The sequence below is a fragment of the Apium graveolens genome, chromosome 8 (assembly GCF_009905375.1).
Source record: "Apium graveolens cultivar Ventura chromosome 8, ASM990537v1, whole genome shotgun sequence".
NCBI classification, from domain to species: Eukaryota; Viridiplantae; Streptophyta; class Magnoliopsida; order Apiales; family Apiaceae; genus Apium; species Apium graveolens.
Genome location: NC_133654.1, coordinates 3,339,991 through 3,407,319, shown reverse-complemented (window position 1 = coordinate 3,407,319; position 67,329 = coordinate 3,339,991). Strand labels below are relative to the sequence as shown.

Sequence of the window (67,329 nt, the reverse complement as noted above, 5' to 3'; positions counted from 1 at the left end):
TGACATGCTCCCTGATGAAGTGGTACTTGATATCAATGTGCTTGGTCCTTGAGTGCTGTACAGGATTCTCTGTTATGGCTATGGCACTTGTGTTGTCACAAAAGATAGGTATTCTATCAACATGAAGTCCATAATCAAGGAGTTGATTCCTCATCCATAACATTTGAGAACAGCAACTTCCAGCAGCAATGTATTCAGCCTCAGCTGTAGAAGTAGAGACTGAATTTTGCTTTTTGCTAAACCATGATACAAGCTTGTTTCCCAGGAATTGGCAGGAGCCTGTTGTACTTTTCCTGTCTATTTTGCAACCTGCATAGTCTGCATCTGAATAACCAATTAGATCAAAGCCAGATTCTCTAGGATACCAAATTCCTAAGTTTGGTGTACCCTTGAGATATCTGAAAATTCTCTTGATAGCAATTAAGTGAGACTCCCTAGGATCAGCTTGAAATCTAGCACACAGACATGTAGCAAACATTATATCTGGTCTGCTAGCAGTTAAATATAAAAGTGAACCAACCATGCCTCTATAACTTGTAATGTCCACAGACCTTTCAGTCTTATTTAATTCAAGTTTGGTGGCAGTGGCCATGGGAGTTTTTGCAGATGAGCATTCCATTAAGTCAAACTTCTTTAAAAGATCATAAATATATTTAGTTTGACTAATGAAAATTCCATCACTAACTTGTTTAACTTGTAAACCAAGAAAATAGGTTAGTTCTCCCATTAGGCTCATTTCATATTTACTTTGCATTAGCTTAGCAAACTTTTTGCAAAGTTTATCATCTATAGAGCCAAATATTATGTCATCTACATAAATTTGAACAAGTATACTAGAGCCATTAACATCCCTAAAGAAGAGAGTTTTATCAACAGTACCTCTAGTGAAGTGATTCTCCAAAAGAAATTTTGATAAGGTTTCATACCAGGCTCTAGGTGCTTGCTTCAGTCCATAGAGTGCTTTCAACAGATAATACACATAGTCTGGAAAATTTGGATCTTCAAATCCTGGAGGTTGACTTACATAGACTTCTTCCTCTAATTTCCCATTTAGAAATGCACTCTTGACATCCATTTGATAGACTTTGAAATTGGCATGGGCTGCATGGGCTAGAAATATTCTGATGGCTTCAAGTCTTGCAACAGGAGCATATGTTTCATCAAAATCTATTCCCTCTTGCTGAGAATAGCCTTTAGCAACCAGTCTGGCTTTATTCTTTATGATAATGCCATTTTCATCCATCTTGTTTCTGAATACCCACTTTGTGTCAATATGACTCTTGTTCTTTGGTTTGGGTACCAGCTTCCAAACTTGGTTTCTCTCAAATTGGTTTAGCTCTTCCTGCATAGCTAATATCCAATCTGGATCCAATAGAGCTTCTTCCACTTTCTTAGGTTCCTCCTGAGATAGAAAACTACTGTACAGACATTCATCTTGAGTAGCTCTTCTTGTTTGCACTTTAGATGATGCATCACCAATGATCAGTTCAAAGGGATGATTCTTGGTCCATTTCCTTTGTGGTGGAAGATGTGCTCTAGATGAGGTGGCCTCAGTATTGTCATGATGTGAGACAGAGTGTTGACTAGTTGAAACTCCCCCTGAGTTGTTGGTCCTTTGCAGGGAACTTGGAGTTCTATCAACTGATGATGTAAATCGATTATCCGTTGATGAACTATGATCAACGGATGCTTCATTTTGTACTTCAACGGATGATGCACTATGTCTTTCAACGGATACTGCATTGCTTCTATCAATGGATGCAGTATTTTGTGCATTATCCAGGGGCATGTTTTGAATCCCTTTTGAAGTGTCATCTCCATCAGTCTCCTCTTCACTATCATCACAATATATCTCAATGTTGTCAAATTTGAGTCTCTCATTATGTCCCTCATCTGTTAGTCCATCAATCTTTTTATCATCAAACACAACATGCACAGATTCCATAACAATGTTGGTTCTTAGATTGTAGACCCTATAAGATTTTCCAGCTGAATAACCAACAAATATTCCTTCATTAGCCTTTGCATCAAACTTCCCTTTATGGTCAGATTGATTCCTCAGTATGAAGCATTTACATCCAAAGACATGAAGAAAGTTTAGAGTTGGTTTTCTTCTCTTGAACAACTGATAAGGAGTCATGCCTTTAGCTTGATTGATCAAAGAAATATTCTGAGTGAAGCAGGCACAATTAACAGCTTCAGCCCAGAAATATGTTGGTAACTTTGATTCTTCAAGCATTGTTCTGGCAGCTTCAATTAAAGATCTGTTCTTTCTTTCAACAACCCCATTTTGCTGAGGTGTTCTTGGAGCTGAGAACTCATGCATGATTCCATTTTCTTCACAGAACAGCCTTAATGTCAAATTCTTGAACTCAGTTCCATTGTCACTCCTGATATTTCTAACCTTCAAGTCAGGATGATTGTTGACTTGCCTGATGTGATTGATAATGATTTCACTTGCTTCATCCTTTGATCCAAGAAAACAGACCCATGAGAACTTTGAGAAATCATCTACAATCACTAAGCAATATCTTTTTCTTGCTATTGACAATACATTGACTGGTCCAAACAAATCCATATGTAGCAGCTGTAATGGTTCATCAATTGTTGTTTCAAGCTTCTTCTGAAATGATGCTTTCCTTTGTTTGCCTTTCTGACAAGCATCACACAGACCATCCCTTGAGAATTCAACAAGAGGAATTCCTCTTACTAAGTCCTTTTTGACTAGATCATTCATTGTTTTGAAATTCAAATGGGATAGCTTCTTGTGCCATAGCCAACTCTCAACTGAACTTGCTTTGCTGAAGAGACAAGTAATAGATTCTGCATCTGTAGAGTTGAAGTCAGCTAAGTACACATTTCCTTTTCTAACTCCAGTTAGAACCACTTTGTTGTCTTCCTTACTAGTGACAACACAGGCTTCAGAATTGAAGGAAACTGTATTCCCTCTATCACATAGTTGACTGATACTCAGTAAGTTGTGCTTGAGACCATCAACTAATGCAACTTCTTCAATGATGACATTCCTTGTTGAAATCAAGCCATATCCCATAGTAAACCCTTTGCTGTCATCTCCAAAGGTTATGCTGGGGCCAGCTCTCTCTTTAAACTCTGTGAGCAGGGAGAAATCTCCAGTCATGTGTCTTGAACAGCCACTGTCCAAGTACCATAGATTTCTTCTATTTTCCTGCACACCATAAAATCAATCAATTTGATTTTGGTACCCAAGTTTCCTTGGGTCCATTCTTGTTAGCCTTTCTCCTAGACTTCATTCCTCCTGCATCTTTAGACTTAGGTGAGTTTGAGTCAACCTTGGTCTTAGATGTGGTTGGTTGAGGTGTAGGGTTAGTCACAACATTATCCAGCACATTTATAGAATTATTAGGCATGGATTGTGCATACATGTTATTCCACATTGGCATATTGTATGGCATTTGAGGCATACTGAATGCAGCAAGATAAGGATTGTTAAAATATGGCATGTTTGCAAAATGTGCATAAGGATTTTGTTGAGACATAACAGGCATAGCATGTAGAGGTGATACAGACATGTTAGGCATGGAAGAGGGTACAGTTATGGGAGATTTCTTAATAGATTTACAATTAGCAGATAGATGATTAACACTACTACAATGCACACAGCTTTTTCTAGGAGCATACTTGTCAGGTGTGTAATTGTTATGTTTGTTAACTCCTACCTTCCCATTTCTGTTGGATTTCCTTTTGGATTCCTTTTTATCCTCAACCATCTTGAGCCTATTGTTTAACTGTTCTAAGGTCATGTGCCCTACATTCACCTTTCTGACATCTTTGGATGTGCTTGCTCCTTCTTTGACAAAGTTCTTTGAAGTTGAACCAAACTTTTTGTTGAGTTTCTTTAGATTTTCTCTTTTAGAAACATCTGCCTGTTTTAATTGAGGAACCTTCAACGGATGTTCCTTTTCTTCCTTCAACGGATAACTTTCATCATCCGTTGATTCCACATCCGTTGACAGTCCATCAATTAATTCCAGTTTCTTTTTATTTTTATCCCAGGCAGTTTCACAGAATGATTCAATTCCTTGGACTTTGGCAATTTGAGCACTTACATCCCTAGATGTTTTCCAGGCTTTAATCACCTCTTGCTCTTTCTCTAATTGATTGGAAAGTATTTCTACTTTCTTAACAGATTCAGCTAGTTCATTTTCAACAGATATACAATGCAATTTGGTTTTCTCTAGGTCAATCAACTTATTTTCTAACACAGTATTTCTATTACTTAAAAACAGATTGTTCTCTTTGATCCTACTATTTTCTTTAGCAAGAGATTTAAGAGACACACGCAAATGATACAATTCAGTAGACATGTCATTGAAAGCATCATTGCACTCTTCTTTAGTAAGCTGTGTTAAATCAGTAGTGATTACCTGATTGCTTGATGAACTAACTTCGTTTTCTTCAGAATCAGCCATGAGAGCAAGGTTGACATAATCCACATCTTCATCCTCTTCATCTCCATCAGCTGCCCAGTCCTTTTCTTGAGTAATGAAAGCCCTTTCCTTCTGTTTGAGTAGATCAAAATATTTCTTTTTGTAATCTACTTGTTCAAATTTCTTCTTTTCAGAGGTTGGCTTTCTGCACTCACTTGCAAAGTGTCCACTTATACCACAATTAAAACACTTGAACTTGGATTTGTCCACCATGTTCTTATAGGGTTTAGTGGCTCTAGTGTTTTTCCTGAACTTCATCTTTGCAAATCTCCTGGACAGAAATGCAAGATGCTCATCAATACCATCAGAGTCATCTTGACTGGAGTTGTCTTCATTTTCAGCAACTTGCTCTTTACCCTTGTCTGATTCTGGATTTCTTACACCATCTTTGGAGCTTGATGTAGATCTCACAGTTTCTTTTCTGCATTCTTTCTCATTTTCAGCTACCAATGCAACTGAACCTCCTTTCTTTCTCCCCCTCTCCAATACCTCATCCTGTTCCAACTCTAGTTCATAAGTCTTCAAGATTCCATATAATCTTTCAAGAGTAAAGTCCTTATAATCCTGAGAGTTTCTTAAGGAAACAGTCATGGGTTTCCATTCCTTTGGTAAGGATCTCAAAAATTTAAGATTTGAATCCTTCACCTGGTACACTCTACCATACAGCTTCAGTCCATTCAACAGCTTTTGGAATCTATTAAATGTGTCATTTAAAGATTCATTCTCTTCAAAATGAAAGTACTCATACTGTTGAATGAGAAGCTGCATTTTGTTCTCTTTTACTTGTTCTGTACCTTCACACAGCAACTGAACTGTGTCCCAAACCTCTTTGGCAGTTGAACAATTTATCACATTATCAAACATATCCTTGTCAAGACCATTAAACAAAATGGTCATAGCCTTCTTATCCTTGTGGACTTCTTCTGTGTCTTCCATTGTCCATTCTGCTCTAGGTTTTGGAATGGATTGACCAACAGCAATTGTGGCCGTAGCAACTGTGGCTACTTTGTGGGGAATGTGAGGACCATTCTCAATGCAGTTTACATAACCTTCATCTTGGGAGAGTAGATGAAGGTGCATTTTCACCTTCCAGTGGTGATAACTATCTTTGTCAAGAACTGGGATCTTTACTCCAATATCCTTCTTACTCATCTTTGTTAGATTCCAAGATCTTTAAACTCTTTGTATGTCAAGAGCCTGCTCTGATACCAATTGTTATTCCTAGAGGACTAACAATGAGATTTACAGAAGGGGGGTTGAATGTAAATCTCAAAACTTTTTCAGGTTTTGAGAAGTTTATTAAAGCAGTGTGTTCTAGATGAACAAGTGTATGAATTGCTTTGAGCTAATGCAGACAGATATATATTCAAACACAAAATGTAAAGAACACAACAAACTTTAAAAACTTTTCTGGTGGATTTGTTGTTCCACCAGAGATGGTATATTAGAAAATCTGTGTTCAACAATATTGATCACAGCTGCATCCTAGTACAAACTAGATGAATTTTCTCTCAAGATATTTCTTAACAGCTCTGGAAAATCTCTCTCTAATTACTAGCTTCTTCTTGGTTTATATATTACCAAGTGTACAAGTTAAAAACAATATAAAATTACAATAGTAAAATAAGTTCTTCACTTGCTTCTTTTCCTGTTCACTCAAGTACTTTGTTGACTATTGCATCTTTGTACTAAAGAAGAACGGCTGCTTTTTCTGTTGATCCTGAAATTCGGCTACCACATCTCACTTTTCTCTGTCAACCCATGTGCCTCTGTTTGTAGGTACAACTACCACTTATCAACGGCTAATTAGCAGAACATCCGTTGAAGCTTTCATCCGTTGATGACTTCATCCGTTGAAGGATGTTATCCGTTGAAGCTTTCATCCGTTGATGCTCTCATCCGTTGAAGGATGTTATCCGTTGAAGCTTTAGAGACATCCGTTGAAGCTTAGCTTCTCATCCGTTGAAGGTCTTTAAGTCATCCGTTGATACCACTTCATTTATACAAAATTACAAGGCATGAAATATTTACAATTGGCCTTCCTATCTGCATATCATCTAGTAGTCAACATGACTTATAGTTTCTCTCAACTTCTAAGAATTACATTTTAAATACAGAGACTGAAATATGCTACAATACTAGACTTATTTCTAAGTAAAGCTACACCATCAACGGATAGCCAAAGTGGTCTTATCCGTTGAGGCTACAGACACTAAATTTCTACTTAAGTGTTTTGTTAAACATATCATCAAACTAATGCACATATATTCCTAACAAACATTTAAATAGATAGAGCCCGCAATAAAAACAAAACAAGTCTTTTATTAATATCAATGAAATCAAAACAGATTACATAAAAGTTATTCCTAAATCCTCATACATGATTGGACTTAGGACATATCTCTTTCAGCCAACTACTATTCCTTAGCCCTCTAGCTACCTTGCTATACTTTGGAATCAAGCTTGCCACAACCTGGCACAAATTCGATATGAATACATGAGTACAAGGATAAACACGTTGATTACAACTCAAACTATATCTTGTTCACTAGATGTATATCTCGGGTATAAAGAACAAGAGGTGTTTTCAGATATAAAGAATTGACGTGAAAGCATTAGCTGAAATCTGAAAATGTGAGTTATATTTATAAGCAAAGTTCTAACAGATTTATTTTCAAATAGAGGATAAGATAGATAAGATTTGAAACAAGTTTGTTTGAAAATATTTGAATTAATCTTGAAAGCTAACCTGTTAGTTTTTTTGAAATAGAGAAACTAAGTAAAAGATAAGTTTTGAATAATTCAAACTTGGTTTATAAGATAGGGTTTGTTTGAGATAAGTTTAATAGATATTTATTCAGATAAAACAAGATTTACATAAAATCCTAATCCTTATCTTGAAGACTTGCAAACACTCGGATAAGTCTTGTTGAACCATTCTGATGCATTAATCCATTTTGTTTGAAACATCATCAGAAACCATGAAGTTAACAATAACATATGCATATCTACACGGCCGTCTCCAGGATTTCGGAGGTCCTAGTATTTTAGAACCAAAAATCTAAAATTTGATGAACTAAAATCACATGAAAAATTGCAGTAGTAAAAATAATTCTTAACTAATAAACAAAGTATAAAAATAGTTCAAGTTAAAATTAAGAATTTATTATTCTTCTTACTTTTGAATGTGCAAAATCTCTAATTAAATCACCAAAATCCTATTTAGCCAACATTTGCTTCTCAACAGACAACATAGCTAAACCGTTCAATCTCAGGCAAATTAGTATCAACATTCAAGTCATTGATATTTTCATTCACTAAATTCTCAGGCAAATTATCATTAACATTGACGTTCTCTCTTAAATTACTCAATATATTAATAGGTTTCACATAACTATTCATAGATCCTTGTAAAGATTGTGTGAGTTTGTCTTGCCTCTCTTTTTTCTTTCTCTTAAAACATCCTGAATCATGCTTCCTTTTACCCGTTATTATGCTAACACCTATAATATACTACAAAGAATAAAAAATATGTAGTATCTAGTATAGTAAATTAGTTTTGAATTTAAAATACCAAAGTATAAAAGAATTGAAGAGATCACTATATATTACCTTTGCTGCTCTTGTTAGTTCTATATTTGCTCAATTGAGCATATTAGGTTTTCTACCTTTTTGGTTATATTAAAGACTTAAAGTGATTTAAAATATTGTAAAATATTATACTAATTTATTGGGCTATTATCTTTCTTTATTGTATTGAATGGGCATAAAGTTAAAGTACAGTCCAGATTTCTAAACTGGTGTATACGAGAGAAGAGTAGATATTATTTTTAATTTTATTGAATATAATTAATAATTAATAATTATAAATATTAATACTATATATATGTATATATATTGGAGGCCCATATATTATTGGAGGTCCTAGGCAAATAACTGGGGAAACTCCCCGTAAAGCCGGCTCTGCATATCTAGATACTACAACATTGCATACGCATAAAAGCAAGTTCAATGCAATGTTAAAGTAAGTCCAATGCAATGATATTTTTTATGTTATTGCTATATTATAACACCAAAATACAAAAATACTCAACTCCAAAGGGGTGCCATACTTGAGTGCAAATACGCATATATGCATCCTTGGTTCTATATTTGAAATCAAGGATGCATATATGCATCATTGCCACATCATCTATTACTACAAATGGAAGGGAAAAGTTAAATAATTATTGTCTTGTACATCTTAAAGTATCAAAACAATATTAAATTAAGTAGAAGTTAAAAGATTTATGGAAATTTGAAATTAGTTATGAAACTAGCATTGAAGTGCAACTTTTATTTTAGCATCAAAAACTATTTTTTTATTTTAAATTATAGCAATAGCTACATCTATTTTAACATCATCATTGGACTTGCTCTTATTAGTGGTGCCATTTTCATAATTTGAAACCAGATGTTAAAACTTTCAACTTCAAAGGTGTTTTATCCTTGGATGCAAATATGCATATATACATCCTTGGTTCTAAATTTAAAATCAAAGATGCATTTATGCATCCATGCCACATCATCAAGTAATCATAAATGATATGCATATTGGTAAACTTTAAATAATATTTAGGAGGAAACACAAAAATAAGTTAAATTTGAAATTATTTGGTTTCAAAATGCAACTAACATTGAAGTTGAAGTTCTATTTTAGTACCAAAAAACACTTTTTGATGCCAAATTATAGTAATGACTATAGCCATTTTGCATCTAGCATTGGACTTGCTCTAATGTCATCATCGAGATAATGGCTTTTCCGGTAAGAATTGCTCTACCTACGGGAGCCGGTAATCTCGTACACGACACAATAATACGATACGAAAATAACATATTTATTTTGACGTTTTGATACACGAACACTAAACTACATGAACACAAAAGTACACAGATGAATTTTGTGTCGATTTTGAGTTTACACTTGGGTATACGACACGAAACGAAAATACACGAATTAAATAAATATTTAAATAAATTTATCAAAATTATATGAATACATATATCTTACAATAATATTTTACAGAAAATAGATTCAAATTTAAATTTCATAAGACTTGATTGCACTTGAGTATTTATGACTTATTGACTTAAAACTCTACTAGTAAAATTTTAATATTTAAATACATATTAATTTATCTTAATTTTTATTATTAATTTTAAATTACATGAAACGTACACAAAATGAAAATAAAGGAACACGAACACGAAACGAATCGAATCATTAACAGTTCAAGTTTGGGTTATGTATTAATGGCACGAAACATTAAAGTAAACGAAACGAAAGTACACGAAATGAACGAATTGCCGGCTCTGATAACTAGTAACTACACACCTTGTGTACACTGTGTACTGACTTGAAAGAAAAGTATTTGTTGTCATTATATACCGTATAAAAGAAATGAGGTTTCGGGGAACAGTGTTTCTTCTTATATGTTCTTCACAAGGTTTCTTACTTTTTCTGCCACATTTTTACAAAATCAATCGGCTTCATTTACAAGGTCGATGATAACATAATCATCACGGTCAGACACAATCCAGAGTTGTTTCAAATTGAAAATTAATTTCTTCAATATAACTATATCAGATAAAAGTATATCGATTACTATATCAACATCATTGGCTATTATGCCCACTTTAAATAGAAATATATCACATTAGTAAGGAGTACATGAACGGGAAGAAATCAGTTTTATGCATTTACAATAGTTACTACCAGCACAAATTGAGTAAGAAGAGTAGTGCTAGGTGTACAGAATTTTGTACAAAAAATTTGTACATAATGACTTGGCAGTTGATGTTGGGTGTTTTAATTAGGTTTGTTGAGGTGAATAAGGGGGTCATTCCAATTAAAACACACAACATGTCATTATGTACAAAATTAAATACAACATTCTGTACACCAACCAAACATCTTCCTTGTGGAAAATATAACAATAGCAGGAATTTAAAGACGTGACCACCTGATTCATAAAACACAGAATCAGGGGAATTCTGCACTTTTACCACGCATATCAATAATGACGTACTACTTTCAAAATCAAAGTATAAAATAAGTAACAATAACAAATTATAACTTTAGAAGTTATAATAGATCCATATAGATGTTGTAATAGCATAATACGAATCTAAGTTGTGATTTTTTTAAAAAAAGGGCCCCATTGATGTGGGGGCCACCCAAATAGTTTTTAAAATTCATATTAAATAGTTGAGAAATTCTTGTTGGTAACCTTCTGTAATTGGTTTTTCCAAATGGTGTCATTTTATATTTTGGACTTACGAGTGGCACCCTCAAAGTAAGTGATTACGTTACATATACCCTTCCATTAGCAAAAACGTTATGAAACGGTAAAAAACAAACAAATAAGTCTTAAAAACACATTTCGATGAAAATTGAACAAATAAAAATACAATAACACACAACCTAACTCAAAACTTCACAAAATAAATATGTCCTTCAAAGAACTACTGAAAACACCAAATTTTGGGTGAAAGATGATAGTTATAGTAATTGTTGACTAAATAATTGTATGTTTATAAAATTGGTTGGTAATTGAAGTTTGGGGGTGATGGCGGAGGCTAGGCTGTGGTTGTTGTAACAGTGGTGACAGATTGTGGGTATGTGTACAAGTGTTGATTACGGGGGCGTGTGTGGATGTTGGAGATATTATGTATGTGTTGTGTGGCGCTTAGTGTGATGTGTGTTTTGTAATGGAAGTAGAAAGAAAAGAGAAGAGAAATAGAGGGAAAATCGAGGAGGTAGGAAGAAAGCGTTGTTGTGTGGCGTGTATATGTGTGTGACGAATGTGTGTTTTGTAATGGAAGAAGAGAGAAAAGAGGAGAGAAATAGAGGGGGAGAGGGAGAAGGCCAGAGGAGAGAAAAAACAAGGGAGATGGCGGTAAGAGAGTCACGATGGAGAGAGAGAGATGAGAACGTGAGAGAGATTAAAGGTAGGAGGATCGAGCTCGGGTTGAGAGATAGAGAGACTATTGAGAGAGATTATAATGTAAATGTAGTTTTTAAATTAAAAAATTAAATGAAAATTAAAAAAAATGTACTAATTTAATGTTAATGTAATATTTTCACTAACATAATGATATTCGTAGAGTAATCACTTATTTTAAAGGCGCCGATTATAAGTCCAAAACATAAAATGACACCATTTGGAAAAGCCAATCACAGAAGGGTACCAATGGGAATTTTCCTAAATAGTTTGTTTTTACTTATTTTTTCTTAAAATTTCACAAATATAATAAAGATGACGAATATTTTAATCAAAATATAAATGAAAATATATCAAAAATAGTTAGACAAACTCAAATTAATTTAAAAAATATGCCAAGCTCCTGGACTGGTTTTTCATTCATCTCTCTGATTGCATTGTCCTATACCAAGATATAAAGATACCAGATTTATTATTCTAAAGGTCGCTGGTATAAACTAGAAACTGCCATCCACGGAGCAAAGAGAAACACATAAAATACAGATCATTTATGTTGAATAAGAAATCGACTGCATCACAAAATAAAAACGAGTGTCTATTTGGCAATGTCATAAGTACTTTAAACTTATAAGTGATTAATCATTGCAGAGATTTAAGGATCTGAATTTAACCATGAACCTGTTGGAGATAGCTTGGCTACCTGCAAGCTAGAGTTGTTGTCTTGATCATCATTTACATCACCAAGATTTCCATCCATCAGCATATCGACATCTTTGACATGATGGGTTCTGATCATTATGGGATATCAAAGGGTAAAAAAATATTATTTTGCCTCTTTTGATAAAGAGGCACAGCAGTAGAAATATTGTTACCCTGGATGACATATTCTTCATCAGCATGTATTGATTTTAAAAGTTTTACTTGTTTCAGGAAAAAATTAACCACCACTATCTCTCACTGCCAGCTTAACCGAGTTAGTAATATGTTTTCTACCTGGGACTTATCTCCACAACACAGATTCTGGACTAGAGAACTGGATTTGAGCTTCAAGCAAATGCACAATTGCTTCCCTCAATGACAAATTTGGCAGTAAATCCTCAGCCTTAAATTTGTCTGAGGAACATTAAGGGCACTTCGACTTCTGAGTGAGAACTTCCCGAATACCTAAGCAATATCAGAAATAAAAACCAGAAGCAATAAATTATAGTTCCTAGTAATGGTTTACTATATATTATATTAACAAGTCAATAAATACATAACGATAAAGGTTTGATAAGTAACACAGATTCTGGAAACACACAAGAAGTCCCGTATGGAGGGTTCAAACTCGTAGCAAAAAGAAAGATATATAGGGCAACTCACATCTTTCACAAAAGCTTTGGTGACAGCAAAGTATTATCACAGCCTCCTTCATATACTTCGTGTAAATGAGACATCTAAGTTCCGATGGTAAGCAAGCATTTTTTTTTTCTGATAAATCCTAGGGGTCAATCGATTTTCTAGTAACAATTTACAGCACCTGGAGGATTTGAATTCTGGAAAAAAAGGTAAAGAGATTCAAAAGCAGAAGAGAGCAGGGATGTGTAACCCTAACCAGGTTATGTGTTCAAGTAAAACTAAGTTTAAGCCACTAGTTTCGTAAAAAAAGTATAAACCACAATATATTAAATCTGTTTCTACGAAACTAGAAATCTACATAATCAAAACAGTTTGACATAGTTACAGAAGCTGTCCGACTTAAGGACCTACCATTCCGGTTAAAACTCATCAGGTCAAATCATCCAACATTCATAAGCATAATCAGGCTATACATAACATAGAAATTTATAGCAAACAAAATAAACAGGCCACTGAATACATAAAAGATGAAGAGTACCTTGTATACAAATCCGAACATAAAAACTATTAGTCATTGTGTTCAATTGTTTGCAGGAGAATTTCTTTACATTTCCAGAAACATTAACGTCATTAGTTTCTTCATTTCCAGTTGAAGCAGCAAAGCAACCACAGCTCATTTCTTATTACACAATATTACCTATTATGACATACCTTGTAAGCAAAAATTAACAGACATACACACTGACATGAGAGGGGGAGAGAGAGGGAGAGAGAGGGAGAGAGAGAGAGAGAGAGAGAGAGGCACTCTTCATAAGCATAGCAAATAGATGAAACCCATAAATTTATAAACATTAGTATGCAGATTATAATAGTAATTAGGAGCCATCCTGATAAACATAGTCTGCAATTACACAATCTACTTGTCGATATAGATTAGAAAACAATTAGAAAAATTAGCTTTCCATGACCAGAGGCTGCTAGATTAGTGTCAAGTCAGGTCCTTCACCTTCGACTGATAATCCAAGTACTAAAAAGTGATTTATTGACAAGTGGAAATGTAAACTACAATTTCCAAACCTTGGTTGAATAAGAGTGCAACCGGAAATCGAGTGCTTTAGCAAGCACCGCAATCAAGCTTCGACAGTAAAAGCATAAAATACATAAAATGAAGCAATTTGTTAAGCACAGAGTTTTAATTTAAATAGTATTTATTTTACAACCTAAACATATAAATAAATACTTTTAACAATGACAAAGTTGGCACCCGAAAGAAAAAATACGTAATGTCCAACAGGAGAGATCCATTACATTATACATATCAGCTCCAAGCTCCTTTTGCTTTTAAGCAGTCTCCTCAGTAAGATCCGCTCTGAAAGTTTTCTGCCTATCTGATGCTACAGCACAGGATGTTTCCATTAATTTTAGTTTCGGAGAATTATCCAACATTTTCCGAACCGAATCAGCATAGCAATCAACTACTATTTGAGGCAGACGCCCATATATTATTCTTCCTTCGCTCATATTTGTTTGATCAATTTCAGATACAACTTCCAACATATTGCCATCTTGCATAATATGTTTCTCCGAGGGAGCAGCCACCATTTCTTGCAAGAGAAAGATTCGAAAACGCAGAACGTAAGAAATATCTTCAGGGGTAACAAAAGAAAATGCAGTGCCAGGCCGACCAGCCCTTGCAGTTACTCTTAGTCGAGAAAGAAAATGCTTAGGGCTAATAGGGAAGTCCCAGTTGATGACATTATCAACTGACGGAATGTCCATTACATTAGACGCCATATCTGTGGTGATCAGCAGCATATTCTTTCTTGTTCTGAATCTTGATACCTGAACTCTCTTTTCTTTTTGGCTCATATCCCCATAGCAAACAGATGGTTCAATACCCTGTTCTAAAAACAGAAGATTGAGAAACTCAGCATGATATCTCGTGGGAACAAAAATCAATGTCCTCTTTTCGCATCCAATTCGTTCCCTGATTAAATACAGCAATGCCTCTTTTTTCTCATCCTCGGTCAAAGTAAAAAATATAAGCTTCAAGGTACTGCTTATCCAACTAAAATGGTGCACAACGTGAGGGCGTTGTGTAACAGATTTAATGAAATCATCAATGACACTTGGTACGGCATCAGTGAAAACCAAAGTTTGGTGATTTTGTCTAATATGAGGCAGTATTTGACGCAGATGCCTTGCAAACCCCATGCTAAGAAGAGAATTAGCTTCATCAAAGACAATGCACTCCACATTATGCAATAACATATTTTTAACATGAGACAAATGACTTGTCAGATTCTCTGGAGTTGCAATCATGACATCAGGGTTCTGCAGTGTCAATTCCTCATAGAGACTCTCTATCTCATTATCGCCAACTAGTAAACCAATGCGAAGACCTAGAGGAATGGCAAAACGTAAACTTCATAACACTAAAACATAGATAAACAAATAGGAAGCAAGCTCACAGACTATTTGCTCTTACTTTATGCAACTTTGCAAAATTTAATCTACATAACGTCAAAATTTGAATATTTATATGGACTATTGTTACATGACCCAAACTCTCAGTCTCACCTTCAAAATGAGTAATCTTTAGATATTACGAAAAAAGATTGTTATAAGATTATCTCAGGCAGAAGGCTCAAGATTAAGTATCCCAAGTGTACAAAATACCTTGTTGATAAAAATTAAAATAGTGATAAAGTAGCCAAGACTAATAATTAGGGAATTCTATAATTTGAAGAACATGCATGATCATTTAGAGTAAGTCCAACAGCTCCCTTATATGAGCTCTTAAATTCAATTATAAGGGTTTTGACAAAAAATGGCACTCCAACAGTGTCTTAGTACTTCCTTATATCACTAAAACATGAGTTTCATTCTTTATCTTTAAGGACATGAGTTTCATTCTTTATCTTTAAGGAACTTCTAGTGCTCTCTTAAAATATTTTTAGCAATAAAAAATTCATTTCTCTCCCTCCTTTTTACATTCTCTCTCTTTTTGTTCCACTTTTTGTCCATATCTTTTCAAATATATTAATATAATAATAATAAGGAAGAAAGATAAGGATCATTGTTGGATTTGAAATTCAAAATCATATCTTAAATCATTAAAAGTTAATATTTATAAGAAACTCACTAGAATACTGTTACACTTGCTCTTATACAACACGTATTTTAAGAATCCCGTAAAGTATGAAAAACATGTATGATCATTTATACTACACATATTTTAAGAATCCCGTAAAGTATGATATGTAAATAATCTGCTAAAGTATGGTATGTAAATCATATCTGACCAGTAAACTGACAAAGAAGTCGAGCAAGCTTGAGTATCTGAAGAGCCAAATATTTAGTTGGGGTGAGAATCAAAGCCCTGATAGAATTAAGACTCTGCTGGGAATTCAACTTATCAAGAATTGGAGCCACGAAACATAAAGCTCTGGCGGAACAAGATGGAGCCACTGCCACAACATCCCGCCCGGAAAGAATTGAAGGGATTGTTTCCCGGTGAAAAGTATAAGGATGATCGAAGCCATTAAGTTTACACCCATTAATTATATTTGAGCTCAGACCCAACGATTCAAAGCTGTGTGACATTGTTAACCGTAAATTTATGTCTTACTCCCGAGTTTTAAAAAATAAATACGATAATTTTAATATATAGGCACCTGAACCCTAAAAACTAACACCCATCCCCAAGTAATCCGAAATAATGCAGCGGCATTATAATATTTTTGTAATGTCAACTTTATTTATTATTATATATTAATATTAATATTATTTATTTTGTTAATATTATTATTATATGTCAATATTATTTGTTTTGTTAAAAAATGTTGGGCTTTTTTGAATATATCACAGGTAAAAAAAATATTGTCATTTTTTAAAAGTTCTACAAAAATATTATTTTTTAATTTTTTTTACTAAAATAAGGTTTTCTGCAGCACTCCCCGAGTTTGCGTAATGTCATGCAACCTCGCACGACCTCAAATGCAACAAAAAAACGCAATTAAATTAGTTGCATGTCTGGTTGATTTTGGTTGATTCCGTATTTTTTCAAAAAAAATTAAAATATCGTAAAATCACAAAAAAAGTAAAAAGGTTAGTATTATTTTGTAATTTCTTAAAATTAAATACCAACTTATTTTTAAATATACTACCTTATTCTAAAATTTACTTATTTTGTAATTTTAAAATTTTAATAAATTTAATTAATATAATTTGTTGCACTATTCTTTCAACAATTATGCTGATATTGAGAAATATACGTACTTTTAATCAAATTACTTTTTTTGCATGTATATATTTACTTTTTTGCAATGTATAGCCAATGTTTAGGAATTTTATTTCAAAATATAATTTTAGGGTTAGGTTGGGTGTGTGGTTGGATTCGAGTTGGACAAGAATTCAGGTTTAGCTCTTAAGGTCATCACTAGTACTTGTAATATGCTAATGTGAGGTCTGAGATGAACAGAACAAGCTACAAAATATTAAGCCTTGGTTTGCGGGCTTAATTTTATGCAAAACAACACAGTGCATTTATAAATAATAACAAGTCAGAGCTGGCAATTTGTTCGTTTAGTGTCGTGTATTTTCGTGTTTCGTGTCATGAATGCTTAACCCAAACCCGAACCGTTAAGGATTCGTTTTGTTTCGTGTTCGTGTACCTTCATTTCATGTATGTTTCGTGTCGTGTTTCGTGTTCGTGAAAAAAATGATAAAATTACGTACCATGAATGAAGGATAAGATAACATAGTGGCATACATTTGGACCACTAAATTAAATTCCTTTCTGTAGAAAATGTGATGAGAAGTTGAATAATTGAGAAACTTTTTTGTGCATATATAATAGCTCATGATCATTCTCTTTAGATCATCAATATTCAGAGCTCTAAAGGCAAAACATAGTTCTTGATTCAAAGATCTCTTTTTTTTAACAATGGCTGATCAAGAAGTGAAGTTGCTTGGTGTATGGGCAAGCGTTTTCAGTAAACGAGTGGAAATTGCATTGAAGATGAAGGGAATCAGTTATGAATTTGTTGCACAAGATTTGTCTAACAAGAGCCCTGAGCTTCTCGAATTTAATCCTGTTCATAAGAAAGTACCTGTTTTATTACACAAGGGAAAGCCAGTTTGTGAGTCTCTTGTTATTCTCGAGTACATTGATGAGACCTGGAAGTCTGGACCTTCTATACTGCCTGAAGATCCTTATTCCAGATCCGCCGCTCGTTTCTGGGCAAAATTTATTGATGAAAAGGTAAGAAAAATCTGACATCTTCTTATGTTTTAGTTGTTTGCTGCATGCAAATTAAGAAGCGGGGACATTTTGGTCGCTGCCGAGTTCCCGTGTCGGATTCTCGGACACACGTATCCCCGTATCGGACACACAGATTCTTCCATGATGCTAATATGAAATTTTATCTTTAGAAATTGTAGTTAAAATCTATTTTAGCAAACTACATTTACAAAATTAAGTATCCATGTCTATTAGTTACTACATAAGTATTGATTATCGTATTCATTTTTGCATAAACTAAAAGATTTTACTTGTATTTTTGTGTTTTAGATTAATAAATGATGCATTTGATTCATTTTTCAAGCAATTTCTGGTTTTGTTAGTAAGTTTTATTATGTTTAACATGAAATATATATGAATTTTTTGTTTATTTTTCCCGTGTCCCCCGCACCCGTATCCCCATATTTTTATATTTGTCGAATTCCCGTATCCCCACACTACGCACTCGCACTCCCGCACCCGTGTCCTTGCTTCCTACAAATTGACTCATTCTTTGATTTGCGATTTTCAGTGTCATCCTGCTATTTTCAAGATCAGGCGAAGCCAGGGGGAGGAACGAGAAAAGGCTATTGAAGAAGCTACTGAACATTTGACAACACTTGAAAATGAGCTCAAAGGCAAAAGGTTCTTTGGTGGAGATGAGATTGGACTAGTTGATATTGCTGGTAACTTCATTGCACTCTGGCTTGGTGTCTTGCTAGAGTTGGTGGGAATAGAGTTGCTTACAAAAGAGAAGTTCCCGAAACTATGTGAATGGGTAGATGATTACCTTAATTGCAGCATTATTAAGGAAACTTTGCCTGTCCGGGAAGAGTTATTGGCCTTTTTCCAATCTTTGTTTCAACAATCTAATTAGTTTCGCATAAGAATGTGATTATGTTCTTGAGCTGCTAGGACGTGTTCTACGTATATCTTGTTTTATATGATTTGGTGGAGTGAATTGGGAGTGAGTCATTAGGTAGCCTATTTCTATGACTTGATGGGGTGATGAAGCAATAGCTTTTTTTATGGCTATGAATAAGAGAGTTTGTAATCAAGATTTGACATGAATAAATTGTTTGTTGAGTCCAGAGTCTCCATTAGCCTAACTCGAAATTTTCTGATATTCGATTGTACATTTATAAAATTTAAGCTATCTGTCTGCAAGGTTTCAGGTTGTACAAACCAACCCATATCACATTTAGCAGAAATCAACCAGAACCGCCTGTCTCCCAATATTAAGAATTTAAAGAATGCGAAGTGCTGATGAAGATTTAAAGTTGTTTGGTGCACAGGACGGCCCTTTAAACAAGACTACTCCACTAAAGAATCTCAGTAGCACCTCAAAATAGGGGGAACGATTTGCAGGCAAGAAGTCTTTCGGAGGAAAAGAGAGTAGATTAGTCGATATAATAGTGCTAATGGCATAGCCCTTTGGCCTGCATCAGCATGCAGTCTTTTAAGAATTGATGAATATATAGAAAATGCTGTCTAAACAGAAGATCTTAAGTTAAGTTTATGGGCAGATGATACCTTAACTGCAGCATTATTAAGAAAGTTAGATACTACACTACATGATGTGATGCTGAGTGTAGAATCACCATTAGCATCTTTTCTACTTTCTAATTGCTCTTAGGCCTTAGCATCTTCTTAGTTAAGATAACCGATTTCAATCGTGATATATTCTTTATGTTTTTGAAAGGTTTGATTTAGAATCAGTTTACAATGTAGTCAGATTATTTGCAACTGAATACAGTTTTTGGATGAGGTCACTCCTTAGGTCATATGACAAATAAATCTCTTTATGTTGAGATTGTGATGACTGGTAGAATGATAGAGAACCTCCTAGTCCTTGTCAAGAACAGACTAGAATTTTCTCTATTGATATGGGTAGTTGAATATCTAGTCAAAAATAAAAGAAAAAATAGATTAAGCAACTTCTAGTATGCTGTATGCAGATATAAATAGCTCATTGTCATTCCCTTTGGAACAACAATTTTGTAGAGCTCAGATAGCAAAACAGAGATTTCGATAATTTTAAAGAGCAGGCCTTTGTAGTAATGGCTGATCAAGAAGTGAAGTTGCTTGGATTATGGGCTAGCCCTTTTAGCAAAAGGGTGGAAATTGCTCTGAAGATGAAGGGAATCGATTATGAATATGTTGCGCAAGATTTGTCTGACAAGAGCCCTGAGCTTCTCAAATACAATCCCATTTGTTGACGGAGGAATTTGGTATCAACATAGTTTGAGGTTCGTCGCCGGAATCAAGATCTACGATGGTGGTTCTTCGCCTGAAAAGTGAGCGGAGTGTGGTGGTTGTGATAAATTGGGGGCTGAGATTGCTTAGGGTTGGTGGTGGCTCCTTATGGCTCTCGCTTCCGACCCCTCACAATTTGCCTACGTATCCCTATTTATAGGGAATCAAGCCCACGTAGTTCTTGGGAAACAAGAAATCTAATGGGTTTAGACTTCTTATTCCCAGGCCCGGTCCAGAATCCATCTTCCGCTAGCTTTAGGAATGTCCAACTATGAGGCCCAACCGCGAAGGCCCAAGGCTCGTTTGTAATCGCAGGACTTCACGGATAATGCATCTCCCTGCGCAAGGATAACATTCCGCTACAGCTATCTCCCTTGAATTACGAACGCAGGTATAGCCACGGTTCACCCCAAATGCCAGACGCGTCCCTGTCCCCCGAATGAGGATAACCCACCAGATAGCAGGACAGGTGATCCCAAGCTCTTGGGTGCAAAGTGCAGGATGACTCCAAAGTTCTCCAACGAGGACACCCGTTGAATACAAGAACAGAGTTCCCAAAGCACACACCAAAGTTAACCCCGCATCCCCAACGAGGACACCCGTTGAATACAGGAGGAGGCCTTCAATCATCAGGCATACCCCTGGAGGCCTTCAAGCTTTTCACGGACATTCCCCTCCTTGACCGTCTCAAGGAGAGAATTCTTCAAAGAGTACGTGCAACAAATAAGTTAGTGAAAATAATCCTCCATTGCTCCTCCCACACTTGTCTTGCTTTAAACTTACTCTTGATCATGCATTCTTCACACATAGGACGCGTCCTGAACGATTGGGCGCGTCCTGACGCTACGAACTCCACATATTGCTATATCTTCCAAGTATCTCTATTTACTTCGTCTTGAATGAGAACAAGCTCAACCATCCCAAAGTGTGCATCTCCAAGAGGCAGGACACGTCCTCCCCTTGTAAAATACACATATTCTCCTTACATGGAAACCTTATTACCTGTACAGCTCATCCCATTATTTTTACTTATCAGGGCGCGTCCTCCTCCTTCCAATATCTTCCTCCTCATCTCTTTACATGACAACCCAAAATACAGCCTACACAATCATGGACGCATCCTACATATACAGGGCGCGTCTTCGCTTCATACAATGTAGACCAAAACCTAATTATTCATCTTCTTGCCCCAATTTAATTCCAATTGACCCGTATTTGACCCGAGATGATCCAATACCAAATTTTGGCTATAACAACTACCCCCCGAATTCCATATGAAGTTGGAAACAAAATTGGAATTCTAATATCTACATCCAAGCAAAAAAAATTTGTCATCCTCCACTCGTATGAGTATGCGTCTTCTGCATCTTCCTCTATGAGGGCGCATTCTCAATTAAGGCCGCGTCTTCGGAATCTTATCCTCTTTATTGACCATGATGGCGCGCTCTCACTCTTTGTCGCGTTCACAATTGTCATTCACATTTCTTCCCTCCTTCACCTATGAATACCCCTTCTCTTCTTGATAACTTTAACCTTGGTTTGTCTAGAGAGGTTTACCACTTATGTACCATATCTCTAAGCTTACATGAGCTAACTCGGCGAAAGAAACAAGAGAATTTGTACAAAAGTGTGCACCTCACATACCTTGGAAAAGCACAATCCATTAACAAAGGTTTGAGGGTTCTCTAACTTTTTCATCCCAATATTGGTCTCCTATGAGCGCGCCTTAAACTGAAAGGGTCATCATATGAGGGCGCACTCTAAGGAAAGCGCGACCAGAATAAAACACTAGCTCTCTGATCTTCAAGTAATAAATAATCTTTGACGCAAGGAGGACATGCCTTGTTGGTGATAGTGATCCTTCCACCGATGACACAATACCATTCTATATTTGATTTCCTGCTTCTTTCCAAATCATGACTCCAAACCGTTGATCTCATCTTTTCCACAAATAGCGTGATTCATTTATTCAAATCAAAGTCAAAACTTTTACAATCTTCTTCAATCATCTATTTTTAGAGGGCGCGCCCTTTAAGGAGACGACGTCTTCCTCAAATAATTAACATCATTAGAGGGCGCGTCCTCTTTACGAGGAGCGTCTTGCTCGATGAGAGGAGCGTCCACGTCGACAAGGGTATCATTCTTGGAGGGCGTGTCCTCTATGAGAGGAGCGTCCACCTCCACAAGGGGAATCACCCTTAGAAGGCGCGTCTTCTCTAAGAGGAGCGTCTACTTCGACAAGCTAACATCCTTGGAGGGCGCGTCCTCTCTTAGAGGAGCGGCTTATCTCGACAAGGTCTTCATCCTTGGAGGGCGCGTCCTCTGTCAGAGACGCATCCACCTCGACAAGGGAAATCATCCTTGGAGGGCGCGTCCTCTGTCGGAGACGCATCCACCTCGACAAGGGAAATCATTCTTTAAGGGAGCTACCTCTGTAAGAGGCGCGTCTACCTCGATAAGGGAAATCATTCTTTAAGGGAGCTACCTCTGTAAGAGGCGCGTCTACCTCGACAAGCTAACATCCTCGGAGGGCGCGTCCTCTGTAAGAGGAGCATCTACCTCGACAAGGGTCTTCTACAAAATCTTCATGTAACAAAACTAAATCAAAGATCAATATTTTTAGAAGGCTTTTATCTTCAACAAAGCTCAAGCGATGCAGAAACTATCTCTTGTTGAAATATCTCCCAACGAGGCATCTCACGAAGTGGCATCTGATAAAGGGCATCTCCCTCTCAGAGACATTTTCTTGAAGTTGAGCGTTTCCTTAAACATGAGTAATTTTCCGACCTTAAGCATCTCTCTTATTTTTAGGAAAAGCCATGTACCTTACTCATGTGGCAATATGTAACACCACAGAACTAATGAGAGGTAACCTACCCCCTGAGCGTGCACCTTGTCAAAAGTACTTTGTAGCCTCATCTTCCTCATCTGAACTAATGCAACTCCCACATTCCCTTTTTTCTAAAGACAACCAGATGACCTTGGTAGTCATATCGAAAGAAGAAGCCTTAACATATGAGCCAGATATGCTCAGGGCGCGTCCTGCAAACTCACTCAGATTATTGAGGATATGAGGGCGCGTTCGCTGAAACTAAACTCTCGACATACTAGGAAGATCATTGTACTTCATTCGCTTCTTTATAAATCATGTATGTAATGTCGAGGAAGATCACATGGGTATTTCAATGAAGGCGCGCCTTGAGAGAGATAGGCTTGGAGAGTTTACTTATAACTGTTGAGGATATAATATTATATCCTTAGATGGAGGAGCTCATTCATGTCCTGGGGCCTCACCTTGACAATCAAGGGGCGCGTCCTAGGATTCATGGTACCTCTACTCTGATAGATTCTTTTCTCTTGAAGTTCCAATATTAAGATTCTCCTTGTGGTCAATAAAGTTCACCTCACCATCAATATTTTTTTTTAGGGCGCGCCTTAAGGAAAGGGCGCGTCTTGAAAGATGAGGAATTAGTTCCAGTCGAGCCATTCTTCAAGTAGTGACTATAACTCATCTGATTATCATGACATCTTCATTGAAAACTTCCATAGACTTTTTCTTCTGAGGGCGCGCCCTGGGAGGGCAATTCTCCACTGAATGTTTCACATGCAGAGGGCGCGCCTTAATATATTGTGACGCAGCACTTGGTAACTCATGAAATTTTTTCCTGATAAGATTTCCTACCTACAATAAACATAATTAATATGGAACTTGGAATGTTACCTGGAGGACGCGTCCTAGAGGGACGGACGTGTCCAGTCGGTGAATTTTCCTGGAATTTGCTGAAAGTCATCTGAGCCCCAAATTTTTTAATCAAGGCGCGTCCTAAGAGTTTGTGGGGATTTTCTCCATGCCAAATCTCTTTCCCAATCCTCTTCCTGCACAAGTCCCAAAAACAAGTAACGGAAAATACAACGAAACTAGTTGAGTGTTACCTTGAGGGATCTTGTTAAAGGCGATGACTAGCTCATGATAGTAATGCCTTCTTCTTGGAGTGTTCTCCTCCCGATCGTCCTCAGATTTGCGCCTGATTAAGTCTTCTGAACTGAATAGTGTTCTCAAATCTTCTAAATCAAATAGAATTGTTCAGTCTTCTCGTTGGAATAGGATTCTCCAATCTTCTAAATGGAATAGGATTCTCCAATCTTCTAATTAGAACATGATTCTCCCATCTTCTAGATCGAATAGAATTCTTTAATCTTCTAATTAGAATAGGATTCTTCAATCTTCTATACCAAATAGGTTTCTCCCAATCTTCTTAATGGAATGGGTTTCTTGCAATCTTCTAAGCCAAATAGGATTTTTTGGTAAAAATTCGTAGCTGCTGTTTTCCTCTATTTCCGGGCTGCTCAACTTGGATTGCCCTATCCATATCATCTCTGAATTAAAGAGAATTCAATAAGCTTCGCGTAGGCTGTAAGATCGTTCAAATCTGACTTACGGAACTCGAGATACGACCCAAACAGTGTAAGCAAATCGCTTAACCCACCAAATCCGAATTTTTCATCCAACTTTGCTCCTCTGTGGCCATGGTTGTAAACTTCAACCCTCATGGCTGGAAATCATCATCCATGGATCTCCCTCGTGGCCGTGGATACTACATTCAAATCTCCTTCGACCCCCCTGGCCAAAAATATTTATTTTACGGATCTCCTTCGTGGCCGTTGTACGCAACTCATCCGTGGCTATCCTTCAATTCTTGCGTCAAAGAACCTTCATCGTGACGAGACATCTCTTCCTCCTGAGATTATGATCTTGATGAGCAGCCCCTCCTTCTAGCGCCAATTTGTTGACGGAGGAATTTGGTATCAACATAGTTTGAGGTTCGTCGCCGGAATCAAGATCTACGATGGTGGTTCTTCGCCTGAAAAGTGAGCGGAGTGTGGTGGTTGTGATAAATTGGGGGCTGAGATTGCTTAGGGTTGGTGGTGGCTCCTTATGGCTCTCGCTTCCGACCCCTCACAATTTGCCTACGTATCCCTATTTATAGGGAATCAAGCCCACGTAGTTCTTGGGAAACAAGAAATCTAATGGGTTTAGACTTCTTATTCCCAGGCCCGGTCCAGAATCCATCTTCCGCTAGCTTTAGGAATGTCCAACTATGAGGCCCAACCGCGAAGGCCCAAGGCTCGTTTGTAATCGCAGGACTTCACGGATAATGCATCTCCCTGCGCAAGGATAACATTCCGCTACAGCTATCTCCCTTGAATTACGAACGCAGGTATAGCCACGGTTCACCCCAAATGCCAGACGCGTCCCTGTCCCCCGAATGAGGATAACCCACCAGATAGCAGGACAGGTGATCCCAAGCTCTTGGGTGCAAAGTGCAGGATGACTCCAAAGTTCTCCAACGAGGACACCCGTTGAATACAAGAACAGAGTTCCCAAAGCACACACCAAAGTTAACCCCGCATCCCCAACGAGGACACCCGTTGAATACAGGAGGAGGCCTTCAATCATCAGGCATACCCCTGGAGGCCTTCAAGCTTTTCACGGACATTCCCCTCCTTGACCGTCTCAAGGAGAGAATTCTTCAAAGAGTACGTGCAACAAATAAGTTAGTGAAAATAATCCTCCATTGCTCCTCCCACACTTGTCTTGCTTTAAACTTACTCTTGATCATGCATTCTTCACACATAGGACGCGTCCTGAACGATTGGGCGCGTCCTGACGCTACGAACTCCACATATTGCTATATCTTCCAAGTATCTCTATTTACTTCGTCTTGAATGAGAACAAGCTCAACCATCCCAAAGTGTGCATCTCCAAGAGGCAGGACACGTCCTCCCCTTGTAAAATACACATATTCTCCTTACATGGAAACCTTATTACCTGTACAGCTCATCCCATTATTTTTACTTATCAGGGCGCGTCCTCCTCCTTCCAATATCTTCCTCCTCATCTCTTTACATGACAACCCAAAATACAGCCTACACAATCATGGACGCATCCTACATATACAGGGCGCGTCTTCGCTTCATACAATATAGACCAAAACCTAATTATTCATCTTCTTGCGCAATTTAATTCCAATTGACCCGTATTTGACCCGAGATGATCCAATACCAAATTTTGGCTATAACACCATTCATAAGAAAGTTCCTGTGCTAGTACACAATGGGAAGCCAATTTGTGAGTCTCTGGTTATTCTCGAGTACATCGATGAGACCTGGAAGTCTGGACCTTCTATATTGCCCGAAGATCCTTATGCCAGAGCCTTGGCTCGTTTCTGGGCAAAATTCATTGATGATAAGGTATGTACAAGTACAGTACTACTTAGCAGTTATTATTGTTTTTGTAGTTCAGGTGCCATGCATTTTAAAAGTTATATAAGAAATTTAACCCATTTTTTGATTTGTGATCTTCAGTTACTCCCTGCTGTATGGAACATCAGGAAGAGCCAAGGGGAGGAGGAACGCGAGAAAGCCATTGAAGAAGCTGAGCAGCAGTTAGCAACACTTGAAAATGAGCTCAAAGGCAAGAAGTTCTTTAGTGGAGATGAGATTGGACTAGTTGACATTGCTGCTGATTTTGTAGGACTTTGGATTGATGTTGTACAAGAGTTGCTGGGGATAGAATTACTTACCAAAGACAAGTTCCCAGTTTTACGCGAATGGGTTGATGATTACCTTAACAACACCATTATCAAGGAAACTTTGCCTACCAAAGAAGAATTATTAGACCGCTTCCGCAATATGTTTCAACAAACTAAATGATGCATTCATGGAATTTCTGTGATTCTGTTTTCTGCAACAGCACAGAGCTAAAATAAGAACTTCTAAAGGTATCTTGGTGTATATGATTTGCTGGAGAGAGTTTGAAGTGAGTAACCTAGTAGTCTATGTTTCCGGTATGTTTGTAACAGCTTTTTCAGGCTGCTTATCAATAAGAATGTCAATAATTCAGATTATATTTTGAATAAAGTAATGTATGATCACAGACCTTCCTTAAGTTTGAACCTATTCAAGTTAATTGATATCAAACAGACTGAGAATGAAGTTCATGATTAATTTCCACTATACTTATTGACTGACAGTCCAGCTTTGAAATTTGATGGTCAATTTCTAGAATGATCAACATAACATTATGTCATAATCCTAATCAATAATCATCGATATATGATGATTATCTCATACTAAGACCCTTCATGTTATAATTTATCGTTCCTCTCCCGGGCTAATATGTCTGAAACTCATAGTGTATGGCCTTCATTGTCATGGCAATGCAGGTTGTTCCGCCTCTGTAAATTGTCAAGGTCATTACTTATTGGAAGCTTCAAACTAATATAATTCTTAAGTTTGAGTTTAGTGAAGGATCTCAACTGAATACAGTATTTAAATGGTCACCTTCAAGTCCTAGTCAAGAAAGAATAATGATCTTTATTAATAGGTAGCTGGATATTTAATCATACACACAAGCAAAAAAAAGTCAAATTTTTGATGTGCATATAAAAATAGCTCAAAGTCAATCCCTTTGGAACATCAAATTTGTAGATCTCAAAAAGCAAAACAGATTTTTGCACAAGTTTGCAGAGCCAACCTTGGTAATAATGGGTGATCAAGAAGTGAAGTTGCATGGTGGATGGCCTAGTTTTTTTAGCAAAAGAGTTGATATTGCACTGAAGATGAAGGGAATTGATTACGAATATGTTGCAGAAGATATATTCAACAAGAGCCCTGAGCTTCTTGAATACAATCCTGTTCAACCCGGATTGTTGAATATCTTGCTTTACATAATTGTTGTTTTCGACCCGGATTCGAATGGTTATCCGGGTTGGTGTTTGCTTTTTTCTTTATGTACTTAGAGGGTTACCTAATACATAATGGTTGTTTGCAACCCGGATTTGAATGCTTATCCGGGTTGATTTTTGCTTTTAAATTTGCTTTCAATCCGGGTATGTCTAATCCGGATTGGTGATTGCTCCATTTACTTAGAAATTTTCTAAGCAAATAGTGGTTGCCTTTGTTTTTTGCTTCCAACCCGGGTATGAGAACGTACCCGGGTTGGTTTTTGCTTTCATAACTGGTAATTTAAAAGTAATAACTTTCTAAGAAAGGAAAATTATTTTCATACAAAATATAGGATCATAGATTGGTTGCTTGCCATAGGCTACAAGTTCTGGTTGCTTTTGGTTGCTTTTTCTACTGGTAAAACTTTTTGAGCCTGAGTCCATGCCATGTATTTGGTACTTCAGACTCATCCATGTTCATGAGCTTGTATGTTCCCGGTCTTAGAACTTCCTTGACTTTGTATGGGCCTTCCCACTTTGGCATTAGCTTTCCAGTGTTGGTCGGGTCTGAAGCTTCCGTGTCTCGAAAGACCAGGTCTCCAACTTGAAATTTTTTGACCCGGGACTTCTTGCTGAAGTGCTCTCTTGTTTTCTGTTTATACTTTTCCATTCTTGCCACTGCCTGGTCTCGGACTTCATCAATTAGCTCAATATTTATCCTGAACCCCTCCTCATTTGCTATCTCATCAAAGTTGATTGCTCGATGGGAGGGGGATCCTATTTCTATTGGTAGCATTGCTTCAGTTCCATAAGTTAGTTTGAAGGGGGTTTCTCCCGTGCTTGTCCGGGGGCTTGTTCTGTATGCCCATAGTACATTAGGCAATTTTTCTGGCCATTTGGTTTTGCTTTCCCTGAGCCTCTTCTCTATCCCCCTGAGAAGTATTCGATTTGTTACTTCAACTTGGTCGTTCCCTTGAGGGTAGGCTACAGACGACTTCTTGTGCCGAATACCCCTTTCTTGAAGGTAGGATTCGAATTCTGACCCAACGAACTGCGGACCATTATCAGAGACCAGTACTCTCGGGATCCCGAACCTCATCAGAATGTTATCCATAAACTTGATGCAATTTTGCTGGTTTATTATTCTCATTGATTTTGCTTCTACCCATTTTGTCATATAATCAATTGAGACTAGTAAGTACCTGAGGTCTCCTCTGGCCCTGGGGAAGGGTCCCATGATATCAATGCCCCATACAGCAAATGAGATTGGTGACAAGACTGAGGAGGGTAGGACTGGGCTCATCCTGGTGACATTGTTGAATAACTGACATTCATTGCACTTTTTCACAAAGTCTATCGCATCCTGGTGAATAGTTGGTCAGTAGTATCATTGTCTTATGATTTTGTGAGCTAGAGCCTTTGCGGACATGTGGTCCCCGCAGATTCCTTCATGAACTTCCATAAGGCAGTAATGTGCCTCTCCTGGGCTTATGCACTTGAGGATTTGGGAGGAGAAGGTCCGGCGATAGAGTGTACCATCTTCGATGAAGAATTTTGAAGCTTTTGCCTTTAACCTTTGAGCCTTTCCTTTATCCTCTGGGAGCTCTCCCTTCTCTAGGTAGTTAATAAATGGAGTCATCCAATTCGGACTGTTGTCTATTTCCATGACTTCTTCAGACTCTGTGCTCGGTTTCTGCAATTCTTCGAAGTAGACGGAGCAATCCAGGTCTGATGAATTTTGAACAAGCTTAGATAGTGTATCAGCTTCTGAATTTTCCTTTCTGCAGATTTGGATGACTTGTATTTTTGGTATCAAGGCGAGGTAGCTTTGGACCAGAACCTGGTACTTGGCTAGAACTGGATCCTTGGCTATGTACTCGCCGTTTGTTTGCTTTACCACTATCTGGGAGTCGCTGTAGATTTTGAGATCCTGGATCCTGAGTGTTCTTGCTAGTTTCAATCCTGCAATCAAGGCCTCGTACTCTGCCTAGTTGTTTGTCGCTGAGAAGCCAAAGGAGATTGTTGTTTGGATTGTGAATCCTTCTGGGCTCTTTAGGATGAGCCCGGCTCCTGATCTTTCATTGGTTGAATAACCATCAACTTTGAGAGCCCAGACTTCTATTTCTTGATCTGTGTTTCTCTCAGGGTCAATGCTCATGGGCACGGGCTCTTCTTCTGGGAAATTGCATTCTATGATGAAATCAGCTAGAGCCTGGGTTTTGATTGCTGTTCTAGGAATGAAACTCAGATTGAACTGATTTAGCTCAACTGCCCAATTTACCAACCTCCCTGAGACATCTGGCTTGTGTATTATCTTCCTTAAGGGTTGGTAAGTTACATCTCGTATCTCCCTTCCCTGGAAGTAGTGTCTGAGCTTCCTGGATGCTGTGACCAAGGCAAAAGCAAACTTTTCTAGCCTCGGGTATCGGGTCTCCGCATCTTTTAGCACTTAGCTCACATAATAAACTGGTTGCTGTTGTTCTGCAGATTGTTCTGCCTCTGTAAATTGTCAAGGTCACTACTTATTGGAAGCTTCAAACTAATCTAATTCTTAAGTTTGAGTTTAGTGAAGGATCTCAACTGAATACAGTATTTAAATGGTCACCTTCAAGTCCTAGTCAAGAAAAAATAATGATCTTTATTAATAGGTAGCTGGATATTTAGTCATACACACAACACAAGCAAAAAAAAAGTCAAATTTCTGATGTGCATATAAAAATAGCTCAAAGTCAATCCCTTTGGAACATCAAATTTGTAGATCTCAAAAAGCAAAACAGATTTTTGCACAAGTTTGCAGAGCCAACCTTGGTAATAATGGGTGATCAAGAAGTGAAGTTGCATGGTGGATGGCCTAGTTTTTTTAGCAAAAGAGTTGATATTGCACTGAAGATGAAGGGAATCAATTACAAATATGTTGCAGAAGATATATTCAACAAGAGCCCTGAGCTTCTTGAATATAATCCTGTTCATAAGAAAATCCCTGTGCTAGTACACAACGGGAAGCCAATCTGCGAGTCTCTGGTTATCCTCGAGTACATTGATGAGACCTGGAAGTCTGGACCTTCTATATTGCCGAAAGATCCTTATGCCAGAGCAATGGCTCGTTTCTGGGCAAAATTCATCGATGACAAGGTATGCATCAAAATAGTACTATTGTTTAGTATTTACCAGTTTGTTTTGATTTATTTCCCATTTTAAGGTTATTTACGAGAATTGACCTATTCTTTGTTTTGCGATTTTCAGTGTTTTCCTACTATGTGGCAGATCAGGAAGAGCCAAGGGGAGGAGGAACGCGAGAAAGCCATTGAAGAAGCTAAGGAGCAGTTAGCAACACTTGAAAATGAGCTCAAAGGCAAGAAGTTCTTCGGGGGAGATGAGATGGGACTAGTTGACATTGCTGCTAATTTCATAGCACTTTGGCTTGGTGTCGTAGAAGAGTTGATGGGGATAGAACTGCTTACGAAAGAGAAGTTCCCAGGATTATGTGAATGGGTTGATGTTTACCTAAATGACACCATTATTAAGGAAACTCTGCCTGCCAAACAAGAGTTGTTAGATCGCTTCCGCAATCTGTTTCAACGAACCAAATGATTAATGTTCTGTGATGCTGTTTTCTGCAACAGCACAGAGCTAAAAATAAAAACTTCTAAAGAAGCCTTGTTGTATGTGATTTGCTGATGAGAGTTTGAAGTGAGTAATTTAGTAGTCTATGTTTCTGATATGCTGAAGTAATAGCTTTTTCGGGCTGCTTATCAATCAGAATGTGTATAATCTTCTATACAACAGGCCTAACTGCCATGAGTGGTTAATAAAATCCTTTGATTACAAGTTAGCAATCTCAGTAAGCAAAAACTATCTTAGTCTTTAGCTTAACCATAATAATCTTTTGTTAATTTACACCGTCGTTCTTGACTTCTTGTTGTGTTTGTTTTATCTTGATATCAGGTTGTGTATGGCTCTTCTTGCTCTTCTTGTTGTGTTTGTTTTATCTTGATATCAGGTTGTATATTGTTGAATGGTTTAGCTTGACACCTGGCCTGTTTGTGGACAAATGTAGCGATAATGTAGCCAATCATCGCGACAACAGGTGATCAAGAAATGAGGTCACCCCATAGGTCATCAGAAACTGCAGGCATATATAAATAGAACATTTACATGATCAAACATCTATCTTGCAGGCTTAAACTAAAAAAACATATTTACTTGGTTTAGCCAAATTTTGCAACAATGGGTGATCAAGAAGTCAAGTTGTTTGGTTTATGGGCAAGTCCTTTTAGCAAAAGAGTTGAAATAGCACTGAAAATCAAGGGAATCAGTTATGAACATATTGACGAAAATTTGTCCAACAAGAGCCCTGAGCTTCTCAAATTCAACCCTGTTCATAAGAAGATCCCGGTGTTATTACACAACGGGAAGCCAATTTGTGAGTCTCTTGTTATTCTCGAGTACATTGAAGAGACCTGGAAGTCTGGACCTTCTATACTGCCCAAAGATCCTTATGCCAAAGCCATGGCACGTTTCTGGGCAAAATTCATCGATGATAAGGTACTAATTAAAAAATTTAATAGATTTTTTACCATCATTTGTCTATATCTTAAATGTTTACTGGGATCAAATTTATGCATTTTTTAAAAAATTATGACACTCAGTGTATAGCTGCTATGTGGAGTATCCGGAGGAGCTCCGAGGGGCAAGAGAAAGCCATTGAAGTACTTATAGAGCATCTGAAAACACTTGAAAATGAGCTCGAAGGCAAGAAGTTCTTTGGTGGAGATGAGATTGGACTAGTTGATATCACTGCTAATGTGATAGCACTTTGGTTTGTTGTCTCACTAGAGTTAATGGAGATAGAATTTCTTACAAAAGAGAAGTTCCCTAGATTATGTCAATGGATTGATGATTACCTTGATAACAGTGTTATTAAGGATACTTTGCCTGATAGGGAAAAATTTAGGGTGTATCTGTCAAATCTGAAAAGTTAAATTTAACTTCAAAGTCCAAGTTAAGTTCTTTTTTTGGTTTTCAACATGAAATAGTTTCATTCATCTAAGATCTCAGCATGTAGCAGAGTATCAATTTCAACGCGATCTGGGACACTATAGCCAGCTCTAGCAAACGAATGAGCAACGCTAGTTGCAGATCGATAAACAAATTGTAATGTAACATTGCTTTGATATTTCTATTGCTTTCTTGCTGTTTGTGATAATTTCTTGCTTTAATACTTCTTTCTCTTAAAGGATTAGGGTTAATACAATCATGGAAGGTTTCTTGTTAAGGTGTGTAACAGGCCTAACATCCATGAGTAGCTTTTAAAATCCTTTGATCACAAGTTAGCCATCTTAGTAAGCAAAAACTAGTTTAGTCTTAAGATTAACCATAATAATCTTCTGTTAATTTACACTGTTGTTCTTGTGTTTTTGTTGTGTCTGTCTTATCTCTACATCAGCTCTTCTTCCTGAAGATATAATCCGGGAAGAGATATTAACTCGACTTCCCCCTACATCACTGGTACTGATTTCATCCAGACTAAAAAAGTGTCTACCTCTATAATTGTTAAGGGTGTTCCTTACTGGAAGCTTCAGACTAATTGAACTCTCAAGTTTGAGGTTAGTTATAATGAGTTCATATTTCAAAAAAAAAAATCATGGTGGCCAAAGTTTCCATCTCCTTAATTTGAACGATCGTCTTGGAGTGATAGATTGCACAAGTCATGCAGCGGATGCATAGCGTTTCAGTGAAGAAAGTAGAGTGTTGACAAAGATGGACACATTTTGCTTTACTTCTGGTTCCACCACCAGCAGTATGGCTTATTTCCTCTGGAAGTCAATGGTACAGTGAACAAGTTATTCTTTCTTAGTAATATACCTTGCTTATGATTGTGAAAGATATATTGGTGAATGGTTTAGTGTGACACTTTTGGCCTGTTTGTGGAAGAATGAAGCGAGTATGTAGCCAATCATCGTGACAATAGGTGATCAAGAAATGAAGTGGTTCGGTGTATAGGCCTTAGGCCCCTTCTGCAGTAGAGTGGAAATTGCTCAGAAAGTGAAGGATATCAATTAGGAAGATGTTGCCTAAGACTTGTCCAAAAGAGAGCCGCGAGCTTCTTGAATATAACCATCTCCACAAGAAAAGCAGAACCCAATTTTTAAGTCTCTGCAGTGCTGGATCTCTGGTATTTGCAAAAGATCTTTATGCCAGAGTCATGGCTCAGTTTCTGCATGAAACTCATCGATGATACGATAAATATTAAAGGTAATCAATGTAAAAGAAATTTTACAGATAATAAGAAATGAACCTGCTTTAGGATTACAAGAACTGTATTACAATAAAGCTTTCAAACCAATCTGATGACTCCAGACTCACTGACCTCAATCTTTACCACTATTTATACAGTTTAATATTGATGGAGTAGATCTCGATACTTCTCTTATTAAATACCCTTTCTTCAAATTTCTAGATTAAACTAGTCAAATGCACCAAACCTAGAACACTTCCAAGAAAATGCAGAATATCAGAAGCTTAAAAAACTCAGAAGATTCCAGAGAGAGTCGTTGAACTTTAACACTCAAATTATAACAAACTTATAATTTCGACGACTATTAACTCCCTGATTATGTCCCTTTGTAATAAAATAGTTCCATCCCCCTCAAACAGTATAAATTTGTATACAAATTATAATATTTTACGTATCTGGAAGAGGTCACCCCATATGTCATCAGAAACAGCAAGCATATATAAATAGTGTAGAACATTTACATGATCAAACATCTATCTTGCAGGCTTAATCTGAAAAACAAATTTACTTTGTTTAGCCAAATTTTGCAACAATGGGTGATCAAGAAGTCAAGTTGTTTGGTTTATGGGCAAGTCCTTTTAGCAAAAGAGTTGAAATAGCACTGAAAATCAAGGGAATCGATTACCAACATGTCGACGAAGATTTGTCCAACAAGAGCCCTGAGCTTCTCAAATACAACCCTGTTCATAAGAAGCTCCCTGTGCTATTGCACAATGGGAAGCCAATTTGTGAGTCTCTTGTTATTCTTGAGTACATCGACGAGACTTGGAAGTCTGGACCTTCTATACTGCCCAAAGATCCTTATGCCAAAGCCATGGCACGTTTCTGGGCAAACTTCATCGATGACAAGGTACTCAGACATAATTTACTCACATTTTATTTAAAATCGCTTATTTTTCATTTTAATAAAAAAGGTCTATATCTTAAATATTTACTGGCATCTTATGAATCTCAGTGTATAGCTGCTATGAGGAGGATCCGGAGAGGCTCGGAGGGACAAGAGAAAGCAATTGAAGAACTGACAGAGCATTTGAAAGAACTTGAAAATGAGCTCAAAGGCAAGAAGTTCTTTGGTGGAGACGAGATTGGACTAGTCGATATCACTGCTAATGTGCTAGCATTGTGGCTTGGAGTCTTACTAGAGTTAATGGGGATAGAATTGCTTACAAAAGAGAAGTTCCCTAGATTTTGTGAATGGATTGATGATTACCTTGATAACAGTGTTATTAAGGATACTTTGCCTGCTAGGGAAAACTTTAGGGTGTATCTGTCAAATATACTTAAAAGTTGATCTTTAAAGTGCAAGTTTAAGTGCAAGTTTCATTCAGTTATCATCTCAGCATGTAGCAGAGTATCAATTTCACCAGGGACAGACCTTCATAAAAAACGCGGTCTGGGACATTACAGCCAGCTCTAGCAAAAGAATAAGCAACGATGTATGCAGACCGGTAAACAAATTGTAATGTAACACTACTTTGACATTCTTTTGCTTTCTTGCAGTTTGCGATAATTTGGCTAAAAGGATATGTACTATTGTAAATTTACTGCTAGTTGCCTTAATTGCAGAAAATTATCAGATTCTGTTATCAGCATGCTCCATCTAGGTCTCGAACAAACATGCTGAAGCTAGACGCATTCCTCTCTCTGAGCATTGCAGCATCAACATTAACCTTGATATGATTCAATTGCAGTTTCAAGTTTCACTTAAGTCTTAGCTTCATTGTTGCCAAAAAAATTGACAGATTCGTTGATATTACTTCCTCCACCGGTGGCCTCCTTTGTGCCTGACGAGAGCATTTCTAGTCCCCCTAAACAGCCAGCACAACTAAAGCAAGTTCAACAAAACAAATAGATGGAATCTTTTAAAATTAAGTATAGGCTACTTTTTTTCTTTAGGATGAATGGTCACATATTTAAAACCTAAATCTGTTTAGTAGCATTTGAAATCAGATGGTTAAAAACTAAAACACTCAGCTCAGTGAGAACATGATCTCATCCTTAAACTTACAAAATTCAATAAATAGAGTCAATAACGGCTCATATCTCAGAATTAATGGCTTGAAAGTCATCATCCTTCTTGTCTGTGATCTCACAATTAATGGCTTGAAGTTGAATGTCATCGCCCTTCTTGTCTGTGATCTCAATATCAATGGCTTTAACATCATCATCATCCTTCTTATCATCCCTTCTCTCACAGCCCAGTAGCCCGCATGGTACTTATGATCACCATCAATAAACGGTTCCCCTCCATAGTCTTTCGTAAAATTGTTCAAGACATCAGGCAAACCTCGTAACTTTAAAGCAAGTTTGACATCAACAAGAGCACCAGATGCATAATAATGTCTAGTCGATACCTAATACAATTTCATCCTGGCCTCTTCCTCCCTACCAACAACCGTAGCCAGAATTTTAATATAAGTAATATTGTAGGGTAATCACTTGTCAACATCATTTTTTGAGCTAAGTAGCTAGATAGTGTTCAATGAAAAGGTTTTGTAAGGTCACCATTCAAACAAAACAAAGAAGCCCTGCTAATGACTGTGAAATATAAAGAGGTGAATGGTTTAGTGTGACACCCGGCCTGTTTATGGAATAATGTAGCGATAATGTAGCCAATCATCGTGACAACAGGTGATCGAGAAATGAAGTGGTTTAGTCTATAGGCCCTTTCTGCAGCAGAGTGGAAATTTCTCTGACAATGAAGGATATCAATCAGGAAGAGAGCCGTGAGCTTCTTGAATACAACCTTGTCCACAAAAGAAGAAGCCAATTTTTAAGTCTCAGCAGTGCTGGATCTCTGAATGAGGTCACCCCATATGTCATCAGAAACAGCAAGCATATATAAATAGTAGAACATTTACAAGATCAGACATCTATCTTGCAGGCTTAAACTGAAAAACATATTTTACTTTGTTTAGCCAAATTTTGTGACAATGGGTGATCAAGAAGTCAAGTTGTTTGGTTTGTGGGCAAGTCCTTTTAGCAAAAGAGTTGAAATAGCACTGAAAATCAAGGGAATCGATTACCAACATGTCGACGAAGATTTGTCCAACAAGAGCCCTGAGCTTCTCAAATACAACCCTGTTCATAAGAAGCTCCCTGTGCTATTGCACAATGGGAAGCCAATTTGTGAGTCTCTTGTTATTCTCGAGTACATCGAAGAGACCTGGAAGTCTGGACCTTCTATACTGCCCAAAGATCCTTATGCCAAAGCCATGGCACGTTTCTGGGCAAAATTCATCGATGATAAGGTACTAAAAATATAATAGATTATTTACCATTAATTGTCTGTATCTTAAATGTTTACTGGATCAAAGTTGTTAAAGTAACCAATCGCTCTAAAAGCCCAAACAAGATCTTATACTCCTTAACAAAATTGACGCATTTTTTTAAAATATGACACTCAGTGTATAGCTGCTATGTGGAGTGTCCGGGGGAGCTCGGAGGGGCAAGAGAAAGCCGTTGAAGTACTTAAAGAGCATCTGAAAACACTTGAAAATGAGCTCGAAGGCAAGAAGTTCTTTGGTGGAGATGAGATTGGACTAGTTGATATCACTGCTAATGTGATAGCACTTTGGCTTGGTGTGTTACTAGACTTAAGTGGGATAGAACTGCTTACAAAAGAGAAGTTCCCTAGATTATGTCAATGGATTGATGATTACCTTGATAACAGTGTTATTAAGGATACTTTACCTGCTAGAGAAGTCTACAGGGAGTTTCTGTCAAATGTACTTAATAGTTCAAGTTAAGTTATGTAGTTTTGTTAGTGTAGTAAATGTTTTTTCCTTTCTGATGAAGGATCAAATGTATTAAAACCTAAATTTATTGAGTAACATTTCAGAATTAAGATGATTTAAAACTAAAACACCCAGCTCACTGAGCGTTGTCGTCCTAAGTTCTGTTTTCGATTCTCGCTCACCCCGAGATAACAAATACGTCAAATTAGCCGCAAAAAAAAACACCCAGCTCACTGACAACATGATCTCATCTTGTAACTCATAAAAGTCATTGACAAAGTCAATAACAATTCACATCTCTTAGTCCATGTCTGTGTTCTCGGAATATATGACTTGAATTTCATCATCCTTCTTGTCTGTGATCTCGGAATTAATAGCTTGAATGTCATCATCCTCCTTGTCATTCATTTTAATGTGGGGACTAACCATTGCTTCTCTCACACGCCAAAAGCCCGCATGCATAGTACTCCCTCCCTCAGTACCGGCCATTTGTTATCGTTTCTGAAATAGTGTCCGGCACGCATTTTAAGATGAATATAAAGTATAGTTTTATAACTTTTTTTAAATTTTTTATTTTTCTAAATAAAAATAGAATGTTTAAACTTTTATTCAGAAAAAAAAAATTTAAAAAAAATTATAGAGCCATACATTTTATTCATCTTAAAATACGTGTCGGATACTATTTTAGAAACGATAAGACGGAGGGAGTACTTACGATCATAAGGTACGGCCTTCCCATCAAAAAACGGTTCCCCTCCATAATCTTTAGTAAAACTATTCAAGTAGGAGTCAGGATCCACAAACAAGACATTAGGCAAATCTCGTAACTTTAAAGCAAGTTTCACATCAAGAAGAGCACCAAATACATAATAATGTCTGGTCGATACATAAAACAATTTCATCCTGGCCTCTTCCTCGCTACCAACCGTAGCCAGAATTTTAATATAAATTTCAATAATCTCATCTCGAGAAAGATCGCGATCGGGTAGACTGACTTGCGCTAACCAGTGTTTGTAGTCTATTCCAAACATTGGAGGCTTGTTGGTGTTAAAATAATATAAGATCCTGGAAAGGTCATTCTCTGACACCTTGAGATAGTAACTGGTTTCATGACATGGTATCAGAGTTCAGGTTAACAGAGGACTCACGTTCGATCCCTGCCACCCCCAAAGTTCTAGAGTTACCGGTTTCATGACAGTTGGCGTACTAGGATTAGTCATCATTAGGGTTCGTAATAGGAAGAGCAGACTCTAATGCCCATGTCTTGTGATCAGTAGCTGAGCTCTGTTGGAAACGTAATGAGCTTGACTTAACTATAATCTTAATATGATTTAAACACACAAATATATATATATATATATATATTACAAACAAAGCATATGCTACAGCCTTTGTTTTCTGGATACAACACAGAGTTTCAGCTCTTTCTCTGTCTCTCTGTTTTTTCACTCCAGTACATCTTCAAATACAACACAAATAAACTATTTATAGACTAGAATAGATGCTAGGCTAACATCATGGCTTACATCATTTTCCAACTGTGTATGTATGCATTTTGACTTCTTCAATTTCAAATTAGCCTACCTTAAATCTTGGAAGCTTGTCTCTTATTTATTGATCAGCTATTATATTCTCATATAAATCTTCATATATCTAGCTGTATTTGCACATACTTATGGTAGCCCACCATTTTTTAAGGATGACCAGCCATTTTATTCAACCTACTAATAAAGCATCAGGAGAGTTTGTAAATTCCAACACTCCCCCTCAAACTCGATTTTTCATTCCGGGCTTCTTTTTCATTTTTTGAAACATATCCGGTTTTAACGGCTTTGTAAATATATCTGCTAAATTTTCATATGTCCTGCAGTGCATTAACTCCACGATTTTATCATTCACTTGTTCGCGAAGAAAATGATATTTAATATTGATGTGTTTGATGCGACTGTGTGACACTGGATTTTTCGCGAGAGAAATAGCAGATTTATTATCCACATAAATTTGAACCGTACCTTCCTCTACGAGATTTAACTCGCCCAATACGTAGCCTAGCCACATAGCCTGACATGCGCATGCTGCTGCTGCGATGTATTCTGCTTTACATGTTGAGAGAGCAACTGTCTGCTGTTTTTTCGATGACCACGAAAATACCGCGGATCCGATATGAAAAGCATATCCCGAAGTGCTTTTCCTGTAATCCAATTCCCACCATAATTTTCTTGTAGCCTTTAGCCACCAACCTCGTCTTGCATTTCTCCACTTCTCCATCTTGATTCGTCTTAGTTTTATAGATCCACTTGACACCAATTGCTTTGTGTCCTTCTGGAAGATCTGTGAGCTCCCATGTATCATTCTTCTTGATTGCGCCAATTTCTTCATCCATGACTTTTTTTCATTTGCTTTCTTTAGAAACTTCTTCAAATGTAACTGGATCACATGCAGCCATTAAGCAAAATAAAGAATATTCAAAATTTTCATTTGGACTTGTTTCAGCATAAACATCATCTAAATTTCGTATCTTTATTGGCGCTCACCTTGAATTTCTGCTTCCTCCCGTTGACGGTGTTGATGCGGGAGTTTATTGAGTTGGACTTTGTGGAAGAGTTGGATCATCATCTCCGTCGTCTTCAATATTGGGGTCGTTACCGTCATCATCATCATCATTAAAGAATAAGCCTACAACTTTTCTTTCTTCCTCGCTCCATCTCCAGTAATCTGATTCATCAAACTCAACATCTCGAGAAATGATTAAATTCTTCATGAGGGGATTATAGAGTCTATACGCCTTACTTCTTTTTTCATATCCGGTAAAAATGCATTTTTCACCTTTGTCATCCAGCTTCTTCCTTTTCTGGTCGGGAATATGAGCATATGCAATACACCCGAAAATTCTGAGATGTCCAACTGATGGTTTGCTTCCACTTCATGCTTCATTTAAAGTTTTATTTCTGACACTTTTTGTCGGACGCGATTCAACAAATAAACTGCACATAGAACGGCTTCCGCCCAGAAAGTTCTTGGCAAGTGCTTTGTTTTCACCATGCTTCTTTCCATGTCAAGAATAGTGCGATTATTCCTTTCTGCAACGCCATTTTGTTGTGGAGTGTATGCTGTTGTCAATTGATGATTTATACCATGTGCTCGACAAAAACTCCTGAACAAATTTGAAGTATACTCGCCTCCTCTGTCTGATCTGAGTGTCTTCAAATAATGTCCACTTAGTTTTTCCGCCAGTGCTTTGAACTCCTTGAATTTATCAAGAGCCTCCGATTTTTCTTTGATGATATACACCCAACTTTTCCTGCTAAAATCATCAATAAATGTTAGGTAATACCTATTACCTCCAAGGGATGGGATATCAAATGGACCAGCTATATCTGTATGAACTATCTCCAATGGCCTCCTGGCTCTCCATGATTTTCCAACAGGAAAACTTTGTCTGTGTTGTTTCCCCTTGACACATGCTTCACACAAATTTTATGGTTCATTGATTTCTGGCAAGCCGTCCCCCACCTTTGTCTTTGACAACAATTTCAAACCAAAAAAATCCCAAATGACCATATCTCAAATGTCACAACCACGAGTCATTTTTAATGACTGTCTTCAAGAACTTCTGCACCTTCTTCTGCATATCAAGTGTGAACAAACGATTCTTTGACATCCCCACATCTACAATTAATTCTCGAACCTGATTCATAATAGACAACGCAAGAATGCCTTGGAACTAAATTAAGCATGAGTACCGCTTATAATCCGCAAACCGATGGGCAAAGTGAAAGGACTATCCAAACAATTAAAGACATGCTACGAGTTTGTGCGATTGATTTCGAAGGCAGTTGGGATGAGCATTTACCTTTGGTTGAATTTTCTTACAACAACAGCTATCACGCAAGCATTGGAATGCCACCGTACGAAGCGTTATATGGAAGAAAATGCAGATCACCGGTATATTGGGATGAAGTTGGAGAACGCAAGGTTTTGGGTCCAGAATTAATCCAATTGACTAAAGAAAAGATAGAACTTATTCGAAAACGATTGGATGCAGCACAAAATAGACAACGCAAATATGCAGATCAAGCAAGGAAAGATATGGACTACCAGGAAGGAGAGCATGTGTTACTCAAAATATCACCATGAAAAGGAATGACCAGATTTAGCAACAAGGGTAAATTGAAGCCACGATACATCAGATTATTTGAAATTTTGAAGAAAGTGGGAAAAGTTGCATACGAATTAGCTTTACCACCTCATATGCAACATATTCACAATGTGTTTCACGTGTCAATGCTTAAGCGATATAATCCTGATTCTAGGCATGTAATAGAGTATGAACCGGTAGATATCCAACCTGATTTGTCTTTCGTAGAACAGCCGATAAGAATTTTAGATCGGCGAGAGAAAGTGTTGAGAAATAAGTCTGTGTCTCTAATGCGAGTATTGTGGAGAAACCCTATGGTTGAAGAATCAACATGGGAACTTGAGAGTGAAATGTTAGAGAAATATCCTCATTTGTTTTCATAATGAGATTCTGAGGACCGAATCCTATTAAGGGGGAAGGATGTAACGTCTTGGAAATTACGTCTGTATAAATAAAATAATAAGAGTAAATTAATTCCAACAACCCTTATGTATAAATAAAATAATAAGAGTAAATTGTCTATAATACCCTTACGAATATTATAAAAAGTTGATTTAACGGCTCCTACTTAACGGGAGTTAACAGCAGACACTATTCTAAAAGGCGGAAATGAAGTCTGGCATCTTTTTTGAAAATTAGAAACTATGACAACTTTTTTGAAATTGATTGTAAAGTACGGCCAAACCTATGCAATTTACTCAATCTTATATTGGGCCTGTTTGGCTACCGGCTTATAAGCCACTTATGGCTTATAAGCCCTTAACAGCTTATCGACGAGTGTTTGTCGACCCAACTTATAAGCTGAATTTACAACTTATAAGCTGATAAGTTGAAAGTTGGCAGTGACGTACTTTTTTCCAACTTATTTTCATTTTTTCACTTTTTTCTAAAGTTTTGATTTTAAAATATAAATTTTTAAATATTTTATAATTTAAGATTCATGAACTAAGATAATTATATTTAATAATTATTTGTTTTAATTCATTTAAGTAAAAAAAATTCTGACTTATAAGTAAATTTATCCAAACACTTATAGAATTTATAAGTATTTATCAACTTATCACTTATTTCGCACTTAATCATTTTAAGTCATAAGTTACTTATTTTAAGATTTCCCAAACGGGCACATTATATTTTAACACTTACCCTCGCTCAGAAGCCCCTCATTTTGTTCGAAGAGTAGATCTTTATGAGCTCATATTACCCTCACTAAAAACCCACCCGTTCTCCAATAATAAATTACCAGGAGCTCATTTTTGGTGCTTTATTTATCTTAGTAGTGTTGTTAAAAACGCGCTTAAATGCGCAATCAGTTGTGTTTCACGCTTATATGCGCGATTAGTTGTGTTTCACGCTTAGGTGCAAAGTTAGCAAGCCAAAAATGTTTAATTAGGTGCAATCATGATATTGGCAAAAAAGCGCATGTGGCTAACAAATAAAAATGCCCCTCAAGTTGAAAAGGAACAAATCTATATATCTTTGGTCTTTTAACTCAAAAGAAACTTATGGAGCTTTTTCTCCAACTCTAATAGACAAAGATTTATGAAAAAAGCAAGAATTTGAGGGCCAAGATCGAGCTAAATTTTCCAGAAGCTTTTGAACTATTGAAAGTCATTGATAGATGCTTAGTTAATGATATTACTTTATTATGTTAGCGCTACTTTTATCATATCCAAGTGTGGTTTTCTTGTTAAATTTTGCTATATTTTTTTCTTCACAAAAATGTGTGCATGGTGATAGGAGCGATAGCAAGATTCAGTTCACAATCAGGCATGCAGTATTAACATAGTATTACTCTTGTAGCATCAGAAATAGAGATTGGTATGGTTCCTATAGGATCTGTGATGGGCAGCGCCTATGTGCTTACCAATATCAATTTATAAGATTTCAATGGTTTTCGAACTTTCTTTCAACTCAATTTCCTTACTCTTGCTTGCTGTTGCTACTGCTAAATTCATCTATGTTTGCTTCATGTTCAGTTTCATTGGAAACAATAGCTCCCTCTTCTTGCTTATGACCCACCATTGTCTTTGATATCAAGTAAATACAGTTATCCAAGTCTTATAAAGATCTCTTAAAGACGGAACATGCAAGACACTCACAGAGACAAAACAAATTCAATCACCTAGAAACTCGTATTTCCCATAAACCAAGAACCATTTAGTCCATTCTCCAGATCTAAAAAGTTAAAATAGCAGGCGGGCTTCTTGGTATTCCTGGCTTGCTAAAAAGAAAATAGAAGCTGGTGAAGACCTTGTTCTTGCTATCAAGTGTTGTGGTCTGAGCTATATGTATAAAACATTTATACTTAATATTACTAGCTTTGTGTGTGAGCATGACTAGCGAGGTGCTCGCGAGGAAAGCTCGTGAACAAAATAAACATGATAGTCGCGAGCTAATAGTTAACCTAATATCCTCTCAACGAATTGAGCTCAAATCGAGTCAAACTAAAAACAATCTCAAAGTGAAATCATATTGGAATCTTACAAACTAAGACTTATATGGTAAATTGCTTGTTGTCAACTAACAACAGTGTTTTGGATAAGGTCAGCCCTTGGGTCATCTTTTGTGAATCCATTTATTTGTGTCCCTGTCTTCCATGTGAAAGAATCAAATAGATTTTTTATTATGGCTTGTTGAATATCTAATCATGTTGCTTGGCAAGTTCTAGGAAGCATATGAAATAGCTGAGGAACATCAATATTCAGACCTCAAAAGGCAAAGCAGAGGATTCTTGGTTTAAAGATCCAATCTTTGTAACAATGGATGATCAAGAAGTGAAGTTGTTAGGTGTATGGGGAAGCTGTCCTAGCAAAAGAGTGGAAATTGCACTAAAAATGAAGGGCATCAATTATGAATTTGTTGCTCAGGATTTGTCCAACAAGAGCCCTGAGCTTCTCGAATTCAATCCTGTTCATAAGAAAGTCCCTGTGCTACTACACAATGGGAAGCCAATTTGTGAGTCTCTGGTTATTCTCGAGTACATCGATGAGAGCTGGAAGTCTGGACCTTCTATATTACCTGAAGATCCTCATGCCAGAGCCATGGCTCGTTTCTGGGCAAAATTCATCGATGATGAGGTATATTTAGCTTACCCTTGTTTATAATCAAGAAAATCAAGAAAATATGGCAGTTTCTATATGTTTAGCTATTTACTGCAAGCAAATTTACCCGCTCTTTGATTTGTGATATTCAGTGTTTCCCTTCTATATTGAGGATCAGGAGGAGCCGAGGGGAGGAAGAACGAGAGAAAGCCATTGAAGAAGCTGCAGAGCATTTGGAAACACTTGAAAATGAGCTCAAAGGCAAAAAGTTCTTCGGTGGAGATGAGATTGGACTAGTTGACATTGCTGCTAATTTCATAGCACTCTGGCTTGATGTCATGCTGGAGTTGGTGGGAATAAAATTGCTTACAAAAGAGAAGTTCCCAAGATTATGTGAATGGGTTGATGATTACCTTGATTGCAGCATTATTAAGGAAACTTTGCCTGCTAGGGAAGCCTTGCTGGATCGTTTTCGTGCTATCTCTCGATGGCTGGCTAAGAACAACATGTGAAGTTTTTTGGTGTTTGGCTAAGAACAACATGGAAATCTGGCCTTTCTGTGCCAAAGCATTGCTTGTTACTGGGGAGATTGATGATGCAATATGTGATTCGTTTCCGATATAGCTGTGTTCATTTTATCAGAGGGTTTCTATGCAAACCCTCTGATTGTTTACGATGTTAAGTTATCAACTCTCGTAACTAATATAAATCATTCGCAATCTTATTTGATACAAGATCAAAGGATTCAAATAAAGAGAAGACTAGCAGGTTCACAACATTTTATGATTCATGATATATGAAATAGTAATAGCCTCCAGGATTATCATGAAACCAACAAGCAGAAAATGTCAATAGAAAAACCCGAATCACGCGATAGAAATGTGCTTGATGGCATCGAATTGCTTGACAATTGTAACAGGGCAAGAAGCATGTGTCATCACATAGTTTGTAACACTCCCCAGTATGATCCTGCATCATCATCATCATATTAAGATCTCGAAATTGCTCACATTCACCTAAATTTTCGAGAAGACGGAGAAATTGGCTACCTTTTGATGCCGCTCAATCCTCTGCTACCCATAACCAGAGAATCCAGCTTCAGATCTTCAACAGCCTCGCAGAGTTTCTCTCTGGCATCGCCCCAGTACAATTTCGAAACGATTGTGATCTGTCAAATTACGGATCGATGATTTATCACACAACATTAAGCAATCATAATTTCACAATATAAACAAAAACAAAAAAAATGCAGAAAGAAGTAAAGAACCTCTTTCTGTCTAGCAGCAGTGTCAAGAGTATCAAGAACTTCCATATCCACCTTCACATCATACTTCTTCAGAACCTCGATTTCTCGAAACTCAACCAGTGGAATCAGAGCTATCAAATAAATAAGCAAGTAAATATAAAACGTCCGTTCAAATGCAAACTAATTTAAGTCTCCCAAAATATCCATATTCTTATAACTGAAATAATCGAAACTCAACCGGTGGAATCAGAGCTATCAAATAAATAAGTAAAAACTAAAATAAAAATTACGGGAGTATTGTGCACTGGACACTGTACGACTTACGAGAACCGGATTCAGCCCAGAGTTCATTGCGAGACTCAGCATGAGAAGAGGACATGATATGGATGACAAACAAAGTGTCACCTTTATCAGCTAAATTATGAATGGCCCAGTCAAGTGCCATCTTGCTACTGGTTGAGAAATCCATAGCCACTCCGATCTTCCTATCTTTCACCATTTTTTTAAAATTTCTTGATCTTCAAGCTCACTAGATTTGTAACAGATTTCGTTGAGAACACGTTTATTTATGGCTTGATGGTATGGAGTGTTGAGTATGGAGCCTTAAGCACAAAGGCACGACAAGAAAACGCAAGCGTATGAGTGGGAAATTCTTGGACAAAGCAACATCCTCGAAGCTTCCTTGTTTGTAATTATTCGTCTTTTCTTTCCTTTTTTGATGCTTTGTGATTATTTAGCTTGACAAATGACATAGCTTATTCTTATCCTGGTTCGGTTTCGGGATCGACTCTTTTTTATCCGGAATTTATTTATAATAATAGATACTCCGCATACTTTTGTAAGATTTTTTTTCTAATCGATAACACACACGTGAGGGGTACAAACTCCGGACCCCACTTAAAGGGTAAAAAAGCTCAATGCCCCAATACTTTGTTGGTTATTCATAAAGTTGTATTATTTAAAAAGATCTTGACATTATACTTACGGATAAAATGTAAGTAACTTTAAAATGTACTCATAAAATGATTTATTTTTATTTGCACCAAAAATATATACATGTTTTTAAAAATCATATAAATCATAAATCTTTGCAATTATGTGGAGATTATATAATTTCGTTGATTATGTAACTTTAAAATGTACTTATAAAATGATTTATTTTTATTAGCACCAAAAATATATTCATGGTTTTAAAAGTCATATAAACTATAAATCTTTGCAACTATGTCGAGATTATATAATTTCGTCGATGAGATTTATTGTGTCTCGGTAGAAAAATTGAATTTTCATTAAAAGGTTTTAGTTTGGGCTCTGGAGTTGGAAATGTAAAATAGTAATCCAGTTGTGGGCCTAGTGGATTGGTTGGCAAGTAGCTATAAGGGTAAGCCCAATACGTTTTGGACCGCAATTGGGCTCCTTTTCTAGACAAATAGAAATAATCACAATTGGGCTGCTTTCGCGTGTAACTTTACCCGTCAATTTCATGTTCATATAAGCATATCCAAGATACCTGACGAAGTCACCATTATTTTTTTATTTATTTTTAACCCAAAATCTAACTTTGTAATGCATAGTTTATTAGCAAAAACAAATCCATTCCTTAATTATTATTAATACAATATCTAATATATTCTCATTTCTTGAACTTACTACCAAATTTGAAGTATAAAACTCGGAAATCGGTTTAGCACGGTCCTCAAAATTTGAATAATCGACGATTTTTCGAGTATTTATTTTCAACGTTCATGTTCAAGTTCGAGTCAGTTCTGTACGGTACCCATTAATTCGTATAATCAACAATTTTTTAAATATTTTTTTTCAACGTACGAGTATTCAATCAAGTACTCCCTCCGTCCCAATATACGTTTCCTCATTTGACTTTCGATACAGTTCACGGTAAGCGATTGACTCCTAATTTACGTCTAATCTATAATATCAAACATAGTCATGAGTGATCTAGTTGAATTCGTATTTATCAGTACTTTAATACAATGAAATTTTTATATTTAATACTAATACAAATTCAAAGATATTAACGATTAAAAGTGTGCATTAGTAAACGTGTCAAACACAAAAAGAAAACGTTTTTAAAGACGGAGGGAGTACATCTTAAAATTCGTGTCAGTTAATCTCCGATTCCCGAATACTCGACCGAGAAATGGTGACATGGAGGTCAAAGCGAAAGCTGGAGGGGGGGCAGATGGTCAAACAAAACATATCCTAAGAATCTGCAAAGACAGTGGTGGTGCATGCGACGAGACCATCACCCTTTAATACTCCACTTTACAAAACGACAACACTCCACCTCCTTAAACCCCGTCTTCCATTCCGTTGATCAAGGCAAACATGTTTCTCTCAGTTTTCTCCATTCCTGCACTTTGTCATACAGCCCCCACAATCGCACCACTTAATCATTTTTTAATTATTTTTCTGCATCTCTCTTAATTACACTTATTACATTCTTAATCATGATTCATGCCCCGCCTGTTTAGATTTTCTGCTACTGCCTTCCTTAACCCGGATGATCTTGTCTTCTGCTCCTATTTATTCCACTAATATGTAGTAATGTACTCCCTACGTCTCTTATTACATGCTCTTTTTGAAAAAAAATTGTGTGTATTAAGAAAAAAGTTAGTTTGATAAGATTTTTTTATCAAATATCCTTATTTAATACTCCTTCCGTCCGAGTTTATCTGTTTTGTTTGATTTTTTTTGGTCAAATTGACCCAATTTTAACTGTGATTTGACCGAAAATTTCACATAGTATAATATCGAAAATACTTATAAAATTTATATCATTAGAAAGTATGTTTAATCTACTTTTATATGTATATTTTAATTTTTCAAAATACTGAAACAATGAGTTTTTATTTACGGTCTAAGTTGAGTAAATTTGACCGTCAAAATTCAAACAAGGCAGATAAATTGGGACGGGTGAGTATATTGAAAAATGAGAATTGAGTTAAAATTTTAAAAAGTCAAATTTTGATATAAGGTTAATTTTGAAAAATTACCTTAAATTTGTACTCCCTCTGCTTCATATTACATTTCCGGTTTGAAAAAATTCCGCATATTAAGAAAAATGTTAATTGGATAAATTTTTTCACCAAATATCCTTACTTAATATATTGAAAAATGAGAATTGGGCTAAATTTTAAAAAGTCAAATTTTGAGGAATAATAATATATAGTGATAGTTTTGAAAAATTACCAAGAAATGGGCAAGTAATTTGACATAAATTAATTAAATTATTATATTAATCTGTCCTCTCTTTTTTCATTAGTGGAACCCGTGATACGCGAACAGTCACGTGTTTTTAACAAACAAATTTATGCTCTTGTCATGTCCTAAAAGAAATATGCATGTTTCTTCATGGACTTGCGTAGATTTATCCTCTTTTCATACTGAAATTTTGGCTATTTAAGAGTAATACGATTGAGACAGAAAAAATATATTATTTTATTGAGTTTAATGTATTATTTGTAATTAAAATATAGTAACTTAAATCCCGTGCGATTCATGGTTCCCGCTTTTATTTAAAAAATTTATTTATCTTTTTACATTATAATTTTAAAATATTTATGTAGATATATATAATAATTATAAAGTTATAATAAAAATAATACGATAACATGTGGTCGTAGTTTAGTAAGATAAGTAAACTATGTCCAGTAGTTTAAAATTTTAGTTGTTTAGCGGATATATACCACTATTTATTTATTTTTTAATAATATGATAAGTTGTGGTCGTAGTTTAGTAGTATAAGTACTCTAAGTCTAGTAGTTTAACAATTTAGTAGTTTAGAGAATATATAATACTATTTATTTACCTTTTTTAATAAGTAAAATTAGGAAACAACCGTTGAACTAAATTATACCACAATCCGGTTATTATAATATAGTATATAGATATTAGATAATATAGATTTATGCACTATAGGGTTTTTTCAAAAATACTTATATTACATAAAATATTTTAAAAAATATGTGGCAATTTTATATGTAACATTTACAATCTTATATGCAACATTAAACTTATATGCGAACATGAAATTTTACATTTGCAATCTTGTATACAATTTCGAGTAATCTCATTTGCAACCTCATGTGCAATTTTACTCATAATTTGTAAATAATTTAAAATAAATATGGGTATTTTTTTATAAATTCCTTACAGTACATTAAGAGCGGAGAAAAATATTATTTTAACGAAATTTTTACTTTATTGATTATTACTTTATCGAGATGTATTTGTTTCGGTATGATCATTTAAAGTTTTTGTTTCGACCAGCAAGCTCAAACTCCGTTATATTATTTCTTAGATTTGGGGAAGTTTTTTTGGTTAAAAGTTAAAACATATAAAGTTCGATACTACTTCCATTACATTCAATTGTATTATAAAATTTTTAAATGTTCGACACGTATTTTAAGTTAAATATAGAGTATGCTACTATACTTTCATAATTTTAAAAAAAGATTATTAAACTTTATATATCAAATAATTATTCAGAAAAAAAAAACAAAAAACTATTAATAAAACTATCCTTTAAGAAATTGTTAAAATAAAATACGTGTCGCACCTACGTCTCTCGTTATACTGTATATAATATCAAAAGATAGGGTATCAATTTTGTTGTATTTTTAAGGTTTGTAAAAGGAATTGAGATCAAAATCCAACGACAGAACTTGTCAACTATCAATTCCCACCCAGACAAGGAAAATCGATTACGTTGTTTTGAACCTTAAAATCTAAGTAATGTATGTAATTATTAAACAATAATTATGATTAAGGTATGCATGCTTACTTTTACCATTACAAAGGAACAACGGAGAATGTTCGCATTTTGATCTGTTCTCACAGCTTTAACTTTTTCAATTCCTAGCCAATAAAGTAGTATAATATTCACAGATTTAGATCCCATCAACATGTACTATATATTATCCTCTCTAAGCATTTTATAATTCCCAATAGAAAAGATTTATATCTAAATTAAGATATATAAATCGTGTCTCGGATAGGGCAAGATAAAATTACACTTTATTTATCGAAGATCTAGTAATTTTTTTTTCCGGATCATTAAATTGAGTAAAATTGAGCTTCAGCTGAATTTACCGGAGATTTAGTAATCGAGTTAATCTAGAATTGAGCTTCAGCTGAATTTTAAAATTAACTAGGGAATTTTTTATTTAAATTCTCAATTATCGGTAAAAAGGTTGCAAAATTTAAAAATCAATGTTCATGCACTTCAAATGTGTTTATCCACATTTGGACCGAAATTTATAATTATGATTTCGTTTGTTTTATTACACAAATTTTTTGTTGTAAAAAATGATTTTATATAGTTAAATCTCGATAAATGAATGTTTATTTATACAGATTTTAGTAAATTGGAAGTAGAAAACAAAAACCGAAAGTTCTGAAGATTATTCTGTTGGGGAGTTGGATTAATCTAAACACACGATCATTAATGAAATGAAAGATCCCCTAATCCCATGTGCAATGGTCTAATCGCCGATTAACAAGGCAATTAGTGTGTGTCACGCTTATGTGAGTTCGACCAGAGTGATTAGTGCATGCACCAATTAGGACACCGGAGTTCGCAACTACAATTGAAACTCGATAATAAAATAATAATTAAACAACTCGTTAAAATAATATTTTTTCTGCCTTACATAACACACAAATTTAAGACTTTTTTGGTTTATATCAACGATCTCACTTGATCCTGATCATACCTAACAAGTAACTATAAAGATCAGATAATTACTCCCTCCCTTCCTAAAAATGTTTCTTATTTGTGTTTAACGCGTTTATCAATGCAAACTTTTGATTGCTAATATTTTTAATTTCGTATTAGTATTAAATATAAAAATTTCATTATATTAAAGTACTCATAAATACGAATCCAAAAAGATCATTCATGATTATATTTGATCTTATAGATTAGACATAAATTAGTAGTTAATCGCTTATTATAAATAGTGTAAAAAGTCAAAACAGGAAACGTAATATGAGACGGAGGGAGTACTAGCTATTTTGAGTATGTGACTGAAAAATATTAATATTACCTAGCTGTAATCATGGTTACAAAAATCGGTCGATTTCTCAAAAATTACTGATAACTTGCTCAAAAATGGGTTACAAATATTTGTCCGATTTAACCGACATCTCATAAGTCACCGATAAATTATCCATTTTTTTTAATTATCAGATAAATCGCAAATCAAAAACTGTACTGAACAGTTTCGATTTTCAAAATTTATAACTATAAATGTACCTAACAAATGGAAACATCATTTTGGTGCACGAAGCAAAACGACGGTGTTGCTTAACGACACGCTTACATCCAAATTAGTAAACTTAATCTAACTAGTAATTCATGTACCGTTCCTTTTGATCCAAATGCAGAGAATGCTGTATAAATCCCATACATATCTTCGTCGTCAAGTAAACATCATTTGTTCCTATCATAGATTGCTAATGGGGAGCTGCCTCATGCACCGGCCTAGGAATTTCGGACTAGGAAATGAACACGACAGTAGCGCACGAAAAATTTTCCTGAGTTCTGTTTGGTTTTTTAGCATGTTTATAAATTTCGGAATTCGGTTTACACGACTCTCTCAGTAAATTCGAGTAATTGACCAATTTTGATGATATGTTTTAAACGTACTCCTCACTTATTTGTATTGGCTCGACTTCAATTTCCGAGTACTTGTTCGAGTCAGCTTATGTTTAAATTATTGATTTTTAATCATCGTAAAAGGTTATCTCGTACATATACAACTAAAATTTTATTATACATGTATAGGGATCATTTATAATAAAAAATAATTAAATTATTTTAAAAACTAGGGCTTAGTATTCGGGTGGTTCGGTCAAAAACCGGACCAAACCAAATTAGCCGAAAACCAAATTATCATTGTTTTCAAAACCGAACCGAACCGATCTTATATAGGAACCGAATTATTTCGGTTTATTCGGTTCGGTTTCTAAAAAACCAAAATAGTTAAGAAAATTTGTTTTAAATTTATAAATAAAAAACCAAAATAATATATTTAAATATACTATAAAATTGCAAACACCTTTTGATTATTGAAGATTAAAGACCTATACGGTAGTTTATAGGTCGTCTTACGGTACTACTACAAATATCTAATAATATTAGTATTAATATGTATATCTTTAATAAATATGTTATATATAAAATATAATTCAAAATAATGTATAAATATATTTCGGTTAATTCGGTTTTAACCGAACCGGTATTCTGAAAACCGAATCGAATCGATTTTATTTTAACCGAACCGGTATTCTCCAAAAGACGCAACTGAGTATATCCATTTTGGAGATTTATTCCTCTTCCCAACTTTGTATGTCTTTACATCATAGAAATGGCATGCCGAGGAAGATAAGAAGAGAAAAAAAAATGAAATTTGAGAAGGGCTAGGCATGTGAATTATGGTCCTACAAAATTGGACTAATTAAAGCAACACACAAGCTTGATATATATTGCAGCAGTATCATGCATCTTTCTTATCAAACCAACTTCACTCACTTGGTCATGTGACTTGTGGGTGTGCCATTTATTATTATTGCAGCAACTATTTACCTAATTAATATACCATGAATTTGATATACATCTTGTAACGTGTTTCTGAAGAATTCGTTTATGTAGATAGTCATAGATATGACTTTGAACTGAAATAATTCACATCTTATGTCAACTTTTTAGTTGAAAAATATTTATTTCGGATGAGCAAGTTTATAAGTTTATATTTTATAATATTCATTTTGGGAGCTGTTCTCCAGACACATCGTTGAATGGGATACAGCTGCCGAAATACTTCATTACGGTAGTACTCACCTACCGCAATAAAATATTGTGAAAGTTTGTAATGAAATATTATGGATGGTATATCCCAATCAAGTTGGTTGGGGATAATTTGTCATTCATTTTTTATTAAGAATGTAATTTAAGACCGTAAAACACTTGCCAATATTCATCAAATCATTACTTATTTGCAGTTTTCTAAAAATCGGTTGTATCTGTTTAATATTCATATTTAAAATTAGAGGTAAACCCACATGTATTTAATCGAGTACTCGGTCGATCACTCAGATTGCATGAACAGTGAATAGTTGGAAAATCGGTCCATGAGTATAACCAATTTCGGAAATGCATTGATGAAATATAATTTTATACTTGAAAAATGCTTCCGACTGAAATTAGAAATATAAAAATATCCGCTAGAAAAATTGAAATTGAATTGAAAATGGTTGGATAAAATAACATAAACTACGAATGAAAAAGGTATATATAATTTCATTGTGAAATCTTAAGGTTCACTCAAAAATCACATATCTTAATTATGTCCGATCATAATATCTCCTCAAAATATTACTCCCTCTGTCTCATTAAACTTTATACGTTAATTTTCGGCATGTTTTTCAATGCTCATTTAAACATAACTCCATATTTTTTTTTATTTTTTTTTTCTGAATAAAAGTTTCATGTATAAAGTTTTATTCAAAAAAAAAATTGAAAAAAATATTATTAAATTATACTGTATAGAAGCCTCGAAATACGTGCAAATTATAAACGTATAGAATCGAACGGGACAGAGAGAGTAAAAACTTTAATGTATTCCTCAGGCCTTGCTCCCGAGTTTTTTAAGTGAATGAAGTAAGTGATGAGGAGGTAAAGTACTTTCATCCCATTTTTGGAGTGAAAGTTTTGGAGTGAAATTTTGTTAGATTTGCATTCATTAACACTTGTTTTCACTCATTTTAAAAACTCGGGAGCACACTTATGAATGCAAGTGAAATTATTTTATTTACCGTACATTTGCTTTCCTTCCTTTTTTAAACTGGGGAGCGAGGGGTTAAACACCCACTAAATTTGTTACTCCACTATGTATTCATCTAATTATAAATAATTAAGCATGTTTAATAAATTAAATTATGACACTAATGTCACGCTACCGGTAGCGGATCTAATTATCAAAGCTATGATCTACTTTTATGGTTTTTTTTTGTTTATCGGTTGTGGTCTACCGAACAACATAAAAGGGGGAGTAATTAAAATTAAAGTACGTGAAATTAAGTCGTAATTCCACTGATAAGATGGATTTGATGGCTATAATGATTATTATGGTCCATCAATTATATTGAGTTAGGTGGTGTTTTTCCAGTATGATTTAAGCTGGACTCCACAAGTAATGAGACAAGTTTAAAGATTACGAAAAGTCAGTTGTTTATAGTAAGAACTTTCTTGTGATATTTTACCTTTTACGGTTAAAAATATTTTTTCACGTAAAACTGAAAATAACATACTCTCTCAGTTCCATTCAATGAAAGAATGCTCAAAATATACCATTTTCCACCTTCAACTGCCCAAAATACACAGATGCGTGCAAACCGCCCAAAATACCCACGGAATACGAATTTTAGGTATGCGTATTCAGCCTCCAAAAATTCAATAAAGGGTACGCATGTTGAACATGCGTATTCACTTTTGGTTTTATAAAGAATACGCATGTTCAACATGCGTATTCAGTGGGTAAAAAGAGCGGAACGTCCCGCCAATAGGTATTTTGGGCAAATCTGCTCAAATGGTGGTTTTTCACCCCATTCAATTGTATACTCCAATGTTCGACATGTATTTTAAGGTGAATAAAAAACACATTTCCATAATTTATTTTTAAAATTTTCTTTTTTGTAATAAACTTTAAATATCAAATTTTTATTCATAAAAAAAAGTAAATTAAAATAATATATGCAAGTATGTTATAAAGGAACGTTAAAATGTGTGCCGGCTTCCCGTCCTCCAATGTATACTTCCTGGGGATAGAGGGAGTATACAGTAAATTTTAGCAAATACTCGATTGAGTAAGTGAATATAATAAACGAGTATTCGAAAAATTGACAGTATATTCGGATTTGAGGAGCGATTCATGTAAAGGGATATTAATTAAAAAATAAATTTTATCAAAAATACCGTCATTTCAAACTTATATTAAAAAGTATGGTAAAAATTAAAAATAATGTTAAAGAAATTGCTCGAATTTGGATATTAGATTGTAAATATTGTATTTCATGTTACATATAAGGTTACAACGTAGTTTTTTTTTTTTTTACAATTTAGGTATATTTAAAAATACCCCAAAATGAAATATGAGGTGACTTTACTTTTTCGAGAAATATCAATTTCAAAAACATGCTTTTAAAGTATCGTCGTCAGTAGTATACGTTCTAGCGGGAGTTTAGTTCAAAAAATAATTTAAAGAAAGGTGATCAAAAATTCAAACATAAAATTAAACTTTATTTTGAACTTCAATTTTAAATATGAAATAAAGTTATAAAACTCAGAAACTAGCGGGAGTTTGAATATGGTCTTAATCTTATAATATGTAGTAAAATAATAATAATAATAGTTTAAAGAGAAAAATGTTCCTCAAATTAATTAAGGAAACTTTTCTGAGATGCAAGTATATTTTAGTAATCTCTTCGTCCCAAAATGTGTTTACTATATTGACTTTTTGTACTGTTTATAGTAAACGATTGACTACTAATTTACGTCTAATCTATAAGATCAAACTTAGTCATGAGTGATTTTGTTGGATACGTATTTATGAGCACTTTAATAAAATAAAATTTTTATATTTAATATTAATACGAAATTAAAGATATTAATAAATAAAAATGTGCATTGACAAACGTTTCCAACACAAAAAAAAAATATTTAAGTTATTATTATAATAGCCCCGTTTATTAATATGATAATTTTTTAACCTCCGGGATTGTTCGTAAGCTAACCTCAGGAACATCAATCTCTCTAATTTAAATGATAATAATTTTTAAAAATAATATTTTTCTTCTTCGAGAAAAGAGGCGGAAACATAATTCAAACTCATGAAAACGACGTGTTAACATGGAAATATTCTACTGCTCTTTTCTCTTCTCAGTTGTCCCTGTCAAACGAAAAGTTTTAATTTCAATTCAACAAAGCGGGGGTTATGTTAACTCTTAACTATAAAACTGTAAGTCTGTAACACATAAAATAGAATAAAATAGAATAATGGCCCTTAATCTCACAATTTTCAGGTGAATGGCGTAAATACTCACAAGTTGGAGAAGATAGCCTTAAATATCACAGAATAACGTAATAAATAAATTCGTTTATGATTTCAACACAAGTGTTTCTCAACTCAGCTAGTTTGAAAAGCTTGTGCACAAGTGCGGAGACGGAGGATCGAATCTCCTCTGCACCATTTTATTTTATAAAAATGCATTTAATAGTTACGTTAACTGCAAAAACGCATATAAATGATGCGGTTTCACCTCAGACACAGACACTGTTTATATCATCCCCATAACGCAATAGAAACTTGCGTGGCTAATTCAGGAAAAAAACGCAAGAAAGAGTTGCGTTTCTGAGTGATAAAAATGACCAATTTCCATCTTTTCAAATTGTGATGCTAAGGGTCATCACCCCATAAAATAGGTTATTCCTTGGTCCTTTGGTAAAACAATTTTACCTATATTCATCATAAATATATGTAATTTTATATTAATATAAATTATTTCAGATTTTTGCTCACTTTCCGTAATTGTGCACAAATTTTTTTGGAAACTGAACCCACTTTTATTCGTGTTGCTTAATTGGTTAAGTTCAAGACTTTAAATAATTTTTCAAGTTTCAAATATCTTAATATTTATATCCTGCTAAAACTTAATTAAAATAAAGTTTGCAAAAAATTATTAAATACTCCATGTGTTCCGTTTTTCTTGTCCATTAATCTAAATCCATCTTTTATTCAATCGGATCAAATAAAATTATAGTAATTGTTATAACATAAGTTGGAACAATAATTTTTATCTTTTACTAATCCTTCACTTACTTTTTATTTATCTTTTATTTATCAAATTTATTAAAATTGGACAATTATTTTGGGACAGAGAAAAATAATAATTGCGGGTAATAAAATCCGGACAGAGCAAGTAACATAAAAAATTTAGAAAAAATGACAAAAATAGCCAACTTTTTTTAAAATTTAACCAAAATAGTTATTTTGGAATAAGTGGTCAATTTTAGCCGATTGAATACTCCAGTATGAGTTGGGTATCCCAATTTGTATAAGATACTCCACTACAACACTGACAGTTAAGTATTTCATATATGTGATACTTTATTGACAGTTGGGTATCTCGTATAAATTAAATACTGCACTGATAATTGGATATCCCAGTGACTGAAATTGGCCAATTTTTCAAAATTGATTGTTATTATTAATTTTGTGTTAAAATAAACTAAAGTGGTCCCTCAGTCCAAAAATTTACATATTTGAGTTATGTTATATATATGTAGGTCCCGGCAATACACCTTTGTATTAAATGTTAGTGCCAAAAATGTCAGTAAATTTACTTGTAAGTTTCGTACCCACAATAAATGCAGTTTAATGTGAATATCATTCGCCTTCATTTTACGAAAAGGGCGCCAATCTAAAACAGCGCCGTCTGTTGCCGGCACCGTATTTTCGATAACGACCTGCCGTTACTTTAACAGAACAAGTTAACGGCCGTTATGTGGGGTTGTGATTCAGAGAATATCTTCAAAACGGAACGGACAGCTGTACAACTGCCGAATCAACAGTTTGGTGCAGCTCCCTGTGCTGCCACGTTGGTCAAGATTCTTTGCTCAAGATACTTTTTCATGTACCCAATCTCAAGATTTTTCATTACCCTAATTAGTGTTCTCAAAAACGGAAATCGGTATTATTCGATAAAATAATATTTTAAGTATTTTATAATAATCAGTGATTAATTGAATTGAAATTATGATCATTAATTATATGTGTTTAATAGAATTTAAAAATAATTAATTTACTAAAATAAATCTATTAATTTACGGAAAAACCCCAGTAATTAATCGAATTTCAAAATCAAATCGATGGAGTACATTGGAGCGATTATTCGGTAAAATCAAAAAATTTTAGAATAGAGATCCGAGTAGTATAATCAGATGAACTTTGATCGAGTCGAGTTTACTCGTAAATTTAATAATTTCAATTAACAAATTCCAATTACATCATATATTGAAAAATAAATCGAGCTTCTGTTAAAAATCGACTTATTAACAAATTTAAATCTCTAAATTCGAATTTATAAACAGCTCGACTCAAATTACATTCTTTTTTTCATATTTTCATGTGACAAAAGTTGACATCAACGGTTTGCTTGTCTTAGGTGATTGGACTATTATATGTGGAGCTAAATTGCAAATGTAGTTAAATTTTGTCCAAGCAAAAGATACTTTGTGTGTGAATATAGCCAAGCCACAACGTACAAGTTCACAGGCCTTGAACCTATTTGACCACTATTTCCTTTTTAACTAAAAATATTTTCTATATGTGTTGCACACGTTTGTCAATACATATTTTTAATTGTTAATATCTTTAATTTCATATTAGTATTAAATATAAAAACTTCATTATATTAAAATACTCATAAATATGAATTTAACAAGATCGCTTGTGACTGTATTTGATCTTATATATTAGATGTAAATTAATAGTTAATCGCTTAAATAAACAGTGTCAAAAGTCAAAATAGGAAACGTATAAAGGGATGTAGGGAGTAATATTTTTTTCCCAATGCCATTATCCATTTGCTATAAATAATAAAATAAGGGCCCCCCTAGTTTTTAAGGTACACACTATAACTGGAAAGTGCACTGTTTTGTACTAGACAAATCAGATGGATTCAAGATTTGAAATGTATATGCACAACTTTTCTTATTGTACTTTTGAAACAAGTTAATCTGTAATTAGCTCATAATCACATGATTCAAATATTTACACACAAAATAATGTATGTATAGCTGTGTGCTACTATTATACTTTAATTTCTGGCCCATGAGAAAAATCTTTTGCAGGCAGCTTACTGATTTTTGGGGCAGGCTTTTATCCAAGCATTTGTCGCCTCAACCGCAAATCCCCGTAAGGGCAAAATGGTCTTTTTGCATTGAGGGTAGAATAGTCTTTGGGAGATAAAAGCAAGGGTAGAAATGTTAATGCAAAAGACAACACATACCCCAATTTGCTTTCAAGCAAAGTATAAATAATTTAATAGGGTGTGGAATAAATTAGGACAATTGTTCAATTTGTATGTGTACACAACATGTAATATTCATTCTATAATGTACTACTAGGGTACAACAATTGTTCTTTTTTTCTTTTTCTAGATACACATATAAAGACATGTATTTTACCCTTCTAGCGATATAAATAAATTCAAAAACAATACTAGCAAACATATTAAAATAATGAGAATTTATTAGATATGTAATGGACAAGTGTGAAAAATAAAAGAATCCTTTTAACCATACAATTTAAACCAAATTAGCAATAATCATATTCTAAATCATTTTTGATTGCATAATCTCAATTTGATTTTTAATTCAAGATGTGGTATCGGGCAGGAATTATGAATCAGGTTAGAGTGGTATGAGAATCGAGTATCATTACTGATATCATGTGTTTGGTTGAGTACTAGAATCAATATCTTTAATTTAAAATATTTCAAGTCAATTATTTTAATTTAATTATAAATATTAAATTAATTATTAATTCAATAGATTTTCTATTCAAAGATTTATTTTAGTATTAAACATTAACATTTAATTGTAAAAATAAAAATTAAAATTGATTATCATAGCACTCCCTCATAACCACTTCCCTACTTGGATATAAAAACCCATGCCTCGGCGGTTTAAGAAATGAGTATGAAATTCAATTTTTCAGAGCCAAACACAAAGTATAAGGTTGAAATGGTCGAAACTCATACTTGATTTCAGATTTTGGGAATAAACAACCTCTTACTTAATACTCCTTCTATTTTTTTTATTTGTCGCTTTGACTTTGGCACACATTTCAATGTCATTTGACCGGTTGTTAAAATTATCATTTATAAAATTTTCTTTTTGTAAATAAAAGTAGACAACTTATATTTCTATTCACAAAAAGAAAATTTTTAAAATCATATTTCTAACTAGCCCGTCAAACCACATTGAAATACATGTAAAAGTCAAAACGACAAATAAAAAAACAGAGGTAGTAACATATATCCATCTCTAACAACATATATAAACCATAATTATAAAAAATAGAAATCAGAAATTATATGAAAAAGATTTGAACCAAAAAAGAACCAAAAACCACTCTCCCATGAGAGGAACCACCGAAAATCCAGAAAATCTAAACATGGGGCCCACAAAGCTCACATGCAAGTCTCACTGTAATTGTCAGACTCCCGAACCCACTACACGCATAACCCCACTATCAACTCCTCCTCTTCCTCCTTACCTGGCTACAACTCTCCGCGCGTTAGACCCACCTTCCATCCCCGCGCGTGACCCCCAATAAAAAAACCACCTAGGGTTCTTTACAAAAAGATTTAAAAATAAATACCCAGTTTATATAAAGCCCTTCAATCCTCTCCTCCATTAATTCTTCCAAGCTCTCCAGAAAAAAAAACACACAGTTAAAAAAAGTGTGTGTGTTTTTGTTTGTGTTTCTTTGTCAAGTCTTGTGTTAACAATCATTCAAGCTTCAAGAACTAGCAACAATATGGTACTGTAATAATATGTTTAATTTAGTTATTTACATAAAAACCTTAATATGATTGTGTTTTTTCTGTTATTTATATGTGTGTTTTTGTGTGTGTTTTCAGATGACAGAAGAGCTAGACGACGGAGAGTTCTGGCTGCCACCTAAGTTTCTTTCAGACGACGATTTCCTAATGGAGTTCGGAAATGTTAAGAGTCCCGGGTTCGGGTTGACCCGGCCCAACTCGGATCTCAGCTCACCGGGTGAGTCTGTTGTGGGGTCTACCGAGACTGAGAGTGATGAAGATGAGTATTTGTTTGGTCTGAATAAAAAGTTCGCCAAGTCTTCGATAAATGACGATTTGTGGAAAGTTGAGCCTGGCTTTGGTTACGAAAATAAGAAGGTATAAATATAAATACTAATAATTATTTTTCAGTATTCTCGGGTTTTTTGAAATTTTGGTTCCGTCACTGTGTTAATTTGTTTTCCGATTTTTCGAGTTCCGGTTCCGTCACGGTTTATATTTAAACTAATGTTTGTATTTTTCGTTATTCTGGGGTTATTTTGAAATCCTGGTTCCGTCACTGTGGTAATTTGCTTTCCGATTTTTTTCGAGTTCGAGTTCAGTACTGTTTATATTAAAACTAATTTTTGTACTGATTTGGTTATTTATTTTATTTTTTGTTATTTTAGTGGTCGTCGACTATGGCAACGTCGCCACAGTCGACGCTATGCAATGTTATGGGAGGAGGATGTGCTTTTTCTAGCCGTGGAAGCCCTAACTGTACTTCACCTCCGCTTTCGAAAGCGGCGAATGAGAAGAACACAGCTTGGAGTTTGCTCTATGAGGCTGCTGGAGAAGTTGAAAAGATGAGAAGGTTTGATGAGGCTGCTGCTAAAGCTCGAGCAGCCCATTTCGGGGCTGCTCGAAACCCTAATTCCCCGAATCCAGTGGGGAAAAATTCGTTTAACACGAACTACGGGTTGTATGCGAATCAGCTCCAAGCTAATCAGGTGTGTTTTTGATCTAAACCTGATTAGCTTAGTTTAAGTTTTGGGGATAATCTTGTAGCTTATTTGTTATTTTGTTTTTTGTTGTTTTAGTTTCAGCAAATGAAGCAACAGCAAGCGATGAAACAGCAGCAACAGGGGAATAATCTTCGATGGAATCAGCAGCAGCAACAAATGGGGTTCCAGAACAGGGGAAGAAATGCGAACAATGGGCGTGCATTGGGCTTATCTCATTCTGCTTGGCCAACTCTACAACAATCTCAGCAGCCTCAGCAGCAGCCTGGTTCAGGAATGAGAGCTGTTTTTCTCGGAAACCCGGGCGCTAAGCGTGAATGTTCTGGTACCGGAGTTTTCCTGCCTCGTCGAGTTGGGACCGCTACTGAAACCCTCAAGAGACCAGGTCTAATTTCTTGAATCTTTACAATGTTTGTAATTTTGTTTGAATCTTGGTTAAATTTGTCAATTTTAGATGTATAATTTTGTATAATGAGAGCATTTTAAATTTGGGTAGTGGGGTTGAAGTATTGTTTTTCAGATATTTTGTTCCAACTAGATCTGATTGTGTTTTGTCTCTGTTCTGGTCCTTTTGATAGAAGTAAATTAGGGGATTAGTGCTCTATCTTGTTACTTCTTTTGATATGTTTATTGATAAATTTGTACATGTTTATCTATTGCAGCATGTTCAACTGTTTTACTTCCAGACAGAGTGGTCCAGGCTTTGAATCTCAACTTAAAAGCCATGGATGCATCTGCAGCCCAGCTTCAGAACAGATCTAGTACCAACAATGCCAGCTATGGTGAGATTTTGCTTTTTTTCGTGACCCCTCGAATGTTTACGATATTTAGTTCTAGGGCAATGTTGATTAATTTGTTCTGTTTATGTATGCAGAAGCAGCTATTAAGTACCGGAATAATATACTAATGGCAGAAGCTCAAGCTCAACAACGACGAAATGCAGCAGCTATGAGGCCACAACCGGTGGCCTCGATGAATAACGAGGTCCGGCTTCCACAGGAATGGACTTACTGACCGATAAACGACGAAGAAGATGATGACCCATTAGGCTTGTTAGTGTGCTTGTTTGTTTTGATTAAAGTTTACAGATAGTGTTGATGTTAGAACAAGTATAATAGGGTTTAGCAAAAGTAGTCCCAAGTCCAAGAAGAAGCAAAAGAAGAAGATTATAATGATGAAAAAAAATTAGAAGGAAAGAAAAGAGGAAGTATTTTTTGGTTAGTGAAATTAGATGATAATAAAGAATGCTAATGACATGGGTTTATGTTATAATCTTGTTTGGTTTCAAGATTAGCAGAAGCTGGTGGGAATGGTGGTTTCTCTTTTGTTCTTTTTCTTGGGGAAGAATAAGAATTTTACTATACTAGTAGGAGATGTAGTAGTGTGATGATAAGGCTGTGTTTGGTTCTTTTGGTGTTGTGGGTCTTTATTTTGTGAGTTACAACCCACTTTATTTAATTACTGTCATTACTCATCCCATAGTCCTTAACTATGGAGTAATTGCATTATTAGTGTGTTGTAAATGAGTAATGACAGCCTTTGGTTTGTAGAAAAATTAGTTCTTCACCTTGCCCGGTTGTATTAATAATATTTTAAGCCTAATATATTTCTTTATTTAATTTCATAATCTCTCAATGTTACACATTTCCATTTGTTGCTAAATTTTTAGATCATTGTAATATTTTGCTTGTGAGTTGCTTCATATCCCGTTTATGCAAAAATAAGGGTTCGTTGGGTTTTTAAAATGTTCGATAAAAATTGAGCCGAGCTTTTTTAAATTCGAAGTTAGTGTTCATCTAGGTTTGAATCAAGTTCGGTTCGACTCGACTAAAAAGTTCGAAATCGAAATAGAGAGTGTTTTATTAGCGACCATATATAGTGTATTTGGTTCCGTTTCGACTCGGATTCGGCTCGACTAAAAAGTTCGAATTCGAAATCATCTCGTCTCAAATCGAGAGTGTTTTATTAGCGACGATATATACTGTATTTGGTTTCGTTTCGGCTCAGATTCGGTTCGATTAAAAACTCCAAATTCAATATTACAAGTGCGGATTTAGTTACGATTGAAAAGTTCGGGCTCGAACTCGAAGCCGGAAGATATTTAGATGATAATGAAAGTATGAACAATGAAGACCACATCATAAAGGGCTCACATCTTGTGCATGAGTTGGGGGAGGATAAGGGAAGGGGGAATGGAGAAATAGTAATCAAAAGTGAGATAGTAGTGGCCTACTAGTAGAAGTTTGCTTAAATGTGAAGAATTGTGAAGGTGGGGGCAGAGTGGAGTGAAGTGGGGTAGCTTTCTGACCTGTGAAGGCGCGTACAGTTAAGCATGCATAGTTGCATACACGTCTTGTGTTTACTTTATTGTCATCAATCTTTATACATGTATAGAAATAGATAGATACATAGTGGGGGAACACTGCCCTCTTTTATTATGGAATTAGGGTTTCCGATAAAATATCTTCTTTGTTTTGCCGCCTACAGGCTACAAGTGAAATTGTACCCAAATGTTATAACCTTAAATTATTCTAGGTTTAAACATTTAAAACCCTGACACTGGACATTGTCATTAATAAGCAGTATTGTAAAAATCGGGAATCGGTGAAGATCGGTCGAGCTACCGATTTAGAATTAATTGAAAATCGGGGATTAATCGGAGTAAAAATCGGATGTATTATAATATTAAATTATATTTAGTATATTATTATCATTATATTATTTATTTATTAACAAATAGATATTTATTTTATCATAATTTCTATCTTATTCATATTTTAATTAATATAATATTTTAATTTTAAAAAATATTTATATATACTCCTATAAAGAAAAATTCGTAATAATTAATCGGATTTCAAATATCGAATCGGTCGGATACTTTGTGGAGGATTAATCGGGGATTAATCGGTTGAATCGGGGATTTTTAGAACACTGTTAATAAGTTGTAAAAATTATTGGTGGAAATTTTTGAGTATACATATGTTCATTATTATTAATTCGGGTTTTCTAATGTGTGCCCAAGACCGTCCAAGGGCACACAATAAGCAATAACTCCCGTGAATTTGGTGCATTTTGATTGGTCCTCTAATCATAAATATTGATGGACTCCCTGCATTTATAACAACTCCACTAATAAAAATGCATCAAACTCATGGGAGTTAATGCTTATTAACCGTTATTAATTCAATATTTTATAAATATCTCATCAAATACTAACTCTTAGCATGTGATCGTGACACATACCGGAAATATACTTTTTCTAGTTGGACAAAGACTTTGGTATTGTTCTTGAATTTAAATACTTTAAATTTTCTTGGTTAAGTAAATGACCTCTTTTGAATGGTCAATTGCTGAGAAGTTCCTAATATCTATGCTCATGGCAATAACATAGTTTAGTGTGCAGTTTGAAATCAAGAAGGCCTGCAATGTTGGTCAACAACATATATTTTACTCCCTCCTTCCATATTACTCCTTTCAAAAAAATAAAATACAGTAATTCCTCTTATCATTCATTTTTATATATTTTATTTTTGAATGTTTAGATTTATTTTTATATATTTTAAAATTTACCAAAAAGTTAAAGTTTTAAAATATAAAAAGTGCTACACCTCACTTACGATCACTATTTCTTATACTGTACCCATTTTATACATTTAAATATTGGTCGGTTCCATTATTTTTACCCACTTAATTTTAAATATTGGTTGATTTGAATAAAAGGGACTTTTTAATAACCTATGTGGTCAAGCCAAATCAAACGTATGCAATTCAACGGAACGGAGGGAGTATTAACAAAATTAGTTATATCATATTTCAAATCTTACACTTATTTATCAGATTAATTTTATCATGGTTAGAAAAATCGGTAACAAATATTAATCCGATTTGACCGATTTTTGATAAATCGCTAGTAAATTATTCAATTTTTAAAAAACTGTTCAATAAATTATAAATCGATATCTCAATTGAATATGTTTGATTTCAAATTTTTATATATAAGTAGAGAACAATTACGTTAAAAATAATAAAACATTAATTGCATTCTATACTTACACTTATACCCATCACAAATATTCTCCATATTAGTTTCTCGAAATCGCACAAGCTATATTTTTATTCTTGCTCACTCTATGTTAATTGTTTTACAATTACTAGAATAGGTAATTTGGGAAAAA

General features: G+C 35.1%; 9 protein-coding genes across 9 annotated transcripts; 7 read left to right on the top strand and 2 right to left on the bottom strand.

Moving 5' to 3' along the window:
- Positions 1–14,009: 14,009 nt before the first annotated feature.
- Positions 14,010–16,422, bottom strand: LOC141678534 (putative DEAD-box ATP-dependent RNA helicase 29). Its single transcript, XM_074484882.1, has 2 exons — positions 16,096–16,422; positions 14,010–15,192 (listed from the first exon to the last, which is right to left on the bottom strand). The coding sequence occupies exons 1-2, from the start codon at positions 16,394–16,396 to the stop codon at positions 14,132–14,134; spliced, it is 1,362 nt and encodes a 453-aa protein (XP_074340983.1). The 5' UTR covers positions 16,397–16,422; the 3' UTR covers positions 14,010–14,131.
- A 1,218-nt stretch (positions 16,423–17,640) lies between these two features.
- Positions 17,641–19,165, top strand: LOC141677033 (putative glutathione S-transferase). The gene is made up of 2 exons (XM_074482764.1): positions 17,641–18,056; positions 18,607–19,165. The coding sequence occupies exons 1-2, from the start codon at positions 17,739–17,741 to the stop codon at positions 18,949–18,951; spliced, it is 663 nt and encodes a 220-aa protein (XP_074338865.1). The 5' UTR covers positions 17,641–17,738; the 3' UTR covers positions 18,952–19,165.
- An 892-nt stretch (positions 19,166–20,057) lies between these two features.
- On the top strand, positions 20,058–27,238 carry LOC141677032 (glutathione S-transferase U8-like). Its single transcript, XM_074482763.1, has 3 exons — positions 20,058–20,287; positions 26,418–26,582; positions 26,697–27,238. The coding sequence occupies exons 1-3, from the start codon at positions 20,135–20,137 to the stop codon at positions 27,042–27,044; spliced, it is 666 nt and encodes a 221-aa protein (XP_074338864.1). The 5' UTR covers positions 20,058–20,134; the 3' UTR covers positions 27,045–27,238.
- A 3,492-nt stretch (positions 27,239–30,730) lies between these two features.
- Positions 30,731–33,248, top strand: LOC141677712 (glutathione S-transferase U17-like). The gene is made up of 4 exons (XM_074483751.1): positions 30,731–31,189; positions 31,301–31,639; positions 32,270–32,602; positions 32,707–33,248. The coding sequence occupies exons 1-4, from the start codon at positions 30,872–30,874 to the stop codon at positions 33,037–33,039; spliced, it is 1,323 nt and encodes a 440-aa protein (XP_074339852.1). The 5' UTR covers positions 30,731–30,871; the 3' UTR covers positions 33,040–33,248.
- A 1,549-nt stretch (positions 33,249–34,797) lies between these two features.
- Positions 34,798–35,836, top strand: LOC141677976 (putative glutathione S-transferase). Its single transcript, XM_074484138.1, has 2 exons — positions 34,798–35,205; positions 35,311–35,836. The coding sequence occupies exons 1-2, from the start codon at positions 34,888–34,890 to the stop codon at positions 35,644–35,646; spliced, it is 654 nt and encodes a 217-aa protein (XP_074340239.1). The 5' UTR covers positions 34,798–34,887; the 3' UTR covers positions 35,647–35,836.
- Positions 35,837–37,221: 1,385 nt separating this feature from the next.
- On the top strand, positions 37,222–38,227 carry LOC141677975 (putative glutathione S-transferase). Its single transcript, XM_074484137.1, has 2 exons — positions 37,222–37,606; positions 37,763–38,227. Exons 1-2 carry the CDS (start codon positions 37,289–37,291, stop codon positions 38,102–38,104), a joined length of 660 nt encoding a protein of 219 aa, XP_074340238.1. The 5' UTR covers positions 37,222–37,288; the 3' UTR covers positions 38,105–38,227.
- Positions 38,228–44,044: 5,817 nt separating this feature from the next.
- On the top strand, positions 44,045–46,008 carry LOC141677260 (putative glutathione S-transferase). The gene is made up of 2 exons (XM_074483106.1): positions 44,045–45,310; positions 45,427–46,008. The coding sequence occupies exons 1-2, from the start codon at positions 44,993–44,995 to the stop codon at positions 45,784–45,786; spliced, it is 678 nt and encodes a 225-aa protein (XP_074339207.1). The 5' UTR covers positions 44,045–44,992; the 3' UTR covers positions 45,787–46,008.
- Positions 45,975–47,201, bottom strand: LOC141677261 (uncharacterized). Its single transcript, XM_074483107.1, has 4 exons — positions 46,845–47,201; positions 46,542–46,651; positions 46,324–46,442; positions 45,975–46,243 (listed from the first exon to the last, which is right to left on the bottom strand). Exons 1-4 carry the CDS (start codon positions 47,017–47,019, stop codon positions 46,141–46,143), a joined length of 507 nt encoding a protein of 168 aa, XP_074339208.1. The 5' UTR covers positions 47,020–47,201; the 3' UTR covers positions 45,975–46,140.
- Positions 47,202–61,990: 14,789 nt separating this feature from the next.
- Positions 61,991–64,770, top strand: LOC141677857 (uncharacterized). The gene is made up of 6 exons (XM_074483935.1): positions 61,991–62,149; positions 62,250–62,528; positions 62,819–63,139; positions 63,230–63,536; positions 63,814–63,933; positions 64,026–64,770. The coding sequence occupies exons 1-6, from the start codon at positions 62,147–62,149 to the stop codon at positions 64,163–64,165; spliced, it is 1,170 nt and encodes a 389-aa protein (XP_074340036.1). The 5' UTR covers positions 61,991–62,146; the 3' UTR covers positions 64,166–64,770.
- The last annotated feature ends 2,559 nt before the right edge of the window (positions 64,771–67,329 follow it).

Coding starts and splice junctions, on each gene's coding strand:
- LOC141678534 (XM_074484882.1), bottom strand. CDS start 16,396: ATGTCACACAGCTTTGAATCGTTGGGTCTGAGCTCAAATATAATTAAT. Junction 15,193..16,095: donor ACTTCTTTGTCAGTTTACTG/GTCAGATATGAT, acceptor CCATTCCTCTAG/GTCTTCGCATTGGTTTACTA.
- LOC141677033 (XM_074482764.1), top strand. CDS start 17,739: ATGGCTGATCAAGAAGTGAAGTTGCTTGGTGTATGGGCAAGCGTTTTC. Junction 18,057..18,606: donor CAAAATTTATTGATGAAAAG/GTAAGAAAAATC, acceptor TGCGATTTTCAG/TGTCATCCTGCTATTTTCAA.
- LOC141677032 (XM_074482763.1), top strand. CDS start 20,135: ATGGCTGATCAAGAAGTGAAGTTGCTTGGATTATGGGCTAGCCCTTTT. Junction 20,288..26,417: donor TTCTCAAATACAATCCCATT/TGTTGACGGAGG, acceptor TATAACACCATT/CATAAGAAAGTTCCTGTGCT. Junction 26,583..26,696: donor CAAAATTCATTGATGATAAG/GTATGTACAAGT, acceptor TGTGATCTTCAG/TTACTCCCTGCTGTATGGAA.
- LOC141677712 (XM_074483751.1), top strand. CDS start 30,872: ATGGGTGATCAAGAAGTGAAGTTGCATGGTGGATGGCCTAGTTTTTTT. Junction 31,640..32,269: donor TCCGCAATCTGTTTCAACGA/ACCAAATGATTA, acceptor TACTTGGTTTAG/CCAAATTTTGCAACAATGGG. Junction 32,603..32,706: donor CAAAATTCATCGATGATAAG/GTACTAATTAAA, acceptor TATGACACTCAG/TGTATAGCTGCTATGTGGAG.
- LOC141677976 (XM_074484138.1), top strand. CDS start 34,888: ATGGGTGATCAAGAAGTCAAGTTGTTTGGTTTATGGGCAAGTCCTTTT. Junction 35,206..35,310: donor CAAACTTCATCGATGACAAG/GTACTCAGACAT, acceptor TATGAATCTCAG/TGTATAGCTGCTATGAGGAG.
- LOC141677975 (XM_074484137.1), top strand. CDS start 37,289: ATGGGTGATCAAGAAGTCAAGTTGTTTGGTTTGTGGGCAAGTCCTTTT. Junction 37,607..37,762: donor CAAAATTCATCGATGATAAG/GTACTAAAAATA, acceptor TATGACACTCAG/TGTATAGCTGCTATGTGGAG.
- LOC141677260 (XM_074483106.1), top strand. CDS start 44,993: ATGGATGATCAAGAAGTGAAGTTGTTAGGTGTATGGGGAAGCTGTCCT. Junction 45,311..45,426: donor CAAAATTCATCGATGATGAG/GTATATTTAGCT, acceptor TGTGATATTCAG/TGTTTCCCTTCTATATTGAG.
- LOC141677261 (XM_074483107.1), bottom strand. CDS start 47,019: ATGGTGAAAGATAGGAAGATCGGAGTGGCTATGGATTTCTCAACCAGT. Junction 46,652..46,844: donor CTGGGCTGAATCCGGTTCTC/GTAAGTCGTACA, acceptor TTTATTTGATAG/CTCTGATTCCACTGGTTGAG. Junction 46,244..46,323: donor GGATTGAGCGGCATCAAAAG/GTAGCCAATTTC, acceptor ATGATGATGCAG/GATCATACTGGGGAGTGTTA.
- LOC141677857 (XM_074483935.1), top strand. Junction 63,537..63,813: donor TGAAACCCTCAAGAGACCAG/GTCTAATTTCTT, acceptor TATCTATTGCAG/CATGTTCAACTGTTTTACTT. Junction 63,934..64,025: donor TACCAACAATGCCAGCTATG/GTGAGATTTTGC, acceptor TTATGTATGCAG/AAGCAGCTATTAAGTACCGG.